Genomic DNA, 59,793 nt, shown 5'->3' with positions numbered 1-59,793 from the left:
TTGTGTTATGGGCAAGTGTTAACAAATATGTAAGTTTACAAATGTTAATGAGAGCTTTAGATACCTAGTGGCTCACTGTTCATTTAAAACACTAGCCTGCTTTAGCAATCAGGCTCAGGCATATGATTTATGCCAGGAATCTTTGGAAAGTCACCTGACGAAGAATGAAGGGAAAGCTCACATCTGTTCAAAAATGTATACACGATGGCCTACAGTAAACTGAACATACGGCCTCTTCCAATTTTTGAATATAGAATTCCGAGGAGATGACGATCCTGTTTTCATACAGCACAGGTGCGGAAAGTGTACGCATCACACATGAGTGTGGACACGGGAGTAACTGTTCCTCCCAATGTGCGGTCACGGATCTGATCGTTTTTTTTTTCCATAAGCACGGAACACATAATAAGAAAAGGAATTTGTATTGCATCACCATACTATGATACTGCTTGGGCTAGCTATACGCCTATGCATTGATATTATTATGCCAGTGTAACAGGTTTTTGTGTGAGTAAAACTAAAATGACCATTGCATAAAATGTGCAGCGAGCGAGAATGCCTCGTGAGAAGCAGCTGATTATGGCCTCCGTGGAACCGAAAAAGATTGACATATCTGCCAGGAAACAAGTCCGTAATGCTGTCACCCCCATCTGTGTCAACGTGCTGTAGACCAGAACTGGCCGGACTGAGCTCTGAGCTAAATAGAGGTTAACTCGTGTCTAACGGTACACAGTAGAAACATACAGTGTTAATTCAACTCTGAGTACATAGGAGCCCAATAGGGACCATATGAACTCGGTAAGAGTTCATTTAACACTGAACGTTTTACTGTGTACTTGTCCATTTCCATCATTTATGCCACACTACAGTGCTCATGCACAATTTCGTTCAACGTCCCGAAGGGAAACAAGAGTGCACAACACTTGGTTCATTTTATAAAAATGCTGGGAATGCCTGGTCAATATTTTTAGGGCTAGTGAAAACAGCAGCCACTTTCTGGGTAGTAACTGTAAATTTTGTGAAACCTTTTGAAACACTATTTCCACAATGATGAAAATACCTCCTGAAAACACAACTGAAACCTTCTAATAAGAGTATGACGTTGTCTGATGGTATTTTAAGTTTATTCATTTGTTCAAGTTTTTGCTTTTTCGATAAAGATTGTAGGTGTTTTGTGTCACTTTTTCATGTAAGTTCACATTCAGTAAACCGAGACATACTGTACAATTCAGGCTGAATGGTCCATGACGGGCAAAGGCCAATTTGATTTACTGCAACAACAGTGCCCTACCAGCAAACCTGAACGCGCAACCTCGCGGCAACAAGCTCAGTAACTTGACTGTTATGCCAGCCTCCTGGCCCAATTATCCCCAGATCCACGCAGGTGTGAAGCGCAGCGATTGGGCGACCTGTGTCATTTCACCTGTCTCGCGCAGGCGAGGATGATTACTCATCTATTCCAGGTGTCTGCACTGCACTGCACCTTGACGATGCCAGCACAGTTGATGCTTCGTGTCATCAAAATAGGGTTGATCCAGAAAATATTCCATCGCCTGTGCATTTGTCAACAGGCAGCGAAACTGCCCCCGTTTAATGATCCCTGAAATAATTCACCAATTTCTATGAAGGACAACAGGCAATGGGCATTGTACCCACCTCGCCACAGACCCCCATTAGATCACTCCAGCATGCCACGTGTATTTTTCAGGCTGTGGCTGGAACGGCGGCGATGCTTCATTCTCTGCACATGTCATTTATCTTCTCAGACCGGAGGCCCGCAGCGTGACTGCTGCAGCTGGGGGGGTACCGCCATTCCAAGAAATGCCCATTTGCATGTGTGTCAGTCAGCTCCCAGACCAATTTCCCCTGACACACCATTCAGAGGCTTAATGTGGAGAAAAGAACCGAGGGCTTTTCCCCAATAGCAATTACAAAAAATAAATAAAAAAATATTCTGGCAACAGAGCGTCAGCACAAAAGAGAGAGAGCGAGAGAGAAGAGAAGGGAAGGGAAGTTTACCTATCCACTAATTTTAATTAACTCTGCTTCACAATCCACTAAATGAAAAGCTTCATTGAGACCCAATGGAACTAATTTCTCATGCTAATTGGAGGAAAACCACAGTCGGCGAGGCTAATGTTGTGTACTTGCTAATTTAAAATGTGCTGATCAACCCACTACTTTGTAATTTCATAATTAAATTCTCTGTAACGCAGACACATATAGTTCCATGGCCAGGGGATACGCGGGGTAATGCATCATGAGCAGCCGCTGATTAAATATACTTCCGTGTGCAAAGGTGAGAGGAGGCCCATCATAAACGTATTAAAAAAGCAGGGGCAGGAGCAGGGCGCAGTGCCGGAAGCAAAGTTTTCCCAAGTTGAGCTGAAACTGATTTACCCGCAAGTTTATTAGCGAGACGACGCGCTAACAGAAGGGACTCTCAGAAGGATTTCAGGGGGTCTAAAATAGCTGGAGGGTGCTGCTCTCTGCTCCAGGTAAATCCTGAGGCATCTTGAAGCTGCACACACATTATTCTCACTTTCGCTGTTGACTACTTAATTACATATAACTAAACAATTACATGCTTCGGGGGGGGGGGGGGGGGGGGGAGTCAGTGAGAATCATTAATGCAAACAAGAAAACTGCCTTCCTGGTTGTGGAAATATTCTAGTCTGCCTTAGCAAAAGCCAATATTTTTGCTGTTGTGCCAATATTCATTCTAAAAAACAGTGAATAGCACAATCGACCACCTTGCGAAACCTTTGAAGAAGAGAACTTACTGTACGTTTGTGTTGACAGCATGATGCCAAACATATAGGCTAGTCCTTCAAAGTGCAATTAGCACCTTGTTTTCCTTAGATATTCAAGACAGAAGCATTACTGTGCCTGAAAATTGGAAAGAAAGGAGAAAAATGATCTGTTTGGCTCTCATCTCTCCCAGGTGCAGAAAACAAGTAATGTAGAGATGTTCTCTGCCAGAAAAGATATCCACTGTGGGACACAGACGGCGGACTGATGCAGACAGTGGTATGTCTGGCTGGGATGTGGACAGTGCTTCACATCAACAGTGCACCGAAGAAATGAAAGTCGCTTCGGTGGCCATTTTACAATGCACCCGAAAGGACGTGGGAGTTTTCGCAAAGTCATTACGAACACAGACAGACGTCTGAAATTGTAACACAAAACACAGACTATAGGGGGAAAGCAAACATCCTATCAACAGCAGGATTCGGTCCTAGGGAGGGACGTGCTTTCTATTAAAAAAGCATCTCACACCATTAGGTGCTTCAGTACTTTCTCAGCCCCACAAAAACAAATATAAAAATGAATCTGGTTTTGCTTCAGCAACAATAGCGACAAACCCACGTGCATAAGGTAGACATTAGTATGCTCATAAATTAATAGTTATTTATTTATTTTTATTTTTTAGCTTTCTCTACATTGGTCCATCAAGGTTTTTTTAAAGTGATAATGTGTATCTCAGAGATCATGACAAAAATAAAGAGAAATCACTCTCCAGGGGTTCCAGCTCACCACTTCAATTAGATTGTATTGAATTTTATTAAATCTTCTCCGGGCTGCCACTTCATTGCGGTCGCCATCAGAGGATTATTATTTATTTTCCTGTCAGACTGGCATTTGGAGAAATCCCACGGAGATCAAACGCAGTGCAGAGAGGATGGTGCGGGGGGGGGGGGGGGGGGGGGGGGGAGGGCCGCTAATGGATTCTCTGGCTAACGGGGAGCCCAGACAATGCCTGCTACAGCGTGGGACATCTTCACTTGGCAGACGTTTCTGATTGTGCTCGGGCGGCGATGAGGGCGGTCCTGGGAGACTGACAACGGGGGGCGAGGGGTAGGGGGTAGGGGGTAGGGGGTGGGGGGGGGGGGGATTTGTGTTACAGGCGGTGGCTCTCCTTCACAATCACCCACGTTCCTTTGACTGACCCTCCTCAGCTTCCTGGTTAGTACCCGAAAACTTCAAAGGATGTCAAATCCACCACCTCGTCACTCCACCAAAGCAGCGCACACCCTTAACTTTGCAATAATGAGGGTAAAATAAAGGCTCCCAACCCCGGTCTTTCCCTCCTCCACCACCTCCTCCTCCTCCTCTTCCCCCCCTCCGTTTCCCATCTCCTCCACTTTCAGGGCGCTAAGCTAGGCAACACTAAATCAATGTCATAAGTGCCGACATGGGCAGTATCTGATGAGGGCTAGCCGTGTAAATTAGCGAGGCGTGTGCTTCCCCATGCTAATCGGCGCGAGACATACGCCGGCTAAATTAGCCGAATCGATCAAAGCCGAACCCGCTCAAGGTTAAAAGGGAGGGAGCACCCTGGGAGCGAGTGACACGACACGACACGCTAGCCGAACAGGCGACGGACCTGACCCGGGGTCGTATGAACGCGTGTGTCCAGGGCGGGAGGAACGCCCTGCCGCTCCGACGCCAAAGAACCCGGCATTCCAGCCATCAGGGAAACAGCCTCTGGGTCATTCACCACATTACCCCAATGAATACCATTTATGCTGAAGCGCCGAACGGCACTACAGCAATGTAAAAACATAGCTTCTTCATATGAATTCTGTGCCCCCTCTCGTCGTTTTAAGGTATTCATGGAAACATTCCTGTAACACGATAAAAATAGAAAATAAGGGCCCGCCAAACTGAACATGAAGTGCGATGTGGGACTGTGATGAATATCAGCAGTTCCGTCTGGAATGACTGCAAAGCAAGAGCAACACTGTTGGACTGTACACCACACGCAGGAGTCCTGCTCAAAGAATAGCAAGGCTGCCATCTAGTGGTAGGCCCCTGCTAGTCAAAGTGAAGGAAGACCCGATGCTTTGAAATCAGGTTGAAGTTTCCCATCTTCTTTTACTACCTTCATCAAGAATCTATATTTTCAAATGACCTACATTCCAAGAAAAAATGTATCAATTAAAAATGCAGACCTTTTACACGTCCTGCAACTCCTTAATCAGTAAGGATCCATGATTTATTTTCATTGAAAATTTTAATAATTGTAAATATTTTATTGTAAATGTTTCTTTTTCCCTGCCTGTGGAGTCACATGAAACACTGACAAGTTTGGAACAGACAGGACAGTCAACCTTGCAACTCATATGAAGTTCTCTCCTCGGTCACCAAGGTTACAAGAATATCTCAAATCACCCCCTAGGCACATTTTACACACAGCACAGTACAGTTATACAAAGTCGCATAGATAATTACATTGGCAAAGCTTGGAGTGACAGACCAAAGGTGTTACACCCACCCCCACCCCTACCACCAGACATTTCAGTACACTCTACACCATGGGCATCATGAGTAGCACAAAACCAGGTAACTTGGATATTAAGGGAGTGCACTGATCAAAACCAGTATTCTTAAAACATGAACCATACCGGCCTCAGAGGCATCGAATACCTCTGTCTCCATGCTTTTTTTTTTTTTTTCAAAATTGCACTTCAGACATAAATAAATCAATTGCAGCACGGCGATACGGTTCTTAGGATGTCACAACATCGATAAAAATCGAGTTTTCGGCAGCTGAATTGAGTGAACAGGGAGTCGCCCACAGCCGTTGGAACCGAAGTACTTGACGTGACATTTGTGGGGGAGTTTACCTCACCCGGAGTGCCGTTATAGCACGATGCATAGGGAACCACAGAGAGCCCGTGAAGCCACACGCGAGGAGACACTTCAGCGTCGAGCCTGGCGACGCCTCTCCTGGATTTCGTTCGGTTGCTGCGTTCGTCGCACAAGACGGAATCATTACGCAAACGCAACCCCCTTCGCCCTCGTTCGCAGAAGGGCTGCATTTTCTCGGGCGTTATCGCCGAAGTTGCGGCTGGTTCTTTTAATGCGATCGGTCACGGTTTCGCCCATGCCGCACTGGAATTCACGCGTTTCGGTTAAACACATCGCCCATTAGTTTGTTAGCAAACACACGTTTTCCCTCGACACGCAAAAGGGAGCAATCCAAACGGCAGAGTAACAAATGGCCGAGTAAACATTTCAAATAAATACAATATGCAGCAAACCAGTAACAAAAAACAATACAACGTGAGAACAAAATATATATATATATATATATATATATATATATATATATAAAACAGGTGTTCATATCTATATTCTTCATTCTCACGTTGCAATAAATAAAAACAATTTGAACTGTGACCTCATTATTTCTGTTTCCTCAATTACAAAACATTCAAAAAGTGAACAGTTTTGAGTCAGATCATGACTTGCGAAGGCTATCAAAATGTCCTCACTATTAAAACAGGCTTGGCAAAACCAGGATGAGTTACACTACATCCAAAAGACATGCAGCTCACACAGTCAACAAGCAGACCTCCAAAACCGTGCTTAAGTGGTATTAGTCCTATGAAAATCTAGAACAGCTTTTTGTATATGAAGGGGAGTCCCAGATGGCAGTGAGGAGTCTCTTAAAAAGAAATTAAGATGATGAACAGCCTCCGCAGTAACCTTGTGTAGTCTCGGAAAATTTGGCATTGTGATAATGAAGGCATAGTTTATTCTCCAGAGCTCGCATCGACCCCAGACCCCAGAGACAGTTACAGTCGGGCAAGGACGGGTTTCTGAGCGGGAACCTTTCCCCCTGCGAGGAAGAAAAAGGCGGGAAATCGAGGCGACTGGTCAGAACCGACAGACTTGCATTCCGCAGTTTAAACGCAGACACCGCACATGAAGCATCACTTATAGTTACAGTGTTTCACAGTGTGCAATCTAGGTCAGATCAACACAAAGTTTATGTAGGCCACCAGACTGAATTATGACACGAGAGGAAAGCGGGTATTGTAATACGGTTTTCTAAAGTTTAAAACCATATTTTACAGATGCCTAAAATAGCACGGCGTTTCTTACAAGCACAGAGCTTTTAATAAATTGGTAATTGGGGATAAAGTAATCAGAGAAAGGTCTGAACAAAAACGGACCTCGTAAAACATGCACCTTGTAATAACAAATTTATCCACCGACTCATTATCTAATCGCTCTTACCTAGCGTGTCTTCTACTGTCTTCACGGCCATCTTGTTTACTTTGAGAGTAACTTGATCAGCCCTGAAAAAGAAAAAAGAAAATAATGGATCACCAGACAGGTGTAAGAACCCCATCGCCTTTTCCGCTCCAGCGGAAACACAGATGCTAACTGCTGGCTTTTGGCACGGCGGCGCAAGCTCAAAGACCCAATCATTTTTCACCTGGAGACGATCTGGCTCGGCTCAAACTTACGCTTTAACCTTTCTTAGGGCGTTCATCCTCAGCAAGGCGGCGAGGGCGTTCTTCTGCAAGTCGGACGAAAGAGCTTCGTAGCACTTCAGGCCATCTGGACAAAGGAAAAAAAAAAAAAAAAAAGGATTAACATTCATTCCTAACAGCTCCACCATGGCCAGCCAACAAGACGCCATTTTAGCCCTCATTGCTTTGGGTAGGTTTGCAATCTGCGGTTTAATGGTGCTCCACTTTAGAGCACGTTAGCCTGCTTTAGCATGGGGGGGAGTGCGAGTAAACTGTTAAAATGTCCGATACCACGGCCTCAGGTGGGATTTTAAGTCACAGTTGATCCCTGAGGACGCTCCTGCGTTAAAAGGCCTTGAGAGGTGGGGGGGGGGGGGGTTGGGTGGAGGGGGCGGGATGAGGGGGGGGGGGTGTACCTGACAGGATGCGTTTGACGGCGAAGCTGCGGACGGCGGGGATGTACTGTTTCTCCGTGAGGCCTTCGCTGGCCTCCTCGCAGAAGTACCGGCACACCACCTGCGCAGGAGGAGAGGGGGCGACGGAAATCAACGCCCGGTGCGGAGAGCCTGACGTGCGACGGGCCCAAATAACCACACCCCTCCCAAAATCCCTCACACCGGTGTTCTGAGCACTTGCATTGCGGCAAAAAACCACAGCCATTCCACTGGCGGTAAAGGTTCCAAATCAGACATTTTGGATTTCCAAGAAGTGACCACCAGGAAGGAGTTGTGACTTCAACTGCCGTTTTTGTCAGCGATGCAATTTTTTAAATAACGACGTGGAAAACAGAAATGACCGCTTTAAATGGCATCAAATTCATTTAAACATCGACATTTAAGCTGTGCTAACGTGCTACTCCAAACATGCTAACGTGCTGCTCAAGTATGCCTCTCCCAGGGTGTACACCTTAGGCTAATTAGCTTAAACAGCCATTCTGAGCAAGCGTCTCCGTCACCATATGGCCGAGCCAGCTAAGACAAAAGGCTGTCACTGCGTCAGCATGTACGCAGAGGTGCGCAGAGGCGGCGTTTGTACCTGGTACCCTTGCAGGAAGGGCTCCAGCATGCCGCTGAGGAAGGAGAGGATGGGCTGGCCTCGTTCCGTCACCGCGATGTCCTGCTTCAGCATCTGGACCGCGCCGCACTTGAGCAGCAGGTAACAGCCCTCCTCAAAGTCCTGCCGGAAAGAAGGGCGCAACTATGGCTCTCGGATTACACACAGAGACGAGAGGGAGAGGGAGAGAGGGACAGAGACTCTTCTGTAACCCTTTAAGGCACGGTTTCTTAAACTATGGGTCAGGACCCAAAGTGGGGTGCATATGAGGTGGGTCCCAGAAGAAGTCTGCCATCCACTAGGCCATGCTAGTATATGTACTTGAAAGGTAGATATTTAAAAAGTTTAAGAATCAGGCTCCTTACACACACCAGCATGACCACTTTTGTTCTTCAGGAAGTAAAGGTGAATGGAATATTCTGGAAGGCTGAGATAAAATGTCGATGTGCAACAGAACCACAGTACCTGTACGGCGGCTCCTGGGCAGAGGATGAACTCGTTTGAAAAAACATTCCGGAGGTACAGGAAGGAACTGTAGACGTCATCTGCAACATGAAGCATGATGTTAGCATGCTTCCAGAACCATGAATAGTCTACAGTTTCTTTTATCCTCTGAATAAAAGAGCCTACTGTTCACATAGGCAAAAGGGGCACTAATACTAATGCAATAAAACTTTGCTGAAAGCAAGCACTGCTGAATTAACAGAATTAATTCCTACATCTTTACAAAAAGGTGCCTAGCCAGCAAAAATCTTGTGTTGCGAGCAAATAAGTTCAGCATGCTGAGGGGTACTCTGGAGAAAAATGAAAGATTTGACAGCAAACTCCGTGCCAACTGAATTTGTGTTTGACAGAAACTCCCCTAAATATCTAAAACTATCCCTTTGAGGGTTTTCTTAGAGCATTGGCTTTGTCACATTTCATTTCAGTCTTCAAGAGTGAACATCATGGAAAGCAGTTATCTACGTCAGTCTAAATACGAATGGCTTCCATCCAGCTAATATCACAAGGAAATTTCCATCTGCTGAACCTATTCAGCACGCCGCCATACTGCAACGGGAATATGTCAAACAAATATTTGATCAGTAAGGAGTGTGCCGTCTAATTTGCATTTATCTCCGGTGCTCTCCTTCAACACCGAGATAATAACCATTTTTTTGAACAGCGAAGCCGTCTGCCCTGCTAAGAGCAATTACCCGTTCTTCAGTCACCGCCTCCGTGCTCCCGCTGAGGAGCGTTCCCTCGCGTTACCGCTACGGAGCGCTCGCGGAGCACTCACCGTTCCTGGGGGTGGCGGCGGTCTCCAGGGCGACCGCCGCCAAGGCGGGCCTGAGGAAGACGTGGAGGACCTGGTTCCTGTAGGAGGCGCAGGAGAGCGCGCCCACGGCCCGGTTGAACAGCGCCTCCTCGGGGCTGGCCGGCTCCTGGGCCCCCTCCGCCGCCCCCTCGGCCAGCCGCACCCGCCCCCCCGTCACCCGCACCAGGCCGTGGTGGAGCGCCAGGCTGGAGGACACCACCTTACCGACGGGCGCTTGGTCTGGGGGGGGGGGGGAGGGAGGGGCAGGGGGGAGGAGAAAGGGGGTGACGCTTGATTCGGGGTGACAAGCGGGCAGCGGTTCGGCGACGGGTAATCCACGCAGTCGGGCGTGTCCCCGCACTACGCTGGGATCTGTCAGTCTGAGGCCTCCGAGGACTGTGGCCCCATCTGCGTTCCGTTACACCCCCCCGCCCACCCCTTCCCCTTCCCCTGTCGGGGAGCTTATTACAGCGCTCCCTCAACTGCTCCACATTCAAACTTCACTCTAATGACATCACAGGAGCGCCGTGTCAGACGTCCGCTTGAATTACTCAGGGACACGCTCCGCCTGCGAAAAACTCACCCAGTCATGGCGTAAATGGAGTAATGGATATCTCTCATTGGGCAGAAGCGGGAGGACTGAGGCAAAGGCTTTGATTTTTGACACCCGTGTAATACAAACTGCTCCTGGCAAACAACAATCCCGGGGTAAAAAAAAAAAAAGTAGAATTCCGCATTAAAAATGCTACCGACGTCATTGAAAATGCAATTTCCCCATACGTCTTATTTATCATTCCGCAGGGCGGACACAACGCTTAAGGGCATGGTAATGTGTACTTTGTTGAAAAGAGCCACTTAATTATGTGACACTTATGCAGCTTACAGCAGAGGGCTGATGCCTGCTTAATTATGCAATCTGTCTACTGCAGATACATTAATATACGTTGACATGCTGCATGTAGAGTAGACGCAGAACAGGTGCGTGACTCCAGGCGAGCCAGAGTGTCTGTGGCTTCTGTTAAATTAGCAGCCATTTTAAGACTTGGAAACCTGGGGTGTGGACTACTTAGTCCAAAAACCCTTCCAGGACTGGAGTTATTCACCCATAATGCACGCACGCACACACACACACACACACACACCCTCGACCTGCCGAGAACTCGCCGCCCAAACGGCTACGTAAAAAACGGGCGGACGGCGGCCGCTAAATTAGCAGCGTCGTACCGGGCCAGTCCAGGAAGGCCCCGCAGGCCCGGGCCAGGCCCCTCAGCCAGGCCGTCCGCTCGGCCAGCAGCGCCAGGTCCATCCCGTCCGGGTTCTGCACGAGGAGGGCGGCCATCAGGACCCAGGGCCGCAGCACCATGTTCTCCTCCTGCCGGCGCACCAGCGTGTAGGCCGCGTCGTTCACGAAGCACTGCGTGTCCTTGTCGGACTTCCGGGGAATGAACCTGCGAAAGCAAGAGTCCGAGCGCCGAGAAACGGTAAAATAAAACATCGACTCAACTTCACACAGGATGCTAAAGGGAGACGGGGGTACAAAATGAGATTGGTTTTAAAGCTCAGCTTAAGACACGGTTCTTTCGGCTGGCGTTTAATGAAAACTTATGTGCAAATCACCTTGAAGTCTTTCCTAGCTGAAAAGTTCCAAAGAAATCCATTTTTCTTGTCATGCTGCCAGATATTTATCATTCACAAGCAAAAATAAATACAAGTGAAGCCTATTCAGCCAATAGCAAGGGCTCTATGATTCTATCCGTATTGGTTCTATCTCTAGCAGTGTAATTTTAGAATTCGGCACACTGGCTGGTGCGCACCTGGGAATCAGGTTGTACTGGGAGCGGTTGATCTTGCCCTGGGCCAGGCTGCGGACAGACACGGGCTGCCCGAAGTAGACGTGTATGCTGCCGTAGTCTTCGCTGAGAATCCGCCGAGCCTTCAGCAGCCCCTGAAAACGAACACGAACACTAAGGAGGGGCCCACCTCCGCACAATCACATCACTGAGGCTGGGACTCAATCAGGAACTTATCTTAACTTTGACGTGCACACAGTAAGCACGGTTTGCCTAGCTCAGGAATACCCAAGGACTGGGTAGCACTGCTGGTTTTCATTCGTCCCCCGTTAATACTGACACCGCGGGCTCGTGTGAGCTCCGCAGCTGTCAGGCTAACTGATGGCATGACGAGTGTGACAGCTGGCCTTGGGGGGGGACACACACACACACACACACACACACACACACAAAAACCGTTGACCACGGGTGTCAGACTCAATTCCACGAGGGCAGTGCACATACTACTTTTCCTTCCAACCAATTCCCCTCCGCAAATTAGATCAAATCTGCTAATTAGCCACGCGCAATTTTAGCCATGCGTATCCCACAATACAGTACAGTAAAGCAGTTCCCCAGTACAGGGGCCAGCAAACACAATCTGAGGCTGTGGTTGTGCGGCCACAGTAATGTTAAGAATGTCACAGAGTCGAGGACTGTGAGCAGAGGCACTGACTGAATACCAGGACAAACTGAGTCCCACCTCCCTGTGACTGACTTACCGAGGTGGACTCCTTGGGTTTGGGGACCCCGAGCAGCTCGCGGGCGTAAAGGGTCTCTTCCAGAACCCTCTCGTAGCTGATGCTGATGGGCACCAAGCTGACGTCAAACACCTCGCCCTTAAAGAAGGGCTCCATCACGATATTCAACAGGCCTGACAGGGAGACGAAACAGAGGAGCGAATCGTCAGAAATCTGTAAAACTTGAAAAACAACAAGTTTAAAAACTACAAAGGCATCTCTGCTTGTTGGCTGTTTTGCTTGAAGATGGCCAGTTCTTTATTTCTTATGCAGTAACAGCCCATCGCACAAACGGCACTGCAAAGGAGCGAGCACATTTACTGCCCAAGTCAGCCAGGAGCCAGATTCCAGGTTTTTTAAAGGTTAAAGGTTGCCTTTAACTTAGCAATACACTTTCAAACTAAAGATTTAAAAATAAACATGATGTTCAGATCGGCCTTGCATTTTCTTTCAATAGGTAATTGTTCAGTGTAAGATATGAGTGACATTTGAAAACTTACTGGCTTAGAAGAAAATAAGACAGGAAATGTGGCAAATGCAGCATTAAAAACTGTTATTGCCACAGCACACTTCCTTCTTTAGAAATACATGCAAGAGTCAGCACTGACCTATATCAAACTTGAAATTAAGCCAGCGTATGAGGTCCTCTGCACTGCCCCGTTCAGATGAAAAAGCACTGTCCCCGAAATGTCTACACTGCTTACTTACCCAATTTAGGGGTCAGTGACTTGCACGTCCGGCTTCTTGTCCCTTCTAAGAAAAACTCAATTGGGGCATATCCATTCTAAGCAAGAAAGAATGTATGTCAAGTGCAAAGTAAACATTATACAAATTAACATCAACACATTAAACCAATGCCATGCATTACATTTTTTTATAAGTAGCACTACCAAAAAGTATAAATTATTAACTGATAAAATACATTATAGAAATGTGATCGACCAAAATTGATGCATCAAAGGTCAATGCAGCAGAAATTTTGGAACACAATATCCTGAGAATCTCCTCAAAATCTCCTGAAACGTTAACAGACTGAGGCCTCCTCTTGTGGCCATTTATGGTACTGTCGTTCTGACAGGGTTCCAACAATTTCGAAAACTAGCTTGAGTTCGACCAATGAGTACTGAAGTCTCATCTGTACAAAAAACTTGGTATCGTACATTGATTGCATAATTCACTACAGCAATTTTGCAATTGCACTCAAGAAAGGCAGCATGCCAGGATGTTCCCAACCCCTGCCTTTCTAGCTTTTTAATGTATTCTGTGGTGTTTCGCAACACATTAGTGCACTTCATTTACCCTCAGCATTGTCTTGACATATTCTGAGAAAACGGCCCAGTACAGTTTGTCCCCGCCAAATGACCTTCGGATGAAAAAGGCGCCAGACATTCGCAACATCTCACCAATAACCTTCATGCCAAGGAAGTCTGTAAGACAAAACAAAGTTGCGTACATTAACACAAATGAGATATGAGCGCAGCTCTCTGTAAATTGGCATAGCCAGTGAAACCACACCGTTACCCTTAGCAGCAGTGCACATTTGGAGTCTGGGGACTAAAAGTGACTAAAAGCTTCTGTTTGAAAATAGAACTCATCTCAAACCGTCTCCAGAATCCACCCAACAGTGAACAGCACATCTACACACACTCATTTGCCCTGAGCCCTCTGTAAAAGACCACCTCCATGATCCAACCAATGTGGACCGCACTCAGATCTCTGAGGAGTTCTAGATTCCAGTAGATCTCAGGGGTCGCCATTCTGGTGCCTCCAGCCTAGATACTCACCCATTCCTGCAGCGATGACCGGCAGGGCCAGGTCATATGTGTAGAGGACGTATGACATCATGAGGAAGTCGATGTAACTGCGGTGACTAGGCAACAGCACCACCGGGTGTTCCTGAATGGCCTGCTGCAGCTGAGAGGGGAAACGGCAGTTATGTTAGAGGCTGGGGTGCTCCTGAAGGAGGCACACATTCGTACATCATCACTGGTGATGCATCTATAGGCAACATGAACTCTGCGAGACCAGGGCTGCCCAAGAGCTGCTAATCAGTAGAATCAGGTGTGCCAAATTGAGGTTGGAATGAAAACCTACAGGACAGTAGATCTCCAGGAACACAGTTGGGCAGCCCTGTAGTAGACTGTGACCCTTGTAGGGGTCCAAAGCTGCAAGAAATCACTGTCCTCCTATCTCCCTGAGTAAATCCGCCTTCTTTAGGCTGGCGTTTTGACCGTGGCACATGCGCTGGAAGGGGGCAGCGGGGGCGGCAGGGGGGGACTCACTCTCTGGATTCCCTCCTCATTGACGCGGACGCTCCGGAAGAGGGTCTTGAAGGCTTTACAGAGGGCGAAGGCGAAGAAGCGGACGGTGCTGAGCTGGAGCCGGTGGGCCATCTCGTCCAGGATGGCCACCGCCTCATCCTGGACGATGTCCGCGGCCTCCCCCGTTTCCTTCGACACCTGGGCACAGACTTCATTGTTACGGTTACAATTAACCCAACTGTCTGATGCCCTGGGTCCATGGAAGAGACTACAGCCTCAGGTACTTCTTCAGCCATGACCGGTCTACAGGCACCAGTCACTGGTGGACAAACAAGTTTAATCTCTAAGTATGGATGCCACGCCCACATTTTTTTCTTGGGTAGGGCTTTTCCTAGAAAATATGTACACTAGGCAAGCACAATCTAACAGTTTTTACAACAGCCTTTTATGAAATGCCATTTAATCGGACGTCAGCTTAAGCAGATTAATCAAAAGCTTTTTTTGGGAAATAAATGAATGGAAATAAATTGAATCAATTAATGAAACATTGCAAACGTGAAAATGCAACTAGTTTCACACATTGCAACACTGAAAATGTGATTCAAACATGCGTTGCCACGTAAGGGAAATGCAAGATGCCTGGTGCCAGTACCATTATGAGAAAGATTCATTTCAACATAATTGTGCGTGCGTTAACGTGTATTAATGCTGATGTAACGGCACCGGTAAATGCATATGGATATCGTTAAACATGTATTGACGTTAAAAGAAAACTGCTTTGTGTTTCAGTTAATCTCAGTTTCTTTCCATAAAACACAACTACAATATATAATTGCAGTGTAACGAGTTCCACATGAATTAAAAAGCACTCACAATTTGTATAGCCCACATGTCCAGACACAGTGACAAATAAAGAAATGCGCGAAATAAAATAATTGCATGCCTCGGACTATCGTACCCATGTCTAAAAGTTTAATATTTAGACAACCCCCAGCGTCAGTCAGAAGGACCCAGTTTGTAGTCGTACCTGATTAATAACATAGCGGAGTTGTTCAGACTGAAGAACGATGGTCTTGAGAGTGCTTGCTTTGCAGGGAGTCATGCCCTTGTAGAGAACTGGTGTGTAACATTTCAGTGCATATCTTAAGTCACTGGAGTTTCGCCTCTCGTCCAGGATATCCTCAAAGTCATCCCTCTTCTTTAAAGCTGGGTCCCTTTGCTGCACAAGCGCAACAATGTCATTCATAGCCTGTTAACGTTAGCTAAAATATATCGTTTAACTGAACAAACATTAATGGCTGTATTACATGTCACCCATGCAGCTAGCTAAGCCAGATGACACATATTTGACATTCATTTTAGCTAACAAACGAGCTACTGTACTCTTTTAGCTAGCATGCTAACTGGTTTACTACAAGATCTAGCTAGCTGGCCAAGTTACTTCAACAACAATTTGGCTATACTTACCGAATACAGGGCTTTCGATGCCATTCCTAATAATGAAAAAAGTCCAATACGGACCCGATCTGTACTGTAAGTGCACAGTGATGTGCAATGAAGTGACTATTTAAAATGCAAAAAAAACTTTGTGATTTTTAAAACCAGAAACAGACTACTTCACATGTTTGGGCGGTGCCGTTCAGTCAGGAGAGCCACGGCTTTGCGTCATCACGCAATGTCCCACGTACGGTGGCCTGAGAAAGCCATACAAACACCGGCTTCCGCTTTGCAACAACACGTGAGAAGAGTTGGTGATATTGGTTATTGCAAGCTGACTTAAAAGAAGAATAGGTACATGAACAGTTTTTAACCGATATAAAATTACGAGCTAGTTAGCTGGCATTCTAAAATGAGTCTACAAACTGATGACGTTGGAGGGGACTCAGATTATACATTTTTAGACGATGTATTAAGCAGGCTGTATGATTTTGGTAAGTGTACCTATTTATCAATTTACAGTAAGCTTGCCTTCGGTTTCTGATTAGGCCAGTGGCGGAAATGCATCCTTCACCTGAAAGGTAACTTCTAGATAGCTTGTTTTACAGCTCAGGTAACCTTAGCTGAAACAATTTAGTTAGGTACAGCTGGGTTTGATATGTACGTATAGCACCAAGGGACACTGTGCTTGCGGATGGAGACGAACGTGTGCAGTATTCTACTATATAAAATGTAGTCAGCTTAAGTGTTTTGATTAAAATCCTGTCATACTTAATTAAACATTTTTTAGGGGATGGACCTCAAGAAAAAAGGAAAAAGAAATCGCTTAAATCTAAAAGAAAGAAGTCAAATGAAGACGTGGAGTACCCCTCTGCTGACAGTGGCCACGACGCCAAGGACGGTGTTCGGGAATGCACAAATTCACTGGAACGGAATATCGCGGTGCCTCCTGTTCCTGTCCCAGAATCCTGCAAAGTTGAGAACACAACTAGTGCCATCAAAAGGCCAGCACAAGTAGAGATCGTGACGTTTCAGAACCCTTCAAAGAAAAAGAAAACGAAAAAGACTCCCAGCCTCGAACTAAAGGTACATTTGAATGGTATATTTGAATGTTTTATTATTATTTTGGGAATTTGATGTGCACTGTACCATCATTGTCAGGGGCTGGGCACATTGTTCTCTTTGGTATAGCACTGGTGTCTCTTATGACTTTATGAAATATTCATCAGGCTTTGGATAGTGACCCTCAAGACGGACCTTTCCGGTCCCTCATGGAGTCATGACGATCATAACAAACATGTAACACTCAGGATGTTTGGGCTCGTACTGGGCAAATAGACCTGCTTCTGGTATTTTTTGTGTTTGGATTTTGGATTTGTGAAAAATATTGCTTTTTCACAAAAGATTTGCATTAATCTCTGTTGACCCAATGGAAATATGATTACGTATTACTCAGATTTTTTTTTTTTAAATCACCACTGGCATGTGGTGTTTCAGTTTGGCTTTTTTTTTTTTTTTTTTTTTTTTTTTTGCTTGTTTGGCAGAATTTAATTTGTGCAATTACACTTTCAGCACTGATGACTTTTCTTTTTACAGATTCCCCCTACAGAGGACAAGAAGAAAGTAGACCAAAAAGACGTGGGCCTAAGTCTGGAAAAGGTGAATTAATTCAGCATAACTTTACTATTACTGTGACAAGGAATAATTGCCATTTTCTGGAATGAAATGTCATGCTGCATGCAAATGCCTGTTATTGAAATTCTGTAATTCGAACATGAAAGTGAAACTTTTTGACTATTATTCCCATTTTTATCTTCTGAATTACTTGCTGGAAACTGGGATTTAACTGTCCTTCCTGTTTTTTAAGGCCCGCTTGGAAGTTCACAGGTTTGGAATCACCGGGTACCAGAAGGAGCAGCAGCGAGTTTTTGAACAAGATCGAGCCATCATGTTAGGAGCCAAGGTAGGACTCCCAGAATATCAAAACTAGTACATCAGCCATGCAAAGAGGAAGGTCTTTGAACACAGTTGTGTACAAGCCAATTGTTCGAGGGTCAGGGGCCTAGAAAAGATAAACTGTGATCTTCTCGTATGTTGATGAAAATGCTGTTTCTCCACTTGAAGAATTAGCCCCAAGGTAATGTATGTGGTCAAGCACAGTGAGTCAGCAAAATCTAATGACTTCTGTCTAACGCAGCCACCCAAGAGAGAATACATGAATTACAAAGTCTACCAGCAAATGATAAAGGAGAAGAAACAGAAAGCAAAAGAAGAGCCCAATTTGGTGAGTCGAACAGTTTTGTGTGTATGAATCCCACCGCGTCCCACCCTTGCTACTCATTTTGTGCTTTTATTACAAGTATAAATGTTAATAGTCATGCACCAGGAGTGTACAAACTGATCTCCTTTGAAGCTGTTGAAATTTAAATGGTACAGGTTCACATGATTTGGCAGCCATGTTGTGTTTAGAAAAAACAGGGACACTGGCATGAATCTACCAAAGACCTCTTAGTCATAATTTAGAACATGATAATCATGGCAATGGCATTTCTTGTGGTAAAATGTGTGCTGGTTCCCCAATGTACTGTTGCAAAAAAAGATATGCTTTTGGATGCTTGTCACCATTTAGTTGGGCATTATATGAAACCTGACGCCACGTTAACGTGTAGGGGTATTTAACTGTTCTCACATTTTTCCCAGGATAATAAGAAAAAGAAAAAAAGAGAGAGTAAAGAAAGGTACGTGAAACTTATGTTCTTTCCCTGTAGCAAAGCTGTTTATAATGTATTACGTCAGGGGAGTCAGTCAGGCAGAACCATAGGTTTAGTCTCACCTGCTTTCATTGTAAATTAATGGATTCCTTAGATAATTCCTTGAAATAACATTTCTCAGTGAAAATTGAATTGGCAGTAACAGTATCTATCCATTCCTACCAGAAAATTGTAAATAAGAATTAATGTGATGTTTATCTGTGCCATGTTAATGCTTAACATAGTATTTTTGCTGTTGTTTTTAACAGAGGTGAGAAGAGGAAGCCATCGTCTAGTTCAATACCAACAGGCCAGGTCGGCCGGTTTAAAAATGGAATGCTGGTGTTAAATTCCAAAGAAATACAAAGGATAAAATCCTCAAAAGTAATAAAGTGAAAATGACTGAGAAAATAATTATTTGTATGCATTACTTTTGATGTTTTCTAAAATGTATGGTTTTGGCAGAACACCATGTGTATGCTTTGCAGCTTTATCTGTCCCAAAGAAACAAGGCTTAAAACTGCGTTCCATGAAACAGATCAAATGAGAGAGGCCTGTATATATGCCATCACAATTTATTCATTTTGAAAACGAAAAAAGACATTGCCTTTCTTTTACACTACAGAGTATGAAAACAATGCCATTACAATGCATTTCATATACAAACCACTGGAGAATACAAAACGTTTACATTTTTAGGAGAAATTAAAATGAAGTAAATACACAGAATTCTAGAAAAAGTACAGCTTTTGTGAACACACAGACAGGACACCAGTGCTGTGGTGTCCTGTGGGACTCTGGCATTCCTTGGGGCCTGGTGGTATGTACTAGGCCTAGTTCTCTGGTAGACTGGTGCAGAAAGAGGCCACTTTCAGCCCCAGGGCCTTATCAGTGTGCTTGTCTGTAGATTCTCGCATTGAAAACTCTATCGCAGATTCCACAACTTTCGATTGTATCACTGCTGCAAAGTGTAAATTTCAAAAAGACTCAATACACATATAAAAATAAATAACACGAAATAAATAAACATGTATAAAGTCTGGTATGGCGGTGGGTCCTCTTTGTTCTAATTAAGGTTTTAATCGCACAACACTGGCTGTTTTCTAGCACCGTTTTTCTTCGGATGTTCACATTCAAAAGCAAGCTACCGTGTCGAAATAAAAATGCATGCCGAACACACCACTACAAGACATTTAGAGGAGAAGGAAAGCTTCTATGTGCATCACTACTAAGGTCGCTGTGAGTTTTGGGTTTTGAGTGAGCCTGTTAATGGGCCTTGCTTCACTAGACTGATAAACTTTTCTTCCTCTGCATGAAGGTGAGTGGTCACTATGACCCAGTGCTCACCTGGTAATACTCCATTGCATTATAAATACTGCTGGCTGCTTTGTTACTTTCCTCCATCTCTGGCCTTTCCCAGTGGTCAATTATAACGTTTTGAAACCTTGTCAAATGAACTTTCCCTGTCGCCATCTTTAATTACGAGAATGGTCACATTCACATTTGTTCTACACAACAGGTCCATCAGAAAAAGTTTATCTATTCTACTTTATTTTACATCTTTACCTTTTCAACATACGATCCACTGGCCCTGCACAGAGGAAACTAACACAATCTGAATTGTTTGACGTAAAGTTCCTGAATAAATCATTTATTTGAAAAGAGTAGGATGGACCCTTGTAAAAGATTTATAAATTACATGTTTTAGGAGGCAAAAGCAAGGGTCTAACAGTAGCTACATACAGGTAAAAAAACTTTTCACATTTTACCATAGGGAGAACTTTACTTGTCCTCCAGATATGGAACAAGACCATTATTCCAATGTAAGAAGTAACTTTGGTATGCTTAATCCAAACAATAAAATTCCCAATGTGGATTAAGAACAGATTTCTAATGCACAGCATGCACAACTTTAACAAATGTACACTCCCTCTCATCGCAAAGTGGTTTACTTTTTTTCATTTTTAAAAGTAGAGTGAAAAATAATTTTGGGAGAAGCTTGGTGAATAAAAAAAATAAAAATGGAAACATTTCTGAAACACTAGTTTAAAGGGCTTAAAAGATAAAGAGATAGAAATCCAATCTTTCAAATGTGGAAACATCACAGTTCCCACTTACCCTTGTTTCAAAGTCTTGCACTGTAGTTTTCATGCTTGAGCAAATACGTAAAATATTATCGGTGAATCACAGTGGGGCAGTACCTCCGTAAAGACCAGGTCTAGTACTGCATTAAGTCTCCCTCATACTGCCAATGAGTAATCAATCCACTCAATCAGTGAAACCTGAATAGTCAAAATGGCAGACATCCATGAGAAGAGGCACAGTATACATATGTGATCACTGACCACACAGCTTTGCAGAGAATCTGTACATAATATATAAATGAGTATGCAACCTGTGCATGTGGTTTAGCGCAAATTGGAACATCTAGAGGATAATTCCTTTCATGTACTTTTATCATTACTGGTCAGCAGAATGTCTATATGGCTTGAGCCAGTCAGGTTGGTCCTGGACAACAAACTTGCCCATCCATGATTGATGTATATTCACACTCCTGTTTGGCATGGGCGGAATAGCGTTCTACCCAATATTGTGCTAGTTTGATTCTCAGTTCTTGTGTGATTGGAATATCTTGTAAACGTCATTGACTATCTTAAGCTGAAGGAACAGGATGTCTTATGGTTCAGTTTGTGTGTATATGTGTCTGCCACAGCTTTAAAATTTCAAATGTAAACTCTGTCATTTTGATAGTTCTGGTCTCTGCTGTTCGGAGGTATTTAATTAACAATTGCCTGAGAACACTACAGACTTGCTCACATCAAGTTTTTTATTTTATTTTTTTAATGCCAAGGTCGAGGTTTGAACTACAGCTAAAGGTCCACCATAGGCGTGTAAGATAAATAACACCGTAAATATCTAAATGGGAGCGTTTGTGTATTATTTACAGAATGAGGTCACTGATTTAATTAGTCCACTTAAAATTCATGCTTGGGACACACGAGTCTTCACTCAGTCTCGTGTCGATATTTACAACTACATGCAAACATGACCTCACAGACTTTCGTCAATCAATGTTCTGAAGCTTTAACGGGTTTTACAATAGCTTTTCATTTAAAAAATCATTGACCATCAAGAGGGCGAAGCATCTTTGCTTGACTCTATGTGAAAAACAAGCCTAACACGTGGGACAAGTGCATGAGGAAAAAATATATTTTGTATTGATTTTGATTCACAAAGCAGGAAATTCTCAAAATTTTATCATCTCGGTCACTCGCATCTGGTGTCATTGTGAGGGCAGGACATTCTTGTTGTCCACGTGCCCATTAATTAAGGGTCACATATAAACTACAATACAAACATGTCTACATCTGCAGGGGTCTACTATCCCTTGTGGGTTTTTAATTATTTTTTTTTTATTATTTACTTCAGAGCGGAGCGTCCATCCTGAGCTCTCTGGTACATTCCATTCACTGCTTAGAGATGATGTCACAGACATACACCGTGAACCCCAAGCAGACATGACACTCAGAGCAAAGTTACTTCTCTCTCTTCACTCCTGTCTGCTCTCTCGGAAGCAGTGTTGCTGTATTTCTCCATTTGATTACTGAATATTTACATGTGTTTTAGCAAGTCCTGCTATTGTAATGGTTAGCATCTGTGAAAGCCTTGTGTTCTGAGGTGTCTGTTTGCCACCTTTGCTTCCTGTACAGTTTTCATAACATATACACAATGAAGACAACACACTTATTTTATATTTTATGAACCTGAGATAAGTAGATCATAAGAATTTTAGGGCACTTCTAGTCTGTAGTTGCTATTTTCAGATGTAGACTCAGAGTCCCAGACTGCTTCCTCATTCCCCACTAATCCCAGAGCAGTGATCAGCCAATGAACACTCCTATTGGTGTGACGACTGCCAATCAGAGAGCAGACTGATCACTTGGGATCAGGGGAGTCGGGAGCAAGAGAGCAGTTTTAAAAATATGAAAGCACAATGTTGTGATTTGTGATGACATATCATTGAATTATTGATCGTTTGTTTGACTGAGATGTAATTGGCTGTTTTACCATTGAAGTCTAAAAAAATAACACCAGTGAACATATAATATAGCTATGCATGAGTCTTAAACCTCCCACAATGGTGCTGTTAGCTGACATTGAACATGGTACAGATCTGATTGGAGCTCGCGTAGCGCCAGTGTGATACTGTGTATTACCCAACGGCTCATTGAGCAGTCACGGCTGCTGAATATTCTTTGGCACCTCCAGGCCTGTCAACAGCGTGACCTGTAAGAGAAACACGGAATCCGACTGACGTGTCACAAAAATTCCATGATCTATTTTCATGATTAGACCCACTGCAACGGCTCTCTCCGGGTTGCCATTTAAGCTGGGCTGCTTTTCTCATTACATTACAGGTGTTTAGCAGACGCTCTTATCCAGAGCGACTTACACAACATTTTACATAGCATTTGCATTACAGCTGGATATATACTGAAGCTGTGGAAGTACCTTGCTCAAGGGTTCCTTACCTGGGAATCAAATCTGTGAACTTTAGGGTACAAGGCCAGTTCCTTACCCATTATACTACACTGTCTCCTGCGTGGACTCACCTGGACATTCCTGTTGAGGCTGACAGCGGGCATAAAGACCCCCTCCAGGTTTTCGAAGGCCACAGGCCCATGCTGCTCCTTGTTGATAAAGAAGGTGAGCGTGTGCTTGTTCAGGTCCAGCAGGATGCCCACAGTTGACCCCTTAGTGATGCCCCCTTCCGCCCTGAAAGAGTGAACCAACTGGCATTGTAGTGGTGCACAGACCAGGACCTGTTCAATCTTCTGCTCTTCGCAACAGAATTAAGCTCAGGATACATTTTCATTTTTTACACACAATTATGAGTTCATTGGGAAAAGGAACTTGTGTAAAATGTCGACGGAAAAAAGTAACGCCTGCTTAATTGTGTCATTCAAAGCTATGGACAAAGCCTGTGGTTTTCGAGTTTTCGACACTGCAGTCTGTTCCCAAGCACACCCTGGCCTTCTGGTCAGAAGTAGTCATTAGTAGAGTTCCCATATAATTTTATTATATATTATATTTTAATGGCTTGAGAAGGTAAAAAATGTCAGCCGCAGAAAAAAATGGCTTTCCTTTTTGGTCAATTAAGAAAAGAAAAGCTGCCTGATTTTCTAACTAAATGTGTGTAAATGGGATATAATTTATCATGACTCAACTGCAAAGATATACTGCGAATAGCATTGATATGTGGATATGTATGGAAAATATGCAGACGCTTCCCTCTTAGCTCAAGTTACAATTGCACTATGGAAACTCCACTATATTTACACACTACACTCTACCCTATCTGTACTTCCTTTATAAGGAATAACTGGAACTATGTTCCTATCCTAGAAGGGTTGCAGAACTACAGGGCTCTATGGGAATTGCAGAAACTAGACAAAATAACACAAAACAAGCAAAAGGGGAATATTTTCCTTGGATTATTACCTGCCATATATATCTACCTGGTACTTTAATGAGTGAAATGTATGGGTGATTTGCAGATCTTACACTCCATTGTGACAGCTGACTGGAAGAAAAATAATGAGGATGAAAAGCAATAAAAATGAACGGCTGCGAGAATCAAATAAAAATTTAAACGTAAGGACAATAGTGAAATAAACCATGCTTCCCTTCTATTGCTATGGAACATTTCATTTTTAGCTTAAAATGAGCACATTTAAAAGTAAAGTTTTGCAATAATGTAAATTTAACGGACAGCGGAGGGATTAAACAAATAAAATGAACAGTTAAAAAAGAACGGCTAAAAAAAAAGTTCCTCAAAGCAGGCCCATGCAGAGACCTTTTGAGGGGCAGGAAAAGGACACACCAACCTAGGATAACCATTCTACAACACCCAGACATTGTACAGAATATACTTTACCAAAATGAATGAATGAAAATGAATGACAGCAGCAATGTTAATACAAACGTTATTTTTTTTTAAACAAATCAAATTGGCACATTAGGCAGGTGGCTTGGCACCCTGAACCCCACCCCCCTCAACATGGCGGCCTCAAAGTCCTAGCAGGGAATAAGCATAAGCTGCAGTCCTTCAGCAGGGGGGAATCATACCTGTTGGTGTGGGAGTTGTTGTGCATGAACCAGCTGCGGTTGTTGTCCACGTACATGGCCCAGGCCTTGTCGTCTTTCCCCAGCATCATGTCCTTCATGGTGTTGATCCTGGCCACGCCGAAGGCAGGGTCGGGGTGGTTGTCGTAGCGATCCACGCACAACTCCCAGTAGTGCACGCCCTTGGAGAAGGCGGCCGTTCCCAGCACCACGCGGTCGTCATAGCTGTTGCAGCTCACCGTCTGGTTCTCGTTGGTCAGCACTATGTCCCGGTGAGCGGAGGTGGCGTCAAAGGTGAACCAGGCCACTGGAGAGGCGAATAAGAAGGGAACGATTAGCAGCCCACAGAAGTGCATCTCCCCGTATCGGGCATGGGAGTGAACCCGCAAGATGGACGCAGACAACAGCAAAATCAGATCTCTGTCAACGGCTGCAGTCGAACACCAGTACATGCATTCTGATGATCTGAAAGGCTGATCCGCTGAAAACCCCGTATGAAGCACTGAAGAACCAAACCGGAGATGACGCGTGAAATATTAACACGCCTCACAATGAAACATTAAGCCCGATGTGCTGATTTAAAAGTCAAGCACCGGATTAATTTTCATTTACCCATAAGGCACTGCTGTATCAAGTCATTCCACTGCATTGCTCTAATTAACAGAGTCCTCAGAGATGCTGGAATAAACAGTTATCTGGAACACTACAGGGCTTTTGGCTAATAAATATGAATACATTGTCATTACAGTTGGCAGGCTCGGCTCTGGAGCCGCCTATTCATCCTTTGCTATTCTGCGCTTTCCGGGGCCGACTTTCATTCCAGCGCCATATCAGCTGTCACCAGTCGAAGGCCTCCCACCGCACCGCGTCTTGCGTATTAATCAATAGCGTCGACAGCATGTTCCGCTCCTCTCTCTCCAGGCCCCGGCAGCCAGTATCAATTACTCCCCGGCGCATGATTTCTGCGAGGGGCTGCTTAACTGTAAGATGATCTCGGCTGCCAGACCGTATCGGGACATCAGCTCTGGCCCAATGTCTACTGCCCCCGGCTCGTCCTGGCTTAAGGGAACGCTCTGGCTCCACTCACATTGTTTGGATGTGAGGCAAAAACTAAAATCGGACTGAAATCGTAGGTTCCTGGAGACTATCGGGTCCCAGGGTAGGCACCACGCAGACTACAATGACGGATCGCATCAATCGCATTTCATCAAGAGGAGTGAATGAAATAGCATTTCATTGGACATGTACCAAAGAGGACCAGAATAGCAGTGTGATACGGTGTAGGAGAAGCAACAGAGACCTCCCAATGGAATTACTCAAGAGTGTAGAGTATCCCTGAGCATTAATTAAGACTTCCGCTTATTCTCAGGTTTTCTTTGAACCCACTCCACCCCCAAAGAATGAGGCCTCTCTCTCCCGTTTGGCAAATCGGACCTCGTGGGAGGGGGGGGGAAGTGACTCACCGTCGGACGTCTTCAGGATGACGGTCTTGCTGTAGGGCCCCACTCCTGTGGAGTTGTAGGCCTTGACTCGCGCATTGTAGGAGCTGTTAAAGTGGAGCCCGTCCACTGTGCACACAGTCTCCTTTCCGACGTACACTTCCTGGGAGACACACATGCATGGCCACCTTGCAGTTTAATAAATGTTGTATAAACAGAGAAGCCAGGCCAGAAAGGAGAGGGCTGGTTCTTCTGTCTAAAAATCACATGGCAGCATATTGCCAAAGATTTGCTTTGATAGCCATATGGTCAGATCCTGGATAGCTTATGTCTTTTCCACTTCCTCCCTCCAACTGGAAACAAATTACTTTGATACATTACAGAACACCCATTGGCAGCAGTACTGTCCTTGTCATAACCCATCTTGAACATTGAGAAGATTAATAAAATGGGAAAAATATAGCTTCATGGAGCCAGAACTTTCCATGGTAGGAATGCAAAGCTGACCATCTGGTTAGTCTACAGAATCTTTGGTATTTTTTCAGCTCCACATACTGATAAACTGTTGTGTTTACATCAAAGATGAGGAGGTGCTCACCCTGTATTGGCCGCCATTGCCGTCGTCCAGCTCCAGCACATAAGCCTCGATGGGGACACTGGGACCTGCAGTGACCCTCCAAGCCAGGGTGGCGCTGTTGTTTCGAGTGCAGCATTTCTCCAGCTGCAGCAGGGGTGCGGGCGGGACAGTCGAGGCCTCCGCTGAAAGACAACATGCCAAGCACCACGTTCCCCCCCCGCCCAACAAAAGTCAGAACGGTTTTCCAAATCCCAGGGACGTGAGAAATTGAATGTGATGAGTGCAGAGGCATGCAAGGGAAGAGAGCACTTTTCAAAACACCGTTTATCCCCTTGAACGTGGCGGTGCGTGAGCCGTTGACTCTCGTGTGCAAACTGAAGGGAACGTGTAATTATGGCAGCTGTGAAGTACCTCCTGCGCTTTCCGTCACTTTCAGTCCACCTGCATGCTTTTGTTTCAATAATGGAGTCTCCTGAAAATCTGAAACATGATATTGCATCAAATCGCATCCTGTGCCACTCTGTGAACAGCTTTTCAAAATGTTAATTACCCTATCGGAATGTCATATGGTTTCTATGTTAATGCATGTTTTGACATATTATCTTTGGGCTTTAGATTCTCCAGATTCAACTCTCCATGGCAACAGATTGCTGAAATGCGTTCGTGTGTTGAACATAAGGCTCTTTAGCTCTGTCCTATCATAGTCACTAGCTGACGACTATTTTTATGGTATATTTTTCTCCTGGAATAAGAGTTTTCAAGATTTAAAAATATGAGGAAAAATGAATCACCCAATATGTCTAGTTGTTTATGTATGCAATGTCTAGCTGTGAATTGACGTGCTCTCTTGAAATGCATACCATGCATCACAATAGATTTAGAGCAACATCTACACACAAAAAGAAATGGTTCACAACACTAATATATGTAGCCAGTTAAAGCACACACATATAGTTTGTACGTACAGACAGGTAATGTTACGTTTTTTGTAAAGACGTGGAGAGATTAGCTGCCTTGGATTCGCTTGAACACCACTGTGTATTGGCTCACAAACATGCCAAAATTGTTCCAGGCGAGGAGTTTGTTCTGGTCAGGTGCTCAGTGCAATTGGACTTGCTCACATCAATTAAGTATTTATCGTGAACCAATGAGACATTCCTGGCCAGTTTCACAAAGCAATTCTACCCTTTTGCCAAAGCATTTAGCACAGACTCCAGTCCAGCTGACACATGCCTCACAAGAGACGGGTGCACCACTGGAACTAGGGAACAGCAATGTAATTAAAGCAGCGTGGACTTCGCCCTCGATAAACAGGCTTGCATGTTCAATGTCGAATTAAAGCACTTCATTTGTTAAATGTCTACAATGTATTGTATGTCCATTGTAAGCAATCTATAGCTAGCAATCAAAGACACAACTGAATATATAATATTGTTAGCAGAAGCGACGACATGTCATGCAAACAGAGACAAGAGTGAGCTCAACACGATCAGCAAATAATTGAGCTTACAATAACATTAATAAACACTGACCAAGAAAACGACAAGGTTTACATGTACCTTATTTCATTGTCATGCACTGTGACTTAATTTGGCGATGGGCAACTCCAGCAATTTTGGACCTTTACATTGGTTACTGATGACCACATGGGCCTCCAGGTAAACTAGATTCCAATCAGAATAAACTACCTGATTGACAGCTGAGGCACAATAAAGGCCAGCAGACACTGATGCTCTCACAGACTAGAATAGCCCATCCCCGGTTCAGTTCACGAAAGCGATCACAATAGAAGTTCATCATAACTCTTGGGTCAATTTCAGCATGCTTAGCCGGAGTTTAAACCTCAGGTTTAATCCCCTTAGACCGCAAAACTACGGCTAACACCTTTATTTCACAGAGTCTGATAGCTGGTTCAGTTCTAATGTAGTTCCGTGGTCGGGGGGTTTAAACTCTATGGTCCAGAGGTTTACACTCCAGATAAACATGCTAAAATGAACCCATGATGACTCCTGACCTCTGTGACAGGTTCAGTGAGTCCTGACCGAATCAAAAGGGCATACCGTGGGGAGACTCTCACCTTTAGCCTGAATGAAGTCCAGCTGGTGAATGGCCTGCAGCAGAGGGTCGGTGCTGAGAGTCAGGTCAAATTCGGGGCCGACCTTGGCCTCCAGCGCCCCCTTCACCCACTGGTCCTGGGACGACTGCACCCGCTTGATCAGGGCATCTGAGATCTGGAGACGAGGGACCACCGTAACCCCCTGGGTGCCTCCAAATTTATTTTACATGATTTGAGCTTGCTTTCACTCTCCCATTCCCTTCATTCTCACGGGATAACCGATTCCTAGCTTTTCTACTATTATTTAGGAGAAAAGTGACGTTTTTAAGTTTTTTAATGGGAGGCTCATGAGGACAATTTTGTTATGGGCCAAAAAACTTACATCATATCGATAAATGTTCACCATGCCGTGAGGAAGCAACTACATGATGAAAGCAGTGAATGAATTTAATTCACGGTAGAATGACAGAACACGGCATGTAAAATCAGTAGCGATGGTGTACCCAATGACCTTCATTATTCATGACATGTCAGCGCAAACACTGCTTCACAATCAGTCATTCGCGGTCAGAAAACACGAGGACGACTAACAATGAAGTCGCTGCAAATATTTGATCAATACTGCTTTGGTTCTATCGACGGTTGCAAGCATTGACATTGGCGGTGGTTACTGGCCGTGTGAGCCACAGAGAAAATGGGATCGGATTGGTCTGATGTCTCCATACCTGCAGGAACCCACTGGGGTCATTCTCTTTGATCACCTCCAGGCAGAACTCCATCATCCCTGTGGTCTGACGCAGCTTCATGGTGCAGTGAGTGATCTGGTCGCGTACCACCTGTGAACCAGCACGGGCAACGTGCCCCCGTCATCATCCATGCCCCCAAACCCCCAAATTTAAACATATAAAATCTAGGCTAAAATGAGGCCACATCAGGAGAGGACACTGAGGCAGACAGCAGACCTGGGTCAAATATGTATTTGTTTTGGATTCAAATACTTTTCTGTGCTCTATTGATCTTGCCTTGTGTAATTGAGCCTGCCAATATGACCAGAAGGCAGGGTTTGCACTTTTTAAGAGTATTTCATTGGTTCCAATACACCAGACAAGATCAGTAAAGCGTAGAAAAGTATTTGAAATAAAAACAAATACGTATTTGACCCAGGTCTGCCAGATATCTGCTGGTTGTACACCGCAAAAGGACATTTAAACACAAGGAGCTACCAGCCTTCAGTCAGGTGTTTTCAAGATAGCTAGTGCAAAATTTGGCAAATGGCACTCATGCCGTTACAGATGAGTGCCATTTGCCAAATTTTGCACTTCTCAAAATTCAGGACAAAGCTTTTGCTCTCAAAGTGAAAAGAACCTAGGGCACTGGCCTCTCAGAATAACACAAATACGATTGTCCACACTGTTGCAGAAGAAGAAGTAGAACATGGCTACTTTTAATCTTTTAATTCTTCATTTCACAGTGTAATAACAGAGACCTCAAGTCTCACACATCATGTGTTAGTCTCAGACATTAAGCGTAATCTCACGCTCACATGCCCCGTTTACAAAATGTCACACGTATCAATCAAAATCCCCTCCACACCCTGTCAACACCAACATCTTCACTTCCAAGCCTTCCTCCCGCCCTCACCCCCAGCAAAAGTCATTTGTTTAGCCAATTAGCTTAATTATGGGAATTTCTGAACCTTGACGTCTCTGTGATGAAGTGTGATGCTGAAATGTCAACATCACACCTAAAAGCTTTGTGCTACTGCGCACGAACATCACATTTGAAAAAGCTTGACTGAACAAGGTAAAAAATTAAGGTTTTCAACAAATCTAAGTAATTGCATTCAAGGAATTCAAGAAATGGCACAAAACCTGATGATGCACATTCTCCTGAAACAAAACTTTGTTCTTAAGAAAATGGAATATAGTGTCAAAATATTCAAATACAACATATTTTATAGATATTCCAAAGATTCCCAAAACATGGGGGGGGATAATAATAATTTCTGCATTCAAATATTGCACTATATTTTTATAAGCGCCCATATTTTTGACTGTGCCCTTTTTTTTAAAATGCAGGCTCATCACTATATTTTACAAAAAGTCCACATATTTAACATATATTGCAGTATATACAATTTCTGCATGGGCATGGCCAGTAATGAACAGAGTGCCATGATGGTTGTAATTACTGGTGCCTTTATGGGTTGCAGATTAAATAAACCTCTGCTCGTGCCACACGCCATGAATGTGTTTGTCTCTACGGCCCATGGATTACGCTGGTGATGGGCACTCATAAAGCCTCGCAAAATTTCATTTCATTTCCCCCCCCCCACGAATGTGAAGTGTGGCGAACAGAGGCCAGAGATAAACACTCCTGACAGTCTACTGACTCGGAAAAGAATTAGGGTAGAAAAATGACATTCAGCTGTCAGGTTGACACAATCGCGACACTACACGCCATTAAACGAGAAGAAACAAACGTCCTCCTTTGGCCATTTTGTTTGATAAACTGTAGCTATTCGCTATTTCGGTCACGGTTTCAGAGATTTGCACACTGCTGGATGAGTCGAGTGGAGCAAAGCCCCACCATCTATAAACCTACTGTAAGTCAACCTGACAATGGCAGCCAGGCTACAGGCTACATATTTTTGGGTTTATTCTGAACATGAGTGAAAGTAGGTATTCATGTGTATGGTATTTGTTTGCACTGCCATCCTTTTCCTCTTTTTGATGCCTTTCACTTCACAAAGGGTGCACGTTCACAGTGTTCCCGGGGTAATCTCCTTTTTGGGAAATAGCTTTGCCGTATTGGTTATTATCATGTTGCGGAAACTTTTTTTTTTTTACAGCTTTTCTCTGCAGCCCCCTGTTAATGGCAACAGCTGTTCTCCAGGGCCCCAATCCAACCAGCCGGCACGTTGAGCCGGGCACGGGTCCATGTGACCCACCGAGAGCCTAATCCTGCCCACACTCTGCGCCTCGCCTCCGCCAGGGTTCCAGAGAGAGAGAGAGAGAGAGAGAGAGAGAGATAGAGAGAGAGAGATAGAGAGAGAGGGAGAGAGAGAGAGAGAGAGAGGGAGAGAGAGAGAGAGATAGGGGCCCAGGGCTGGCCACGGAAATTAAAATCCAAAATGGGGGAAAGCACCAAAGGAAATAACAAAGGGAGAAGGATTTTGTCTAACCATAAGCCCTATGTGTTTTCTTTATTTTGTTTGTTTTTTTCATTCTCCTACTTAAAGAAAGATCTGTATACAGCCATCATTACAAATAGCACCCCTCTTACTTGATGTCTTGGATACAGTCTTGAAACCATCATCAGCTTTTTTTTCTTTTTTTTTATTATCAATGTATTTTAATCTATAACAGATACCGAAAGGCCTGGTGGATGGGAACAAATAAATATTCTGTCGCTGGAGCATCTGACCCGTCCGTGCACAAAAACTTACCTTCAGCTTGTACTCGCGCTCCTTGGTGACCTTTGTGAGGAGCTTGGCTTTCTGTCGCGTGAGCGCGTCGATTAGCGCGTCACACTGAGCCACCAGGCAAGCCTCGAACTCCACTCCGTTCTCCTGCGGGGGGGGGGGCACAGAGATGGGTCGGCCACCTGACGACATGGGACGGAGGCAACGGGCGAGGGGGCAGCGCTCGCCGGCCGCTAACGCCGGGGTGACAGCCAGTAAATCTTCGCTGCCGCGGTAAATCGATAATTGACGCGGGGGAAGATAAGCTACAAAGCTCCAAAGTCTAGTCTGGCAGAAGAGACTCTTCAAAGCCGAGGATGCAGGCAGCATTGAGACATTTCAGAGCATGGGGCAACGTTTTGCACTAAACATATCCCATCAAACCAAAATAAAAGCCTTTTGTGAGTGCATTGCAAGGGCTGATGGGATGTGGCAGCGCAGTAGGCATTATAAAAGCCTAAATTGTCTGAGTGTCCCAGCAGACTGTTATAGCAGACAGGCACACTCTCTCATCCCTGCTTCAGCTGTAAGTGTGGACACAAACAGATTCATTTCTTCCTACTGGGCAATAAGACGTGCTTTAGATGCAGGCTACTGCTATCCAAAAATGAAAGCCGCCTTCCCCTTCTCACACACATAATCCCAGGAGTTTACCACAAATTAAATGATTGTGGGTAAGTGACATACTATAAAGTCTGCTTCTCCGTTGCTCCGTTCAGATGATTATCATAAAGAGGAATGTTCTTCTTTCATCCTGTTCACTCGCTTTCAAGTTTGACTTTGAAACAGGCAGGGAGCCAAATGTGCTGTACCAAGGGTACATTTCTGCTACAGGAACGATGAAGTATAACATAAAAAAATTGGTAAAATTCATTTTAACAAATTGAAAGCAAATTGATTTTGACCAAGCAAAACTAAATGACCATATGAATGATAATAAAAACCTAAAACCATGGATGTGGATTCTTTTATTAAAGCTAAAAACTATGATGTTCACATTCAAATTGCTTAATTTTAATTAGCACAGGTTTTAATACAGAATCTTAGATAATAAAATACGCCTATCGTGTCATATGTTGCCAACACACTTCGGTTATAAATTAAACTGACCCTTACTTATCAGCTCCACCTCATTGGTCACACTCCTGCGCAGGAAATGTGTTCTTCATGCTTTGTTATAACTGCCACTGGGATTAATACTAACAAAGAGTAATTAATGCAATTAACCGTCGCGCAGCCAATCAGAACAGCGTATTACCTGTATCTGTTGAAGCATGTTCTTTAACTGAACCAGAAATTCTTTGGCGTCCTTGGCTCTGTCTGATACTCCACTCAGGGCTTGGGAGAGCTGGCACTGTAAGATATTGAGAGATAATAACGAATCCCTTTACATGCAGTTAAACGCCCACAGCACATATGTATCTGTCAATTCTATTTTTCAGCCATTTTGCCCTCCCCCCATCTCTCTTTCCCTTTCTGTCTCTCTCTCTCTCTTTCTCTCTCTCTCTTTCCCTTTCTGTCTCTCTCTCTCTCTCTCTCTCTCTTTCACTTCACTGATGCAGGCTATAAAAAGAGAGATACAGGACATGAGATCATCGTGGATAATGGTTCAGTACCCATTAATAATCATTTACATTAAAGTCCGCCCACACACTGAAGGCTTTCCCTAGGAAACCAATAAGAACCTACTCCATAAACTCCTCTTTTTTTACATAGGTTTACCACATGGCCTACGCTAAACCAACGTAGCAGTTTGTGTATGTATATTATCTTCAAATAAATCTGCTCAAAGTCAGATACTGGTGTGGAGACGCTTAATGATCGTAAACATACACCCTGCTGCGATCGATCTGGCCCGGTTCCATCCCTCCCGTTTCTGTTCACACCTGCTCCGCCATCTCTGGACGTCTCCGAGCCATGAAATATCAGGAGGATCCTAAATCGAGCCAGCCCTTCCCCGGTCCCTTAATGCACCATCTGGACCGGCAAGCTGGCCCCATCTCTAACAAGCGGATGAGTGATTTCCCTTCTCGCACAACCAGACCTCAGACGAGACAATGGAACACTTGGGCCACTGACTCTGGTGGTCGGTGGTACTTGGCGACATCATCGGAACAGACAGACAGAGGGTCCTATTATGTGAGGGCAATTCATTTATTTAAACATTTTTTTTGTTGCGTTTAATTTGTTTCATTTGATGATATATTTAAGGCCGAACGTTAATCACATCTGATTAAATGTTAATTAAACATCAACCTTTTCATATTTCCATCCGGCTTTGATCGTGGTGTCAGGAGCCTCGTTTTGATCAGACTTAATGAGTCTGATGAAAAGGTACTGTAATTGTCTTGTGGTGAGATATTATGTAGTTCTACTGGGTAATTATGAACATGAATGAAAATCAGACTGCCTGGCCCCCCTGAAGGACTACAGTTGGACACTCCACCAGATTCCACGCGGAGTGGCCTTCTGCTTATGGTGATAAACTCCCGCACCAGGCACCAACAGAGATGGAGAACAGCCCTAATATCTGGCGTGACGAGACCACATCACTGCCACCAAGAAGAAACAGATAACAATATGAAGCAGATCGAGCTGTTATAGTACACATGGAGGTATCTGGACAGCTTGTACACTGCATGTCAATTTTCTATCATTGAAGTATTCTGGAAAAACAAGTTTTTTTTAAAATCCACTTTATTTTCCACAATATTTACTAAATATCAAGGAGTCGTCCTGTCCATTGAGTAATTGATATCTACAATAAGCAGCCATATAATAATCACAGGAAAGCCAGGAGCAATGTGTGTAAAAAGCGAGCAGCCAAGGCGGCTGGCTAGCGAAATTAAATTTCAGGACGGTGTCCAGGGATTCGGGCCGGCTGTGTGAAACAATACAAATCTGTGCTGATCACAGCAATGACCTTGATTCTTGTCCTCGGGGACCTGCCAGGAGGAGTGGGTCAGAGAATCCCTCATCTCACATCCCACCCCTAAACACTCTGCAGCTGGGCCATTAATGCTACACATCTGGACCAAATCTGAACCAATCTCTCTCTCTCTCTTTCTCTTTCTCCCTCTCTCTCTCTCTCTCTCTCTCTCTCTCTCTCTCTCTTGCTCTCTCTATCTATCTCACTCTCTTTGTCTCTCTCTCTCCCTTGCTCTGTCTCTGTCCCAATTTATTGAGGTCTTCTCTAGGTGTGGGCAAAATTCAGCCTCAGGCACTGTGTATTTCTGGTTTGTGCTAGCATGCACGCTCTCAATGCATAAGTGAATCAGCGTATGAATCATAAGTCAAGCAGAGCCAAACACTGAACACCAAAGGCTGCCGTAGCAACCGAATTAAAGAAATCTGCGCAAACACTACAATTGCTGTCAGCGTAAAAACTGTGCGTGTGATTATAATTAACCACTTTTCATGTATACTTAAAAGCAGTCCCTTAACAACATATAAAATATTGATAGGATTCGGCCCATTAATAAATGTATGAATATGTTGAACACAGGCCAGTGACTTGAAATAAAACTGAATAAGAATGACGCCATTCAGAAGACCCGAATCAATAGGTGAGCTTAGCGTGGGTACATTTGTATGTTTTTCAGTCCTTAAAAGACATGTTATTTGAGGCATTGTGGGAGATGATGAGAGAGTGGGGTGTTTCGTGGGAGATGGTGAGACATGCACCTTGGCGATGCTTGCTAGCTGGTAGACCGCTATTTGTACCAACTGCACAATTTGCCAGAAGCACAGTCTTAATATCACATTAATTTTTCATATTGCACTCAGAGCAGCGTTAATAAGAGAGGTAGCAATCAAAGCAATACCTTTTGCGATCGCTAATGTTGCCACTCTGGCCTATTGTCCTGTGGATTATTCATTTAGCAGCCACTTTGAGTATCCATGGAAATAGAGAGGAAAATGTGGCCAATGTTTCAAATTCAAGTCTCCATTTATGCGAGAATGAGATCATCTGGGGATCCAAATGTTGGAATCTAAGGTCTACGGCCCCGGTTACCACTTGCCTGGAAACAGCAAGCTAAGCCACTGAGCCATTAAAACCTGGGCAAACGAGAAGTGCCCATGCCTCAGTCAACTCATTATGGAACATGCATACTTGTATACATACTGTAGTATGGTGGGCATTTAGATACATTAGCCTACATTTTCCCTGCTATGTAACAGTGAGAGCCATTTGTAGCTTCTCGAGCCTTAAAGTAACAGGGAAACCTTTCCTCAGTCATAGCACCATCTGTAAAGAGATCATTCCTGGCTTGTGCTGTAATTGGACCTCTTAGTCTATACCCCACAGCTTCAACTGTCAACATGTCCTGTTTGTTAAAATGAGAGAACTTAGGCAGTCCCACACAGCTATTCTTCAATTTATCCACTATTCCTTAATCATGCTTTTTAAAATCAACACCACACCATCACACAAACACTACAATGTAAGAGGACCCTCAAATTAGAAATTTCTTCCCCGTCAACATCACCAAGGGTGATTTGGAACCCATCTTGAAACAGAAGTCAATAAAAAGTGAATCAAATTAAAACCACTGGAATATTGTATGGCAAATATACTTTTAACTTGTTATATGGCTCCAGGAAAGATTAGGCCTAGGCCTATATGTCTAGAATATAGGCTAATATGTGACAAACAAAAATTATTTATTGATTTCTACTATTGTTCTCACAGGAGCTACATTTGAGCTTGCAGGACATTCTTGCAAGAATACAAGAGATTCTTTGCAGAGATCTTCAATCCGTGAAATGTACTCTGACATTTTGAGGACCCCAAAAAAAAAAAAAGAAAAACATGACGTGACAGAGAGTTAGAATACCAGCAAACTGCGATTTTGTCAGTAATAGAAAAGAGCATGTATGACAAGCCTGTGGCATTTGAAAACAGCCCCAAGCCCTCAAGCCCTCAAACACCCTGAAAAAAAAAAACATGCAGTCAACTCTCGGTCGCAGCAGCTGTGGGTCAAATGCAATGAGTCAGTCCCGTACTAGTGGGCCAGTCTAAATTTGGGTCCCTTCCACCGATTTCTCCTCATAAGGCCTGCCAGCTCAGGGAGCTCCGCTAGTTGCATGGCACGTCTCCACAATGGAGATGACTGTTGCCTCTAAGCCAGCATCCATCTGTGACAATCAAACACTCCAACAGGGGGACACTTTTCCCTAATGAGGCAACAAGCACTAGCAGTCAGATCATCGTGTCGGTTCAATTTAGCCCTCTTTCAGCTCCTTAACACCATATGCAAATTACACAATAGAATGAGTGACGAAAATAACGAGCGGGCCATCTAAGGGCACATGCAGAACAACGCTCCCTGAAGTGCATTGTTGATTGCTGACCTTGGGTGGACCCCTGTCCAGCAAACTTTAACCGTAGTTGGAGGCACTGTGCCACCAAATGGTGGGACATGAAATTGAATGCGTTTATTTATTTATTTTTTTATCGTTGCCATGGGCACCAAATGACTATAAAAAAAATAAATACATAAATAACTCTTCAATGCATTTGCGTCAAGGCAACCTGGGGTGCGCAATGACCTCTTTTGCCATTATGTAAAGGGGGGTGGTGGGGGGGGGGGTGGGCTGGAATGGAAAAAGGGACCAATTGTAAAGGCAGCATATCTGTGTAAAACAATTGTAGGCTATATATAGTATTGAACATGAAGGGGTTATATTGTAGATAATGAGTACTATGATACAAAGTGGCCACTCGAAACACTTGGGCCTAGCTTCAGAAGTATTCTGAACTGACTTGCCAAAAGAATGGGTTTATGGATTTATCTATTCCTCCCTGCACTGTCGCATCCTGTCCAGTCACATTGATCCACGAAACCTCTCCCATTTCCTCCCTCTCTCTCTCTGTGCAATAGACCGTGCTCTACTCCCCTCTCCCCTCCCACTCCTGTGGTCAATACACGTTCCCTTTCATTAAACACAGAACAAACTGGGTGACAAGGTGGAGCTCCATTGATCACACACTGTACAGGTGAAAGTATACTGTGTGCCCCAGCTGGTCTAATTCATGCTGGGCATTATTTATTTACTGTGCTTCCCCGTGTGTGAATTTCACGATCCATTTGTGGGACAGGATGCTGAAGGTAAACTCTTACATTTATAGTAAGTGTTTCCACTGTACAGCCAGAAAATTTATGGGAGTGTGAATGTACGTAAGCCAAATAGAAGATCTGATACTGAAACAGCACTTCACCTTTAATGCATAGCGACTAGATTTTTTCTTTAAACTAGTGAGTATATGTTTGCTTTTGTATCTGTTAAAGAGCCCCCATTTTATTTTATAGCTATTTATTAAATACATTAATGGGCAAGAAAGGAGTTTATTTGTAAAAATTCATGTTCTGTGTTAAAAATGAACAATATGACTGTTTGTTTGTTGGAATGGCTTATTGATATCGTAGCAGCGGCCCTCGGCCACTGCCAGGACATCCTAATCAGCCTTCATCTTCATGTAGTTTGTGGTTGAATCCACTGGACAGATTAAGTCGAAAACGTTAACCCGTTCATTAGTTGTAGATTAAAACCTCAAAGCCATGACCGAGTTCCATCTTGAGTAGAGATGGCAATACACGTTATCCAACGTAACTACTGTACCCCTAGTCCTACATGAATGTGCGTTGTGACCGAAACATACAGTTTTTGATTGCTGTTTGGCCGAAGACTGACAGCAGCACAACGATGTACTAAATATGGAGCAACCTTGCCCTTCCAAAGGAACAGCAAGTGTAGCTACACGTGCAGCATCCACCTCCCACCGTCCTTACCTTGTGCTGTTTCCACATGGCGCCCAGAGGTTTGACATCGTGTTTTCCGTGCTTGCCCTCCTCCAGGCACTGGAAACAGACCGGGATTTTGCAGTTGATGCAGTACATGCTGTAATTCTCCACGTCGTGTTCCGCACATGTTGCCAGTTTGCGAGCGGTCGCTGCCGGCTGCTGCTGGCTAGCGCCTGCCACTTGCGTCGGAGGTACCAATCGATGTTTGGCCAGCGGTCCACGGGAAGGGTGGCATCGCTGCTGACAGGGCGTGCAGTAGAAGACGTCGCACTGCTCGCACATCACAGTGGCTTCGACCGGGTTGCGGTCACACAACTGGCATTTCACCGCCACGGCACGACTCTGCTGATAGCGTGAAACGATTGCCTCCAGCAGTCGGTTACGTGGGAAGCCCCTTAGCCCCCGTTCGTCTAGAGAGACGCTGCGATGACAAAGGGGGCAGGTGATGGAGCAATGACGGTGCATCATAGCCGGAGGAAACACCCTTACCCCATTCGGAGACTTCAGGCACGGCGTGTATGATCCATAGCCGCTGTCCGTTTCGCTATACATGCTCATTTTGTCCATATCAAGATAATCGTAATCCGAGTTCCCGGAGGCACGGCTATGCGGAGGTGTTTCACCCTCTGGCGTCTGTACAATGATGTTTCGGGCGCAAGCCAAGCAAACATTGTGAGAACAAGGTAGAATGATGGGATCCTTGAATAAAGAACCGCAAACTGGGCATTTTAATTCTTCATCCATCTTGTCCATAAAATGCACACACTCACAACGCAAGAGCCCCGATCAACGATAACACACCAGCACTATTTGATACGGACAGCTCCCCTTCCCCGCTGTACGCAGGCGTAATGTAATGTGGGATTGTTGGTTTTGTAGTCCATACATATAGAAAGTGTCCGGATTTCGAGCTACTTTGTCTCGTTGCGAATATTGGAATATAAACTACAAGTCCCCTAATCCCTTACACCTGTAGCCAATACCCATAAAACAGAATACAATTAATCGCCAGTGTGTAGCCTGTGATAGAATTTCGGTTTATCATAAAATATAGAATTCCAAAGAATTATTCAGAAATTGGTATAGAGAGGAATTAAAGGCGAAGCCAATGAATATTCAAGTCAGTCTGATTTTGTAAAGTATTTGCAAAAGTATCAATCAATTGATTGTCCAATTTTTTAAATAATTAAATATAAATGGTCATTTAATAGATGTTATAAATAAATCAATAAACAATCAGTTCCTGGAGATTTTTGATTATTAGCAGTAGGACTGTGAAAATTATACCAAAGAAAGACTCCAAGCCTATCCATGATTTTAATATAGCCATTATTAATTATAAAAAATTATGTTCTTCTGCCCCTTTTCTGGCAGATGGAACAAGAATGAGAAGATAATGCTTCTCACAGTGGTGGTCATGGGGGTTGTAGTTGTGGTTATGGTGGTGTTTGTAATAATAAAGATGAAGATGGACTCATCTTGGCTGTATCTTTGCTGTAAATTTTAAATAGACTATATTTTTCTACCATTGTAAGGCACAATAGCTAAACGATCAGCATGCAATCCCTCCTGACATGCACCTGTTGACCTGGGTACAATTCAAATCCCTTGAGGAAGCCTCTGTCCAAACGCTTTCGGATGCTCTGAGATCTACTTAAGAGATTAGTCCAAAGATTTACCTGGAAGAGAAAATTAATATGTGTCAGAAGTCAACTATGAATAAAACAGGAGATATATTGGATTCTGGTGAATATTCCCTGTAAAATCTGAAGCAGACAGCAGCTGTGAAGCAAATCATTACTTATTTGATTAAAATAATACTATTAGGTGGTTCATTAAAGAGCAACATTAAAGAGACACTCAAAAAGAAGGATAATTTCAACATGAAGAACTCAATACAGACATTTTTAATAAGTCCTGTCAAGAAGCTAAAATAAAGCACTAAAGATACATTTTAAAATTCAAAGACATGAATTGTCATTCTGTGAATATATATTGTTTCACTAGTCCAGTTTACTTTATGGAGTAGAATGTCAAAGCATCTACTTCTAAATTACTGATTAATTCACAATTAATAATAAATAAATAGGTCCACTACTGAGGTATTTGGTACATTTTTTTGTATAATTATTGGCGTCATCATATCAGACCATAATATCTACCATAATCTTAACATCAGGCTGATATATCAATGATACAGTATTATTGTGCATCCCTATTCAAAAACATATTCTTTGAACAGAATTAAATTAATAAACTCATGCATGCTCATTATATCTTGGTCATTGGCTAAAGTATAAATTATTTTTAAGGATTAATGACTGACCTGTCAACATTATTAATGACTGACCTGTCAATATTATTGATGTGGAGCTTTCATTCGTCGTGGCTTTTGATTAGTACAATTACATTTTACATAGTTTCATTGGTGCGTTTTATGATGATCGTGGGCCAGTTCCATTAGAGCCACTGCAGCTCAGTGCATGATCAGATGGTCCAGATAAATTCCTACAACTTTGATTTGCATTCCACATACAGAAGGGATCACTAAATCGATACCTTTCTGTAATACCATAATAGCACTATCATTTAGCGTAAGATACCAAAATTTCACATCATTCAAATGGTGGAGTGTATGTAAGCTATTAGCAGATTTGTAGTTGGGTATACAGTGGAATCATTTTCCTTGATATTTCTGATATTTTATCCCATATTGTGACATACTACAATAAACACCATAACAAACAATACACATATAACTGCGAGTATCTTATTATAGTTTCCAACCTTGGAGAAGATCTCCAACCTTGCCTGTAGAAATGGGAGCATATAGGGAGACATTGCCCATGAAAGCAGTTCTTGCTGAAAACCCATGTGGATAGCAACACCAACCCTGAAAGACAGAAAGAATAGAGGTTCAATGACCCTTTGTGAATATTAGATCAAGAGTGTGTTTTTGCGTATTCTTGGAACATAACAATAAAAGACAAAAAGGAATGATGAATCGAAATAACTCACAGACGCACCCTTCCCAGAGGGCTTTGTGTCGACAGCTGTGCTTTTATCTCTGCGTTCTCGATACCGGGCTCTGTGAATGAACTCATGAGCTCAAAACGGCGACACGTGACCCTAATGTACAGGAATCAGGAAAATCTGCACGAGTGTGCCGGGCTGGCCTTAACAGGGAAAAAGCAATCTCAGACGTCTGACCAAATTCATGTTGCAATTGACAAAATGAGAAAAAATGAAGTCAAAATACTATGATACAACTGTGTAAGTGATGCAGCGTGACGATCTCTATATATAATGCTTGCAATAAAATTGTAGGCTCCAAACTGCATACAGCATTTGGCCTGAAGTTATTCTTCGCTGTTTGTAAGAATGAGGACTTCTATGAAGAAACTCATCACTATTTTTCTTATAATGAATAAACCATCCTGCGCTAGCACGCCTCCAAGGAAGCAGTGAGACAGGAATTCTTTCTATGAACTTACAAGCCAATGTGACAGCATCAACAGGTCAGCATTAAACGAGTCAAAAAAGAAAAAAACAAAATCAAAGACCATCATACAAACAAGGAACAGAACAGAATTTGCAATTCAGGCCAGCTTTGAATGTCTTCCTACTAGCACAGTAGGCTCAGTTTTGTTCACAATGCTTTGTAGAACAGGTTTATTTCAATTTGTTCTTTTTTCTTGCAATTCATGAAAGCGCACAAACATTCATAATGAGTTGAAACTATTAATACCACATGTCATTTTTTCAAATACAAATGATAGAACAGGAAATCGTGCCTTTATCCATGGTGCTTCTGAATAGATTATTTCAACAATTTGAAATTTGTCATTTACAGCTGAAATTAAAAAAAAACCCAGTCAGAACATGATTTAATTCATTTATTATTTATTTACATTGACAATCCTCCTTGGCTACAATGTGAACATATGGTTCAGCCAAGTCTAAACTTATTTAAAATTATTAATGTAGGACATTCTATACATGTGTGACTATGCTTCATTGTAAATGTGTACACAATCAAATACTTGGCACAATCAATTAGTCAAGTCTCAACAACTTTGGCCAGTATTTCTGAACCCTTATCAAATCTTTGATATAGTCAGAAAGCACTCTCAGTATTATAATATCAAAGGGTAGTAGCATCATTTGTTTTTTTTTATTATGCAGAACAAAGTTTACTTATGGCAGACTTACCAAAATGGTCTCCTATAATAGCTTGCTCTAATATTCAGCCAACATGATTAAAATACAGTTTACTCCCCAAAGAACAATTTCCAAGGGAAAAGGAGACCTTGGCATAAATTCAGTGCAATTCTTTTGGATCTTATTGCATACACTAGTTTACTTTCAGTCTTGATTCTGTCCAGCTGTTAGGCCTACATTCTGAGCATTCTTGATAATTGCATTTCAAAAACTCCAGGGAGGGAAAAGAAAAACACAAACAAGTTGACCTGACACACATTTTTAATGCTGATTTTAGCAACAAAGAGCTGAAAACAGTAAAAACTACGGCACAAACGGGTAAAAAAAAAGGAAAATTTGCACTCAAATTTTTTTTCCCAAACAAAATCAGATTTCTTGCACACTTCCAACAACACAATGAAAAACTAGTTGAAATTTCCTGAAATGTTCTGCCCACAGCTTGCCGCATCCCTTCCCTTTACACCACGGACATGGTGCTGTCCGGATTGACTCGCATGGGCCGAGAGCTCTTCCTCAGGTCCTGCAGCTGCTTGGCGGGTTTCCCCACCCCTTCCTCGAACCTCTTCTCCACCACGGGGAGAACGGTCTCGTGCAGGAAGGAGGCGTTCTGAAGGATGAAGGCCTTCTTCTCGGCCTCCTGCTCGCAGCGCAGGCTGTAGTCGACGTGCTGCACCGCCACCAGGATGATCTCCCGCAGGCTCTCCAGCAGCACCATGTGCAGCTCGGGGAAGTACAGCTTCAGGCCCTCCTCCAGGAACGCCATCATCTGCTTGGTGAAGGCCACCACAGTGTAGCTGAGGTTGACCCAGCAGTCGTCGCCCGTGTACTGCTCAAAGTTGCCCATCCCGCAGCTTCGCATCTCCTCCTTCAGCTTGGCCAGCGCCTCGGGGGTCATCAGGTTCATCTTGCGCCACATCTCCTCCGAGTTGCGATGCTTGGTGGCCTCGATGATGATCTCCTTGTAGCTCTGAAGGGCCGCCTTGACATCCTTGACCAGCAGGGACTGCAGAGTGAAGGTGAGGTCCAGGCCAATCTCGCTCAGCTGCTTGCAGTGCTCCTTCGCCACTTTGACGCACTCGGCGGCGGTGGAGAGGCTCTCCTTGCTGTCGAACACCTGCTTGCTGAAGGCGTCCACGAACATCTTCATGGCCGCACGCGACCAGACCACAAACGCCGAGTAGCAGCCGGTGTTGCCGGCGAAGTCCATCTCGAACTCCTTGGCGGTTTCCAGCAGGCTGGTGAAGAAGATGTTGCAGAGCTTGTGGATGTAGAGCAGAGTGGCCCCCTCGATGCGCAGCTGCCGGATGGCCGTCTGCACCGCGGCCGCCCGGTTCTTCAGGAAGAGCTCACAGGCCTTGGTGGACTGGCCCAGACGGATCAGCTGCGAGACGGCCCTGCGAGTAGCTTTGGGCCCCCCGCGCAGCGAGCGGTCGGGGGAGAGCTCGAACACCAGCACCTCCGTCAGCTGCCGCACACGCTCGTCCACTTTGCCCCTCAGCTCCTTCACGCGCGGGCTCACGGGCTGGTCCTTCAGGTACTCGTTCAGCTTGTCCAAGAGGTCCACGGCACCTTCAAAGTCCCGCTGAGCGATGCACACATCAAGGTCTTCGGGGAGCTCCTGTATCCACTCCAAGCTCAGGTCCACTACTTCCTCTGAGCTCAGGGGCTCGTCCTCCACGTCAAAGGGGTTGTTGGAGACCTCCGGCCGCACCGGCGAGTTTGGCACCTCCTCCTCTTTCTTGTGTCTTTCCTTCACCACTTTGTTTTTCTTGGTTTCATCAAGGATCTCCAGCCACTCCTTCTTGATCTTGCTATTCTCTGCCTGGAAAATGCGACTATCTGGAAACATGAGTATTTTAAACATGTCTTTCATTGGAGGGTTGTCCTTTACATTGACAATGGCAAAGCTCTCCAGGTCATATAGAGCATTGTACTTATACTTCACAGCACCACGGCGGTTTGGTAGCCAGGTGGCAATAAGCAGACAGTCATTCATCAGGAAAGCGTGCACTTTTTGGATCTGCGACATATTATCAACATCATACTCCAACAAGTCACCATTGTACACTAAATACCTGCCAGGGGTCTCCATAATGTTTTTACAGCCCTCCACTTTTTCCAGCAAAGTTGTAAGCGTTCTCTGCTTCACTTCTTCTGTTTCTTTCGGGAAGGCAGCAAGCATTTCCTTTGCAGTTTCATCTTTATCAGTTGAGAGCAGAGACTGGGTTATGCTCTCCATAATACTTTTCTGTTCCGTTAAAATATGGCTCAGCTGGTACATTTCGCTCTCCAAATATGAGATTTCTTTTGCAGTTTCGATAAACTGCCTGTAGTTTTTATAAACATTTTTCTTCAAGTTTTGCGCAGTCTCATCAGCCAGGGTCTGAATTTTTTGACGGTGTTCCTGCAAATCTCTGTCGCCATCAGATTGTTGTGAAAGCTGTTTGACATAATTCTGGGGGTCGAAATTAGCCGATTCCAGCTGTTTACGCAGCCTGTTTGCGGTGTCTGCCATCTTTCGAATTTGGTGCTCTTGTTCGCTTTATAGAATGCTCAGTGCTTCGACTAAAATATGAAACATGTAGCTACATAACCAGCTATGTTTTCTAGCTAAGTAAATAGCTATTTTGATAACCGGAAAGCCAACTCCCTTTGACATCACGGGATTTGAAAATGGGTGGCCAAACAATGACCTACTTACTAAAACGAGAAGGAGCTGTCTAACCTATAGGAGAAAGAAAACTCCATTCGAGATTAGTTATTTGGACCCGTTGCTTTTAATTTCGATAATTTTCACTTTTATACCATCTTCTAAACAAGCGAATTTTGTGCCGAAGCTTTCAATCCCGAGTAATAAAATAACTGGACAACAAGCGTCATGCGCACGATTTTGCATGTAATATTTATATCATATGGATTCACATTCCAGTAAGAGTATGTCCACTCTAATATCCAATCCATGTGTAATCCAGATCAGTGACTCTGAGGCGCAGCTAAACAGCCCCAAACACTACTGACGATCCCATAATGCTGTTCAACACCACAGAAATTAAACCACACCAGATGTAAACAGGAAACAAAGTTCGTTAGATAACTGGCTTGCTTATTCATTGATGGCATTGAATAGTCGAATACCCCTTTTTAACGTTTTAAGTGATCATTAATGTTGTAAGAAGGCATAGTTTACATATTGAGAGATTATAGTCTGCTTCTCACTACCCATTGACAATGGCAGCTTCACGTAGGCTTCTGATTTAGCTTAGTAGCAAGCTAAATGACCGTCTTTTGACTGTGAATGGAAGCAGCAGGCTAGCATATTGCACCGAGTCGGTAGACACACTGTAACCACCGGCTTTGACAGTAGCCAGGCACCGTACACGTCTTCTTTTTGTGACGTTAGACCGTTCATTAAGGCTTTGGTGATGGATGAAGATTTTTTGCTCGCTGTTCAGCTACAGGAACAATTCGACTATGAGGCTTCCACGTCTTCATCGGATGCCGTCGAGTATAATGTTGACCCGGTTAGTAAGAAAAGAAAAGTCGATTCCAGTGGCGACGTACTTGCTCCATGTTATTCTTCCTTCGAGCCTGAAAGGCCCATGTCAATAGTTGACGAGTCATGGGAGATGCTTGATCCCAGTCCTGATGTTCGAGCCATGTTCCTGCAATTTAACGACATGTTCTTTTGGGGGAAATTATGTGGCGTCGAAGTCAAGTGGAGCCCTCGAATGACGCTGTAAGTTTGAATTTGTTGAAAATCTCTGCTTCACTTTATTTGCAGAAGGAATGATCTAGGTCACTGTTGAACCTTACGTGGTGTAAAGCTATCGTTGATAAATAAACTGTTTTCACTGACCTAGATGTTTATTTATTCCATCTAATATAAATTGCATACACGTTACTTATTCATATAAAGTCCGCAGACTGTCGTGCAAGGTACGGATATTTAACAAGATAGACAACGTTTAAAATGTGAACAGCTTGTTTTGTTTATTTGTAATATTTCGTTAAGTTGTTGTTTATTATTCTTTACTTTAGATGCGCTGGAGTGTGTTCTTACGAAGGACGAGGCGGGCTGTGCTCAATTCGTCTCAGTGAACCTCTTCTGAAACTCCGACCACGTCGAGATCTGGTGCAGGTGACTATACTACTGTAATATTTTGACAGAAAGCAATGTGTGTGCTCCTTAGTGTTTCTTCCTTATATCATATTTGGGGGAAATTATATTTTTTTTAAAATAAAACACATAATATGAAGACAACAACCATAAACATACTCGTAGTTACTACAGATTATAAAAAAGGCTAAATGTGTTTCTGACAGACACTTCTACATGAAATGATACACGCCTTGCTGTTTGTGACTCAAAACAACCGAGATCGAGATGGACACGGCCCAGAATTCTGTAAGCACATGGACAGAATTAACAAAGCCACCGGGACAAAAATTACGGTACGTCAAAAGATATTCTTCCTCTGTTCTTTATTAAATCCTTGTATTTATTTACTTACATGTGTGACATTCAACAGCACTGTAACCGTGGTCTCTCTACAGGTCTACCACACTTTTCATGATGAGGTGGACCAGTACCGTCAGCACTGGTGGCGATGTAATGGACCGTGTCAGACTCGGAAGCCCTTCTTTGGCTATGTGAAGCGTGCCATGAACCGGGCTCCCTCTGCCCGTGACCCCTGGTGGGCGGATCACCAGCGCACATGTGGAGGAACTTACGTCAAGATCAAAGAGCCAGATGATTATGGGAAGAAAGGCAAGAAAGGTGACGGCAAAGACACAAAGACCCTGAGCCAACCCAAAGACAAGAGCAAGCCCTCCGCCATCACAGGTGAAGTCCCTTGTCTGTATACAACAACTTTTGCCTCCAATTTATTAATTGAAGCCCTAATGGATTGTTTCTTTTTAGTTTTCTTTTAAATAAAATCACTTCCGAAGTAACGCTTGACCGTCATATTATGGAAGTTATACTCATTTTATGGTTTTACTTTCTTTCATTGTTTTCCCCTCCGATAGTTTCATTGAAATATTCTTTATTCTTTTTTGGCCTTTTCATTTTTATAACACATTTAAGGTGCTGTTTACTTGCTACTTCATATTCCTCAACTACATGGATCAATTTAAAATGAAAACAAATATACAGATTTTCTTTGACTGATCTTCCAATGAACCAGTATGATTAACTGATACTAATGACTACTTTTTACAATGTTTGTTTGCAACATTTTTCTGTAATAATATGGAGTTTGTTTTCTGTACTACTCACTATTCACTAGTCAACATTTTAGGTTCTTAGAATTGGTTGTGAACTGTCTGTACTACTATGGCAGTAAAAGGACATTTTTTTCACCCTTTGATCGCCACAGGTACATCTGGTTTGCAGGATATTAGGAATGTCATCCCATTCAGTGGCAAAGGGTTCATCCTTGGAGGAAGCTCTCAGTCGTCCACCTCTCAAAAACCACCTGACAATAGTCAGAGAAGACTCGATTTCCCAGGTTCCCCTGAGCCACTGGGGTCCCCATCAGGGCAAGTTACAGCCAAAGGCATGAACTCCCCAGGACAGCCCGGATACAGCAGCCCCCACAGGGCCAGTAACATGGGCACTATGACTTCTACCTCAAGGGGTCCCCAGAGTGGCATCCCAAGCCTACGTCCTCCAAGTAAAAAGTCAGTTGCTAACGTTAGGGCTTTTGTCAACATTAACGGGTCTCCGGTGAGGATTTCAAAGACTGCGGGCCATTTGACGAAGCCATTCGGGAGTACCACAGATTCTACCGGCGCAACCCAGAGGTCTGTACGTGACCTCTTCAGCTCCAAAGTACTTGCGTCTCCTGATGGGGCAAGAATGGGTGCTAGCACGTCAAGTGCCTCCAAACCAGTGGCTAGGCTCAAAGGACTATCTCATGATGTCAATAGGGAAAGAGCACTGGGGAATGGCTTCAACTGGAAGGTCGGTGGGCAACCAGGGAGAAGTGGAGATGCTCAGGGCTCCGGTCAGTCAAACGGCCTTCAGTCAGGAAGTCCTGGAGGCTCAAAGACTGGCCTGCTAAACCCGCTCGGTTCCTATCAGCCCAAACCCGCTGCAAAATCAGGCACTGCTATCACGGTTTCTAGAAAGAGGCCGTGGGACAGTGGTGGCACGGCCCACATCTTCGACTTCTTCCAGCGGACGATGAGCGAGTCATCGTCTCCCAAGGGCAAGGCGGAGGGCGTCGCTGCCACTTCCTCCGCCCCGGCTGTGCAGCCCGCCCCTGTCAGCAGCGCCAGCCTTACAGTGAGCTGCCCTGTCTGCCAAGTCACTGTGCCTGAGTCGAAAATCAATGAGCATTTAGACTCCTGCCTCACATGATGAATAACGGGAAGAGGAGAGTTCTTATCTGTGGCATTTGCTATAGGTCACAATGTATATCTGTTTAAAGTGTTTTAATTGCTATTAACAAATCTATATATAGCTGTCATTTATCAAACATGTTGATTTTAGATATTACAAATAAAGTATTCAAGTAGATTTTTCTAGGTAGTACAGCTTTTAAGGTTCTTCGAAGCATTCAGGTGAGGTGCTTTTCAGTATAGCACAGGTAAGTTTTTCAGTATTCGGTTCCTTTAAGCATTTCATAGTTTGTCATTTGTTTTTACGGATTTATCTGAAATTTGTGCAAATTGCTGGGGTGTTTGTCAAAAATATCAAGATGGCTGAGATACCTAACAAGTGCTGCTTATTTGTAAAGTAGGTGATTTACGAAGATTTTATTTAAACTGACGTCACACTGTTGTATTATGTACAATAATGAACGACCTGTGCCTTCCTGTACATAATTATATGCAAGCGTACAGTCTGTACAGTCTTTAAAAGGGCATAAAATACTGAAGGTGTTAAATCTTCACTCAGGTCAGAAGTGGATATCAGTAAACCTAGCAAATACTTTTTGCTCTTGTATGTGCACATTTATTTGATGTGACTGTGACTTTGGTCTGTGATACGACCTTGTTGTCATCGTGCACAGGAGGCAGTTTGTAAAATCCATCTCTGTGCTTTCCCAGCTGTGGGAAATGCTGGCCTTCATACTAAACAGACGGGATTGTATTACGCGTATGCTTGCTGTTCACCATTGTGGCCTCTCCGATGCCCACTGCACGCGTGCAGGTCAAACTTTACAAGGGCACTTTATGCTTCACAAATATGATCACTTGAACAGCTGCACTGGGTATTGCTGCTGAGTATTTGAACCAATCTGCTCAGTGTATGAGAAGCAGTAAACAAGAATTATCTCTTGGCAATCAAGCATACAAAATGTGTGTTTTCCAAAAGATGGGAAATGCATTCTGATTTAATCAAAGATTACAAGTAGCATGTTAAATTGTTTTTTTTTTTATGTTTTCATAGTAAGTTGTATCTGACATTTTACAACTCTGTTATTTTAAAACAGTATTTTACAACACACTTGAAAAGAATTTTGCAACATTTAGTTTTTTTGTTGTATTTTTTTACATTTTACCAGTTTGTTCCTTTTAATGTTGATGTATAGAAGGTTTCATGCTTGTATTTACATGTGATGTTTATTCAAAGAATATATTAAATATGCACATTTGTCTCTGTGTTGGTTTTAATTTAGGGTTTAACGTATATTTGAGCATAAATTATTGAAAATTGTTAGTTATTTCAATGAAAGTCTGCCGATTCAAGTTATTTAAAACCGCGCTCCTCTCAAAATCGTGTTCATCATTAGTCTCACTTCATGCTCAAATGCTTTTGAATGGATTCTTATTTGCCCTCTAGGTGCAAAGTACTGATAACACCACACTGTTCTGTGCTCCTGAAAAAGTTTAATGGGCATAAAAACAGACAGGGGCAACAGCCCAGAAATTCTTTTGGAAGATATGTACATGATACATCTTGACATTTTTTGTGGGCTTAAATGCTCCATCTCACTCTATGGTTACAAGTAAGTTTTTGTTTATTATTATTATTATTATTATTATTATTATGTCTTTTTTACAAAAGTACACTGTAATCCTTAAGTACACACAACATGTGTTCATTAACCCCAGACTTGTGGGGGAGTAAAAAAAGAGTCCATAATAAAGGACTTTGAAAGCTAGCTGGACTGTGAAAGGCTTCTGATGACATTATGGGGGTTGGCGAGAGCAGTAAAGGCAGTCATTTTCCAGAATCAGTGTTCAGACTGTAACTGGTTTGGACTAGGAGTACTGGAGAAGCAAGCAAAATAGTTTTGGATTTGGAGGTTTGCCAGAAGGCAGGGAAGAACAGTAGCAAGGTTAGTACTTATCACCAATCCCTGTATTCACAGGGTAGTGTCCTCAGGGGTAAACAGTTAAATCATCTGTGGGTGTGTAGCCTACTGTCTAATGCCTTTTTACCTGTACCCATGTTTAGCTACTCCTGGGCTGTATTGCCTCGGTATAGAATGGATCGAGGTGATTGTTTGTCTTTACTGAAACATTCCAGAATATAGAGGTTAACTATCTCTGGACAAATACTGACGTCTTTCGACATGCTTTAAAAAATGCTGACCACACTTGTGAGCTGTACTTTCCAGTCCAATAATCAAGGATGGCAATTTGTGTGATGTCTTTTAAACTGTCAATAGACAGCAGGTCAAGAATTTACTAACTGATTTTTCATACTGATTCCAATAAGCCCCAACAAGAAAAAGATATATTTTTTAAATATCATAATTTGAATTAGTACCCAAAGCAGATGTGCTAGGAGAGCAATGATGTAGTCTGAAGAGGTGAGTCTTCGGTCTGCATCAGAAGATGGGCAACAATTCTGCTCTCCTGGCCACCCCTGGTAGTTTGTTCCACCACTGGGAGACTGAAACAGGAAGGCAATTTGGCAGGAAGATGAACTAAATGAGAAGTTGCTGTCTTATTTTTTTTTGTAAAGCCAAGTTCATTTGAAAACGTATTGCTTGATCACATAACAAGAAATGGATTAAACAGTATGTACATATAAAATCCCCAGACTATCAAGAATGAAAGAATGTGCTGTGACAATCTGCCAAACAGTTTGGACATGAATACCATTGAATATACTTCACTTAGGCTGGTGCCTTCAGATGCTTGGTCTAATGGTCACCAAGCACACTGATGTAGAGAATGAGTGTTTGCTTATTGCCATATGAGGGGGAGGGGGTGGGGGGGGGGGGTCACCCTCCAGAGCAGCAGCAGGCAATAGGCTAGAGACACAAATATCTGTCTGAATGTTTTGGAGCTGGTCTCATTGAACACTCATGAGATGCCGCTTCCTATATTTTAATGAGAGCCATTCAAATTCTGAATAAGGAAAACATGTCCTACAGGACTTACCACTGTTTCTCTCTCTCTTTTATTTCTTCTTTTTTTAATAAAATTGGTTTCTTTGTGGACAGGTCCTGTTGAAAGGCACACATGTGACTCTCTGGAGAATTCTTTTGTCTCTTTGTTTAGGGGGTAGTTCATTCTAAAAAGAGACCAGGAGGGGAAAGCTCACCATCTGTCCTTCAAACTGACACCATTGTTCTAAGGTCACATTCTTAAAATGTGACCTCAACTAAGCTTATTATTATTATTTTGTATGTCATTGCCAGGTTTATTTATAGCACGATAACAATTTACATGGCAGATTTTTATTTATTCATCATTAATTGACCAAGATAATTCTGCCATTCTTCTGAAGGACATCCCGTGGAACATGTAACATGTAGCCTACTTTTACTCGCAATGATAGATTGTGACAAAACTGCTAGTCCAATGCAATTCGGTTGTTATTTGGCAGGTTCGCTTAGACCTTAATCAGACTATAGTCTGCGCGTAAAACAAAACAAAATCGCATGCGTCATATGTGCCTTCTTGAACAGAAGCTTAAAAGCACCATTTGTAGTATCGGAATACTTGTCTTGAGCATAGAGAAATGCTGGCGTTGGATTGCCAAATTGTGCATTCAGGTCACATCGCCAATAACCTAGGTGGGTCATTGTTGAGGCAGAGACTGGAAGGGAGGATGTTTTGAATATTCAACCACCGTTTTCCTGTCTGTCATTTAGGGTGACGCCCAATGAGTCTGGGAGAGATTTAAAGGGACAGGAAGTGGGAGCGTGTCAGAGTTTCAGGGAAGATTAGTTGTTACGCTATCGTTTGGGAAGGAGTGTAACGCTGCATGGTGTGGAACAGCGCAGCGTGCTTCTTTTACAAATGCAGTGATTTTTTTTTACACAGGCTTTAACTTTTTTCTCTCGCGTCGTTAAATACATTTTATTGTAACGTTTTACTGTTACATAGGTGGATATAATGAACGGTAAATCTACGAACGGTACAGCAGGCAGTACACTGGCCTGCATCGAAGGGCTACCCCCGTTGCCGAAGAGTCTAAGCGGCTTGCTGAATTCGAGCGGCGGGTCTTGGAGAGAGATGGAAAGGATGTACGCCAAAAAGACCATGATCCAAGACGATCTAAGCCGCGGCCGCAGCAATGCTGACAATATGTTGGCGAATAAACCAGCTAACCTGGATGCAGCCCTGGCGCTTCTGAGAAAAGAGATGGTAAGAAACTCTTTGGTTAATATAATCTGTGGATAGCCTGTCTTTTAACGCTATGCAGAAATCTAGCGAACCTTCATTTGAAATTATTTTGGTGCAGTGAAAACATTCAATGGAAAGCAACAGCTGTTCAAACGGGATCACGCGATTACTGTGTAATCACTTCGTGCTATTCTATTAGCTAGTCGTTTCTTAATCCGGATTCGGCGAAACGCTGTTGCTGTAGTCTACATATCCTTCTAGCTATATTTGTATCCCATAACAAACATTAAATACGGATAGCTAGTTGAACGATGTAAGCTACTACAGGTAATAACTTGAAACCCCTTCAAGACTGATCGCCTAGTTCATTTTAAATTAATTTAATCTTAGTACACAAATATAGGCTACTGCATGTTTCAACATTTTTGTACATTTGATTAATACTGTACTGCCACTCGGGTTTTCAAATTATTTGTATCCAAAATGCACAGTAACATTGTCTTAATTGCTGTACTAAAGCTCAGTTTGTGTAAAACATGCCAAAAACAACAACTATTGAAGTAGCCTACAATAGTTGTAGCCACTAATGGACGGTATATGAATCTATAAGGATTCATTCATATTAAATAATACGGGATATTCTCGATTAATTTTTTTTTTTTCTTTACATGATATCTCTCCGACAGACCGCCTACATCTGTCAAACCGCTAGGCCTACTAGTTGGACTGGTTTTAGTCAATTGAATTAAATTTATTGGTCGGTGTGGGAAAGGGTAATGTGTAAAAGTCTGCAGGTTAATTTGTCTCATTATATTTAGTCTGGGTGTCCTTTAGGCGTAATTTGACTACCAGTGCTCTGTGTAGCCTGGTCTTGCTTCGAAACGCAAAATAGAAGAATTCCTAATAAAGTAACTTTGTTTTCCCAGGTGGGGTTGCGTCAGCAGGATATGTCGTTGCTGTGTCAGCTTTGGTCACTCCATGAGTCGATCCAGGAGTATAAAGGCAGCTGCCAGGACCTGAGTGCGGCGTCCAGTGCGGACGGCCCTTATGGGATGGAGAATGGCTACTTCGATGAAGATGAAGAATACTATCAGGATGCCAGCCCTACCGAGCAACCGGATGTAAGCGAATCTCTGAAAAACGGGAACACCAAGGACAAATGGCTGCACGACTCATTCCATATCACAATTTGAAGTACCCAAGAATGATATGGTATTTTGCGCCAACGCTTGATTCAACCTTCTTACTCGAGTCAATTCGCTTTTATACAGTGCCGTCCCAGGCATTCAGTTTCGCTGGCTTTTAGTCACTTTTCTCAGTAAAGTTTTCTATAAAAAGATATAAATAAAATTGCGTATTTATTATTATATATAATAAATAAATATGAGTTTCTTTTTGACGTAGAGTATATTGGACATTTTAGTAGGGTAATACTGGTTGTGAGGACTCCCAGGTTTTTTTTTTCTCTCTCTTCACTTATGTTTACAGTGACAATAACCCTGAATTCACAGGAACTGGGCCATTCTTGGTAAATGCACTTACGTCATTTTATAGTAGCTATTTGCAAATCAAGTTTGGTGATGGTTGATGGCTGTCCTATATTTGTGTTTTGAGATCATCCACTGACGTGCAACATGCATGCATTATAATTTGACGTGAATATTTAATACAGGGGCCATCACCCAGAAATGGAATTTGAAAATGTGAAAAAAGATAAATGCTGGAAACATTCTCCATGTTGAAACTGGAAATACAGGGTAAATAAGCATGTGGTCACACAAGTCGAGTGTGGTCCCTTTTACTCTGCTAGTTGTAGTTGTCCTTTCCTATCTCAGTAGCTTGTCCTGTCAGTTTTTTGGGAAGGCTCAACACAGGAAATCTTCTGTAGATAAGTTACCCGTATCCCATGAAGGCTTGTGCCCATAATCACTATTCCCTTTGTGGCAAAGGTAGCTTCTGCTGCTGCTTCTGGCACTTGCCATCATGGATTTGGCATTTAGGCAAACTCCAAAAGGAGCTTTACATGAATGACCCTCGCTGCACACCTTTAAAATACATGGTGCTACTAGGCTTGTCTTCCTCTATAGCCAATTGAATCTAATCTCGGCGCAACCTCTATGCACTCTTGTTCATCAGCTGCCTTTTTAAGATGCATGGCTGCCTGTGAAGGGAATGTGGAGGACAGGCTTTTGGGTACAAAGTGTCTCTGTGAAAAGAGTTGAACCGAGTGCAGTCTGGTCCCCAACATCAGTACAGTGGTGAGTTTGCAGTGAGCTAACCAAAGAATTAATGTGTACTGAAAACATTAGAACATAAGAATGGTGGATTGTACCATGAAATATACTAAATGAATTTTGATGTTTAAACACTTGCAGCACTTGCATTATTAGTATATTAGTATTGGTAAATTAGTATTTTTATTATCGCTATAGGCTGTTTCTATGGGTGAGTTGTGGTGTGGAAAGTGTTCAAGCTCGATGGCCATTGGTGCAAAAATCGATCACCCTGTACACGTGATGAAAGTAGCTTGCATTCCAAAATGTTGGCCTCCGTTCAAGAAATGGAGAGAAATGTCCTGGTATAACCTCCCAGTTATCAACTTGAACCCGACATCAGTTGCATTCTATACTATTTTCTACCTCTTGCTATGTATGGATGAGCATTAAAATGCTGAATTGTCTTTTTTCCATGCTTCAAAATGGACAGCGGTGTGATGCGTTTCCATGTCATTTCAAGCTGATTGGTTCCTATTTCATGTATGTTTAATGGAAGGTCTCAATAAGACCTGCTTCCACATCAGTCTGCGAGTAAATGTTTTACCCGGACAAACGTGATGCGTGATCATTTGTACAAGCTAATATCTGCAAGCTAAAAATAGCTAAATACTGGTATGATCTGTCATACATACCCTCAAAGAATGCAAGAATTGACTTTGTTAACTGAATTGAAAACTGAGTTCTAAAGTAACACTAAGCTACCTATGGCATCAGCAGCGAGATTTAGTACTTCCAGTGAATTGTATTTTTCCATTTTTATTTCTTCTATTAAAAAGTTATGTTCTATTTTATCTCTAGAAAAACCTCCCAGCAGTTTCACTGTGTGCCTTTTAGCCATGGTCTTTAACCTTGGCTTTTGATGTAATTTTATTATTAATTTTGGTTTCAGTTCAACATAAGCAATCGCAGGTGATCTGGACAATGTCTTTATTTTCCGCATATTAAGGCTATTGGTGCACCCTGTTCATCTCGCACTTCACAATGGCATGATGCATATTTCTGTGGCGTTTTGTGTTTAGCATTTTCACCAGCAACTATTTAGCTGTGAAATTTAGCACTTCATTATTACACAGGTGTATGTTGTATTTAATTAAATAACCATCTTGTTTCCATTGATGGGATGGGTACATCCCATCCTGGTCAAAGATATGTGAAGTGTAAATGTTCACATTAGCCTAACTGAAGACAAAGCAATGTTAAGAGATTTATTGCCACAGTCACTGTGTAACCTGTATTGCATTGGATCTATATCAGGCTCTGTAGATAGCAATATATTATAAAACGTTAGAGACATCTTCCAATATGTTTTTTAATTTCCACACATTACATTTTCATATCTGTAAGTAAGGATACACTTTTACATAATGTGTCCTAACATGTCAATTTAATTGGTATAAATCCAGTTGGAACTGTCAGTAACAATGTCTTTCAGGAGAGGACAGATGTTAAACGTGCTTAATGAAATCGGGGTATGGGCAGTCTTGGTGTGTGACTGCTAGGCCTATATCTTACACTTGAACAGTGTTTACACTTTCATTTTCCAAATCAAAGCTGTGTTTGGTCTTATCCATTTCTTAAATCAGATTTTTTTTTCCCCCGCCGTATGACCATACTACTGTATGACAATTTTGGTATTTTTTTTGTATGCTCTCTAATGTGAAAATTAAACTTATGGATTAATTAAAATATCAATCTTTTTCTTCTATTGACTCATTTCAACAATCTACTGTGTGTTTGGGTCGGTGGGATGGTATATGTACGTTTGTTCTAATTATTTGATAAATCAACCTAGTTTTTTTTTTGTTTTTTTTCCCCGTACAGGATGTATTTTAGTCACTAACACTGAACCAATAGAAAACTATAGGGGGAAACAATGGGGGGGTATGTTTTAACCTTTTAAGGCATTCACTGTGCCTGAATGAGACTCTTTGCATGGTCTCAGTGGTTGTATTAATTAGGCTTGTTTTAACCTCTTCATATTATGTCACAGGATACACTCTCATCAATTTCAGTCAGGCTGAATATCTATGGTTGATATACAAGCTGTTTGAATGGGTATTTGGTTGAGTAGTGCTTCAGTTTGAAGTGTACCATCTTGTCATTGTTCCTTCTTTTGGTTGACTTGGACTGTATTTCCACATAACTCGTCTGAAGTATCCAGATATATAAGTCGATCACCTTCCGTACCTCACTCCGGGATGGAAACCTCCAAACATCTGACTGCATTCATATTCCCTTAACAGCCATGACACCATGCAGATAATTGTGCAACAACCCAATGAGTATTTTTTTTTTTCTTCTACTAGATCATTTTCATTCTTGTTGCAAAAATTGTGCTTCACAGCATTTATGGAGGGCAACTGCAGTATCTGTAGCATAAGGCTAGCAGGCATGCCCCAGACACCTTCTGTTTTTTCAGTGGATTCAGTTTCACAGTCTTTGCGTCACAGCAATAAAACTGGAGCTCAGTCCACCATTTTAACTATTCTCGTTGTACAGTTCATGATAGTGCAGTTTACAATCCCAAAAGGCTTTTTTTTTTTTACTTGATGAAAATGATTTATTTTACTCCTGGTTATATTTTTGAAAGTGCATTTTCAGAGGGATTTTCCTCCATTGTCTTTAATTCTGTATGAGCAGCTGGAGATTAAAATATCTGATTTTGAAAAATAAAGACTGAAAAGCCTGAGGAATTTCCTATCCAAGATAACTGGCCTCCCTCTGAAGGCTGTTACACAATTCACCACTTCAAGTATGTTCTTATCTTCTTCAAGGCTCCCTAGAAAAGTCACATGACCCATTCTAATGGACTCTGGATTGGCTACCTTCTTATCTGTTTTTTTTTTTTTTTTTTTAAAGCAGACACACCCATTGTAAACCATAGTAGTCATGGAACAGACCATATCAGTATCCAGCATATCTTAATCTCCATGCTCCATGTTTTCTCCCTCAAAAATGTATCTCTGGAACTGATGCACAACCGTACAACATGCATCACACTCTGCCCAGTGGGAGCACCTGTTCAGGAGATTTTGCAGGATTAAAATAATCTTGACTGGAAAGCAAAGCCAAGGTAAGCCTCATTCGGGCCCTAGGCCCAAGGCCCATGGCCCTGTGACACAGTGTTACAAAAGAGAAAAAGTGCACACAGATGGCTGAGCAAGGCCAGCAGTTAAACATTAGAAACGCACTGTGCGTGACTGTTCACAGACTCTGGCAGCCAGTGGTTGGTGTGTGGGAGATGAAGATTACAAGCACAGCGACAAACATGCAGTCGCCCACATGATCTGACAGGCTGAGGCTGTAGACGTAAATTCACAGACCATAGCTAAAAAATATGATGATCCAGCACTGCACATCAAGCCAAAGAACCAGTGGTGGGTAAAATTACCACGCTGTTACAAAATACAAAGTAGCCCCCTGATACATGTATAAAATACCAGAGCCAAAATATATTCATTACACAGCATCTTGTATTTTAAAAGTACCTAGTTTCGGTTCCTTCACTAACAACCCCAGTTAAAGCGAGACAGTTGTTTGAATTTGGACATCTTATTGTAACCAGCTTGCAACACACCCCCACTTGATATTTTGTATCAAATATTTTGGAAAACAGTTTTCCATTTCACAAAGCAGTCAAGTTTCCAGGCAATGGAAT

General features: G+C 43.1%; 6 protein-coding genes and 1 long non-coding RNA gene across 9 annotated transcripts; 3 read left to right on the top strand and 4 right to left on the bottom strand.

The window, feature by feature from the left end:
• Positions 1–4,968: 4,968 nt before the first annotated feature.
• On the bottom strand, positions 4,969–16,119 carry gnpat (glyceronephosphate O-acyltransferase). Its single transcript, XM_035422417.1, has 16 exons — positions 15,916–16,119; positions 15,476–15,667; positions 14,470–14,646; positions 13,972–14,101; positions 13,487–13,614; positions 12,896–12,971; positions 12,170–12,321; positions 11,433–11,563; positions 10,843–11,066; positions 9,601–9,858; positions 8,787–8,866; positions 8,304–8,444; positions 7,685–7,784; positions 7,263–7,356; positions 7,030–7,091; positions 4,969–6,628 (listed from the first exon to the last, which is right to left on the bottom strand). The coding sequence occupies exons 1-16, from the start codon at positions 15,937–15,939 to the stop codon at positions 6,585–6,587; spliced, it is 2,013 nt and encodes a 670-aa protein (XP_035278308.1). The 5' UTR covers positions 15,940–16,119; the 3' UTR covers positions 4,969–6,584.
• Positions 16,120–16,150: 31 nt separating this feature from the next.
• c6h1orf131 (chromosome 6 C1orf131 homolog) lies at positions 16,151–19,049 on the top strand. Its single transcript, XM_035422418.1, has 7 exons — positions 16,151–16,379; positions 16,676–16,971; positions 17,482–17,544; positions 17,753–17,848; positions 18,083–18,169; positions 18,586–18,623; positions 18,905–19,049. The coding sequence occupies exons 1-7, from the start codon at positions 16,298–16,300 to the stop codon at positions 19,029–19,031; spliced, it is 789 nt and encodes a 262-aa protein (XP_035278309.1). The 5' UTR covers positions 16,151–16,297; the 3' UTR covers positions 19,032–19,049.
• Positions 19,050–19,194: 145 nt separating this feature from the next.
• On the bottom strand, positions 19,195–39,964 carry LOC118229908 (E3 ubiquitin-protein ligase TRIM9). Of its 2 annotated transcripts, XM_035422414.1 has the most exons (11): positions 39,091–39,964; positions 33,555–33,650; positions 32,282–32,404; positions 29,559–29,669; positions 28,855–29,008; positions 27,189–27,257; positions 26,799–26,959; positions 26,225–26,363; positions 24,765–25,068; positions 23,249–23,411; positions 19,195–22,922 (listed from the first exon to the last, which is right to left on the bottom strand). In XM_035422414.1, the coding sequence occupies exons 1-11, from the start codon at positions 39,853–39,855 to the stop codon at positions 22,872–22,874; spliced, it is 2,136 nt and encodes a 711-aa protein (XP_035278305.1). In that variant the 5' UTR covers positions 39,856–39,964; the 3' UTR covers positions 19,195–22,871. The 2 variants fall into 2 exon arrangements, with proteins under 2 accessions (XP_035278305.1, XP_035278307.1); XM_035422416.1 differs by lacking the exon at positions 27,189–27,257.
• Positions 39,965–40,631: 667 nt separating this feature from the next.
• Positions 40,632–42,575, bottom strand: LOC118230076. The gene is made up of 3 exons (XR_004765790.1): positions 42,121–42,575; positions 41,890–41,995; positions 40,632–40,781 (listed from the first exon to the last, which is right to left on the bottom strand). It is a non-coding gene; the product is annotated as an uncharacterized LOC118230076 (long non-coding RNA).
• Positions 42,576–42,983: 408 nt separating this feature from the next.
• exoc8 (exocyst complex component 8) lies at positions 42,984–46,171 on the bottom strand. The gene is made up of 2 exons (XM_035422810.1): positions 43,764–46,171; positions 42,984–43,726 (listed from the first exon to the last, which is right to left on the bottom strand). The coding sequence occupies exon 1, from the start codon at positions 45,836–45,838 to the stop codon at positions 43,781–43,783; it is 2,058 nt and encodes a 685-aa protein (XP_035278701.1). The 5' UTR covers positions 45,839–46,171; the 3' UTR covers positions 42,984–43,726; positions 43,764–43,780.
• A 199-nt stretch (positions 46,172–46,370) lies between these two features.
• LOC118230075 (sprT-like domain-containing protein Spartan) lies at positions 46,371–49,993 on the top strand. The gene is made up of 5 exons (XM_035422812.1): positions 46,371–47,059; positions 47,362–47,461; positions 47,647–47,775; positions 47,878–48,166; positions 48,702–49,993. Exons 1-5 carry the CDS (start codon positions 46,746–46,748, stop codon positions 49,685–49,687), a joined length of 1,818 nt encoding a protein of 605 aa, XP_035278703.1. The 5' UTR covers positions 46,371–46,745; the 3' UTR covers positions 49,688–49,993.
• Positions 49,994–51,239: 1,246 nt separating this feature from the next.
• Positions 51,240–57,834, top strand: fam89a (family with sequence similarity 89 member A). 2 transcript variants are annotated; one of them, XM_035423825.1, is made up of 3 exons: positions 51,240–51,281; positions 53,620–53,880; positions 54,786–57,834. In XM_035423825.1, exons 1-3 carry the CDS (start codon positions 51,255–51,257, stop codon positions 55,050–55,052), a joined length of 555 nt encoding a protein of 184 aa, XP_035279716.1. In that variant the 5' UTR covers positions 51,240–51,254; the 3' UTR covers positions 55,053–57,834. The 2 variants fall into 2 exon arrangements, with proteins under 2 accessions (XP_035279716.1, XP_035279717.1); XM_035423826.1 differs by lacking the exon at positions 51,240–51,281 and adding an exon at positions 51,473–51,614 and having other exon boundaries at positions 54,786–57,827.
• Positions 57,835–59,793: the final 1,959 nt, after the last annotated feature.

Source organism: Anguilla anguilla, chromosome 6 (assembly GCF_013347855.1).
Source record: "Anguilla anguilla isolate fAngAng1 chromosome 6, fAngAng1.pri, whole genome shotgun sequence".
NCBI lineage: Eukaryota > Metazoa > Chordata > Actinopteri > Anguilliformes > Anguillidae > Anguilla > Anguilla anguilla.
The sequence above is the reverse complement of the archived record's forward strand: the minus strand, read 5'-3'. Positions and strand labels throughout refer to the sequence as shown.

What these genes read in the sequence shown, in the direction of transcription:
- c6h1orf131 (XM_035422418.1), top strand. Translation starts at nt 16,298, where the DNA reads ATGAGTCTACAAACTGATGACGTTGGAGGGGACTCAGATTATACATTT. An exon ending in AAGCAGGCTGTATGATTTTG is followed by an intron (nt 16,380 to 16,675) that starts GTAAGTGTACCT and finishes AACATTTTTTAG; the next exon opens with GGGATGGACCTCAAGAAAAA. An exon ending in CTCCCAGCCTCGAACTAAAG is followed by an intron (nt 16,972 to 17,481) that starts GTACATTTGAAT and finishes TTCTTTTTACAG; the next exon opens with ATTCCCCCTACAGAGGACAA.
- fam89a (XM_035423825.1), top strand. Translation starts at nt 51,255, where the DNA reads ATGCTCCATCTCACTCTATGGTTACAA. An exon ending in ATCTCACTCTATGGTTACAA is followed by an intron (nt 51,282 to 53,619) that starts GTAAGTTTTTGT and finishes ACTGTTACATAG; the next exon opens with GTGGATATAATGAACGGTAA. An exon ending in CGCTTCTGAGAAAAGAGATG is followed by an intron (nt 53,881 to 54,785) that starts GTAAGAAACTCT and finishes TTGTTTTCCCAG; the next exon opens with GTGGGGTTGCGTCAGCAGGA.
- LOC118229908 (XM_035422414.1), bottom strand. Translation starts at nt 39,855, where the DNA reads ATGGACAAGATGGATGAAGAATTAAAATGCCCAGTTTGCGGTTCTTTA. An exon ending in GGACTTCATTCAGGCTAAAG is followed by an intron (nt 27,258 to 28,854) that starts GTGAGAGTCTCC and finishes ATCATGTTTCAG; the next exon opens with ATTTTCAGGAGACTCCATTA. An exon ending in AACAACTCCCACACCAACAG is followed by an intron (nt 23,412 to 24,764) that starts GTATGATTCCCC and finishes TCACTCTTTCAG; the next exon opens with GGCGGAAGGGGGCATCACTA.
- LOC118230075 (XM_035422812.1), top strand. Translation starts at nt 46,746, where the DNA reads ATGGATGAAGATTTTTTGCTCGCTGTTCAGCTACAGGAACAATTCGAC. An exon ending in TGGAGCCCTCGAATGACGCT is followed by an intron (nt 47,060 to 47,361) that starts GTAAGTTTGAAT and finishes TCTTTACTTTAG; the next exon opens with ATGCGCTGGAGTGTGTTCTT. An exon ending in CAAGCCCTCCGCCATCACAG is followed by an intron (nt 48,167 to 48,701) that starts GTGAAGTCCCTT and finishes TGATCGCCACAG; the next exon opens with GTACATCTGGTTTGCAGGAT.
- exoc8 (XM_035422810.1), bottom strand. Translation starts at nt 45,838, where the DNA reads ATGGCAGACACCGCAAACAGGCTGCGTAAACAGCTGGAATCGGCTAAT.
- gnpat (XM_035422417.1), bottom strand. Translation starts at nt 15,939, where the DNA reads ATGGCATCGAAAGCCCTGTATTCG. An exon ending in TCCGCTATGTTATTAATCAG is followed by an intron (nt 14,647 to 15,475) that starts GTACGACTACAA and finishes GTCTGTGCCCAG; the next exon opens with GTGTCGAAGGAAACGGGGGA. An exon ending in ATGAGGAGGGAATCCAGAGA is followed by an intron (nt 14,102 to 14,469) that starts GTGAGTCCCCCC and finishes TTCCCCTCTCAG; the next exon opens with CTGCAGCAGGCCATTCAGGA.